Source organism: Leptosomus discolor, chromosome 17 (assembly GCF_034619465.1).
Source record: "Leptosomus discolor isolate bLepDis1 chromosome 17, bLepDis1.hap2, whole genome shotgun sequence".
Taxonomy (NCBI): domain Eukaryota; kingdom Metazoa; phylum Chordata; class Aves; order Leptosomiformes; family Leptosomidae; genus Leptosomus; species Leptosomus discolor.
Window position 1 is genome coordinate 7,691,452 of NC_141407.1, and position 68,513 is coordinate 7,759,964.

Below are 68,513 nucleotides of genomic sequence, written 5' to 3' on the forward strand. Positions count from 1 at the left end.
TGGGGGAAGGTGCCAAGCTCCAGCAGTGCCTCTGGCTGCAAGGGTCCTCCTAGGACAGCCACTACCAGTTCATGTTGGTGCACGGCTAAGCTGCTCCACCAGTGCCAGCCCCTTCTGGGTCAGATCCTGCTCCCCTGTCTGAGCATCCCATGCTGTTTCCAGGGATACCACGTTCACCTGTCACAAAAGGCCACCTTTCACTCCCTCCTCATTTTTACCAGCCATCTGTTGCTAGTCCCTTCCATGGTTCATTCACAGAGGTCACTCCAGATCTTTTGTACAAAATATTCCCTCCAGTATAGCTCTGTTTGTGTTTTGTTGTGAGGGTTTTTTTTTTTAAATAAGCTTTTATTTAATATTATTTAAATCCTTTTCAATACACTTAAGTTTCACAAATGCTTCCATAAATAATGAGGTGAAGCAGCTTGGTAATACCCTTCCAGGGTACTGGATAAAGGTGAACGTTTCTCTCTGTCTGTTTTACAAATAACCTAAACTAACGCAGTTTCCAGACCAGAGCACATGATCTCAAGTGAACTGAAGTCAGTGAAAAGGTCTCTGGTGACATATAAGGACTTAAAGGAGATTGAACAAAGGTGTCCTATAAAATAAATTTCTGGCCAAACCAAACTGGAAAGGCACAAAGATTACAATTCCTCTATCATAACAGCAGTGACTCATCCAGTTGCATAGTCACTTGGGGTGAAAAAGAAAACAGTTACTCAATCTCTCAGGGATTTAGACACAGAAGAATATATTATGCAAGTTTTAGCAGCGTTACTAATGGCCTTGAAGCGCACAACTTACTATGACTCTCACTCGGCTCAGCAGATCACAAATAAGATGACTCACATATCCATGACATGATAGGAAAATAGAGAGTCTAAGAAGTGCAGAGGCAGGTGCTAATGCAGCCACAGAGCACACAGTCAAGGGAAGATGAGAAAATCGTGAGCAAAGGACTGCGGAGAAAAGCAGCTTGTATATTTGAAGACTCGAGCGAGTGGACTAGGTTGATTCTTCTTGGTCTCAAATTGCAGGGGCTTGTTGGTGTAAGGCCAGGCTGCGCGCAGAGAGGAGCCTCGCTGCTGGCACCGGTCACCTGCGCCTCCCTGGGGGAGGGCGGCAGACAGCACATGTTGGCCTGGCCTTTGCATGTTGGTGGTGAGCGAGTCCCTGTAGCTACGGCAGGCGATGGGATTAGACCCCAGTGAAAGTCATCTGGGAGCTCCACAAACTTAATATTTATACTCGGGAGGACTTTTCACCCTGCTGGAACACCATGATATTGTAGAAGCTATTAACTCTGACCACTTGAAGACTAATTAAACCCACTGGTGGTTTCAGCAGTAGCAGTATTTTGCCCATTATCTAACGACTAACTTCCTCGCGGACGGAGGACTTTGACAGCTATTCTCAAAGCACGGTTTAAAACCTGGATGGCCCAAAGCCTGAAGTAAACAGCTGGAAAAGCAGTTGTCCCTAAAGAGAAATGTGTATTTCTTTATGCTCTGGAGATCCAACCAAAGCGCAGTTATAAATACTTTTTAAAGCCAAACACTTTGCAGGAGTCTAATAATTAGGAGGGTTATATTAGGAAGCTGATGTTGATACCTCAAAATTTGGCAATTTATGCAGGCCAGAGCACAAAGATGTTTAGACCTGTATATGGGTCAAGGCGACACTACCCTAGAAACCCTGACTACATATGGGGGTTTTATTTTCACAGTTGGTTTGACCCAACCATTCCAATTTGCAGTTCCCTTCACCTGACTGAAAGATTCTGGATGGTCAAACAATTATTCAATTACAACCTGTCTATGGGATCTGTTACCTGCAAAAATACAGCCCGTGCAGAGCAGGGACCTCAAATACTCTGGGGAACATCAGGAAAATTTCTGCGTTTTTGTTATCACAAAAGGGAGACCCTTGAGATTAACAAGAATAGCACTAACGCACAAGCTTGAGTGACTTGTCTTTTATGAGCTCAGTTGCACAAAGAACTGCAGAGAACTGCTTTCAAATGACTGTATCTGACACATTTCCTCCAAATATTACCTAATTTCAGGAGTTTTATTCTAGGTATTTCAACTAACATATAGATATGTATGGAGTGTAACTTACAGATGCATAAGGGACGCACCATTTCATTCTGCCGTCAGAACTGATTAACATACCAGAGCAGGGTATTTTTGTACAAACTAGGATAACCTCCTGCCATATCCTGTCTCGTTCCCCTAGCTGACAGTCACTAGGCTGACTTCATCCTTATCTCCTGTTAAACATGTGTGGTTTGAGGTGATGTTATGCAGAATCAAAGGGGGTTTATGTTGGGAAGTAAACCGAACACTTGGAAATCTCTTGTTATGTGGACAGTGGAAGGAAAAAGCTTTTTATCTGTATCCTTTGCCTTTCTCTGGCCTAATCCAGTGGAGGATCCCACAGTACTTAACAAAACTATTTGTCTCATAAATTTCCTGTGAAGAAAACATTCTCAGACTCAGGATTTAGCTGAGTTTCATCACTGTATTAGTAATACACCTATGAACTTATCTACCCAGGATTACTGGGAAAGGAACACAGAATTTTGGATTCCGCCTTTATTCTGCATGTATTCATGTGAACAAACAGTGAAGCAGCAGGGATGTGGCAAAAGCCTTCTTACAGATCCAGCTAGTGCACCCAAAAGAGTAATAAAAGTGTTAATAATAAAGCAAAGGCTCATATGTTATCTGAAGGAAGCACAGTTTCAGGGATTTATGGTGTGATCTTTTTCTGAAAGACGCTTGTATGTCTTCATGAATGAGGCTGATTACAGATTACTGTTAACATAATGTTCATATATTCTGAGTGGTAAAGCTGCTTTGGAAAATACGCGGCTGGTTTACTGGATGCCTTTTATAATTTCTTGGCAATTTTAGATGGCAATAAAGCTGTCATTCTGGTTATTTGTCTGTTTCTGTGATGGAAGCAGGTTTTTTGGAAAGGGACTGTATGGAGGAAAGAAGGGTCTGATGCAGTGGGAAGTGATGCGCAATAGCTGGAATTGCTATAGCTGGAATCCATCCTCTGTCTCAAACTTGTCGGTTCTCACCTTGCCCTCTGATATTTTGCAACAGTAATGTCAATCAAATCGCTCCAAACTGTTTTCCTAAACTTCTATTAAACTTTTGTCACTTGCTGTTGTTATATCCTCACAGACACCTCTCATCCATTCCATTCGCTCCCAGACTTTAGCGAGGAGGAGTGTCGTCACTCAGCTGTTTAACTCCTCCAAACTGCAGGTCGTGCAGTATGCTGGTAATCCAAAACCAGAGGGGCCCCTGCGCTCTGGGCAGCAGTAGAACAATGTCTCTTTTCACATGGTTCCTTTCCCTCTTCTTCCATTTTAAAGGAGTACAACACTAGCTTTTACAACCGTGCACCTTCAAAATACGAACTGAGCCTCGTGTGCACTGACGCAGAAGTGCCTCCTTGAGGAACTCCACCTCTGAGAGCCTCGTGAGCTTTCCCGCTTCCACCCAGCCCCAAACACACGGAGGCCGTTCAGCGCTCGGCAAAGCACGCAGGAAAAAAGGGGCGGCAACGTGACGCAAGCTCTGCGGCACGAGCGCTCGTGTCCATATCACGATGGGACACGAGTGGCCATGAGTTACAGATTCCGGCCCAGCCAAAGCAGCTCCCAGAGGCCGAGCAGGCCGCAGGGCCTCAGGCAGGGCAGGTGCCAGCCGCGTCCCCAGCCCGCCAGCAGCGCGGCCATCCCGCGCACCCTTGGGCTCCACCCGGCTGGACGGGAGGCGGCAGGAGGCCGCCCGCCCGCTTCCTCCGGCACCCTGCTCGTCGCTGTTCCTCCGGTGAGGTCAGTGCTCCAGCGGTGACGCAGGTGTAACTCACACCGCTTCAGCGCAACCTTTGCATGGCCATGACGCTTGTCACCGCGCCCGGTAACGCCCTGTCCCCTCTGGAACCCGAGGGGGTCAGTTCCACCCGCGCAGGCGGGGCGCGCCAGGGTGCCCGGCGCGCTGTCGGCGCTCGGGGGCAGGGAAAGGCCACCCGCTCGGCCCCAAACCCCGCGTGTGCCGGGGGCGGCCCGGGGGCGGCCGGTAGCACCCCCGGCGACAGGCCCGCCCCGCCGCCTGCCCGCCCGCGGCGCCCGCGCTGCTGCCATGGCAACGGCCCAGCGCCAAGGCACCGCCGAGCGCCCCCAGCGGCTTCAGGGAGCGGGAGGTAGCGAATGGCTGCCGGGGCCTGCCCATCAGCCTCATTCATTGGCTGTTCTGCCGGAGGGAGCGCCCACTCACCACCATTCCGACCAATCAGCGTCCCTTCTCCGTGCGTTGGAGAAGGCGGAAGAAGTGTGCACAAACAAGAAGTCCCCCCTCCCGCGCCCTTCGCCGTCCCTTGCTTCGCCTCCTGCTCGCGCGCGCCTCCATCCTGCCTTGTCATTGGCGGGCGGCCGCCCCCGGGCACGCCAGCGTGGCGGGGACAGCCAATGAGCGGCGGCGGCGCTGGACGGCGAACGCCTGACGCCGCGGGGTAGGGGCAGAAGCAGGAAGTGGCTGGAGGAGGCTCGGCGGCGGCGCCATGGGGGCGGCGCTGGGGGTCTGCTCGCTGGCCAGCTGGGTGAGTGGCGGCGCGGCGGCTGCCACGCCAGACCGCCCCGTTCCTTCCCGGGGAGCGGGCCCGGCCCGGAGCGGAGCCTCCGCCGGCGGCCAGGCTCGAGCCCCGGGCCGGTGACCCCGCTGCTCCCCTCCCGCGGCCCCCCTTCCCCTCCCTCCGGGAGCCGGGGCCGGCTTCAGCCCCTCGGAGCGGAGCGGGCGCCAGGCTGTGGCTGTCCTGCCGCTTCCCGAGGGGCGCGGGGCTCGCCTGGCCGGCAGGCGGGCCGGTAGCAGGAGGGGCCCGCCCTTGCGAGGCGATGTCGGGGGCTGCGGAGCCGCGGCGCGCTGCTGGCCTCCGCCAGGCGGCAGACCCCGGGAGCGGCGCCCAGGCTGATAAGGCAGATTCTCTACAGGTGTTTTCGAACACCGTGTGAGTCAGAAATGCCGATTAGACGGTTTATCCGTGTGGTCCGGCAGGGAGCCGAGTGTCTCTAAATGGCGTTTGGGTTTTCCTCTCGGTGGCGTCGAGCACCCCGGTGTCAGCTGCGAGGGGAATGCCCTTACTATTTCTGTTTCTGTCCTTCAGATTCCCTGTCTGTGCAGCGGTGCCTCGTGTTTACTGTGCCGATGTTGTCCCAACAGCAAGAATTCAACAGTGACGCGTCTTATCTATGCCTTCCTCCTCCTCCTCAGTACTGTTCTTGCCTGCATTATGCTGGCACCAGGGATGGAAGAGCAGCTGAAAAAGGTATGGAAGGAAAACCTCCTTCTAACTGTTAGCAAAACCATTACTTGTGCCAGTGACTATTGACTCTCTTCATTTGGAATGGTTTACATGAGGCACAAACACCTAAATGTGCCATGCCCCCTGAGTTAAGAGACTGTGTACTGCACAGCTTCTAGCTGAAATAGCAAATTTCAGTGAATGTACACTTTTAACTACATGCCTGGTCTCTGAAACTTGACCAGACCTGGAGATTGCCAGTCATTACCAGAGGCCTGCTGCTTTGGTATCTTAATCTTCCTGCATGCTTTTAGTGATGACATGGGGAAAGAAAGATGATAATAAGGTCTGTGCAGGCACGTGGTCTTTTGTTATCAGATTTCCCAGAAGACAACTGACTGAAAGCCTTAGCTGTTAGAGAGCTTAGAGTGTCATTGCAAATGCAGATGTACATTCACAACTAAATGTGTCTTTACTCAGATACCTGGATTTTGTGAGGAGGGGCTTCATACCCGGATACCTCATATGGATGGCTTTGTCAGCTGTGATGTGTTTGTTGGATACAGAGCTGTCTATCGAATCAGCTTTGCCATGGCAATGTTCTTCTTTCTCTTCTCTCTGCTCATGATAGCAGTAAAAACAAGTAATGATCCAAGAGCCTCGATACACAACGGGTACGTGTGTGAGCCAGCTGTCTGGTCTTCCAACTTGTTTTCTCTCTCAAGTTTCTCTGCTGAACACAGTGGGAAATTGTGTGTGCGTTGACAGCCTTGAGATTCTTTTGAACTGAATACAGAGTAACAGTTCAGTCTCCTAAGAAGCTTCCTACCTATGGCACATGTTCAGTGTACTGATAATGCTTCAAGATTGGATGACGAGAAGGGCAGTGCTCTGGGCACCCCTCTGTGTTTCCACAGAGATGCTAGATTCCAGCTAGGTTTTATCACCATCCTTGCGCTGACTCTACCGCTCGCTGGGTCATTCACTGACTCGGTAAGCCAGCGGAAACTGATTTCTGATTGGTTTAACTGGGTTGGTTCTGGGCTAGGTGACTGAATTATCATAGAGTCATTTAATTTGAAAGGGACCTTTGGAGATCGTATGATCCAGCCCACTGGTTAGAGCAGGACCAACGTGAAGCAGGTTATTTGGGGTCTTGTCTAGTTGAGTTTTGAATGTCTCAAAAGGATGGGGATGCTTTGACCTCTCTGGGCAACCTGTGCAATCTTTTGCAGTATCTAACTGTAGTTCCTCAGTTTGCAGCTTGCATATGTTGTCTCTTGTCCTGCCACTGTATGCCTGCAAGAGTCTGGGTTTGTCTTCTTTACACCTTTCTTCTAGGTAGCTGAAAACAGCAATTAAATCTCCCTTTTCTCTTCTGCAAGCTGAAGAGCGCAGAGTTAGCCTTCCTCCCCACCAGGATGAGCGGCGGACTCACATTCCGTTCGCTGGAGCAGGCGCTGCTCTCTCAGCAAAGCTTTCTAGCCAGTTGGCCCCCGTCTGTCCTGTTGCACATGGGTTTTTTTCTGTCCCAGCTGCAACACTCTACCTTGGTTGAACTTTGAGGTTTCTGTCAGTCCATGTCTCCAACGTATTGATCCTCTCCCCCAATTTGGTGAACATCTTTATCTGTAATCCCACTGAACACAACTTTTTTTCTTTAAATTTCTGTTAGACACTCATCTCTGAACAGCAAGTTGCTTGCAGATCATGTAAAATTTGACCATTGTGTGCAGAGTAAGACCAATATTTTCAACTTTTATCTTCTTTTCAAGGTTCTGGTTCTTCAAAATAGCTGCCATTGTGGCTATCATGGTTGGAGCATTTTACATTCCTGAAGGGCCTTTCACAAGAGGTACGGTTAATACTTCATCGTGGAATTCTGTTTAAGAAACTGAAACCTTTTCACAGACTTAGCCAGGCTACAGTTGTGATAGTGGAAGTTACCTTTTAGAAGACACTGATTCTCTCCTATTTCTTTAGAGTAACTTGGTTCATCTGGTGTTTTGGAGCCCAAGTGAGCGCTAAGCAACCTCAAGTGCAGAGGTGTTGGGTATTAATAATTGAGTACTCCATGACATGGTCACTACTAGGCTGAGTCTTCTGACACTGTTTAGACTAGAGACAGCTCAGAACACTGACAAGCGCTAAATACTTTACCCTGGACTCTGAAAAATCTGTGCAAGAAACTTTTACTGTTTGGCTACATCACAGGAATTTGAAAGGGCTTTTGATCCTCAGAGTGATGGTGCACAAAGATGTCTTGTGTTAGATCTTGCATTCATTCTGAAAACATGTTGGGCTAAACCCTCCCATGCTCAGCTTGACTGGCATAGGCTGCACCCTTGAATAGCTGGGACTCCTTGCATGCTTCTGCAGGATGGAGGCCGAAGTGATTAACAGTATCTGCATTTCTAAATATAGTTGTATAGTTTCAGATTTTTTTCACTATTTGTCTGCAGTATAATTAGCTTTTTTTAAAAAAACCTGGGGCAGCATGCAAATGATGAAAGGTAATGCTGTTTTTCTTGCTCCCTTTTCTAGCTTGGTTCGTTATTGGCATTTGTGGAGCCTTCTGCTTCATTCTTATCCAGTTGGTGCTTCTAGTGGACTTTGCTCACTCCTGGAATGAGAGCTGGGTTGACAGAATGGAGGAGGGAAATTCTAAATGTTGGTATGCAGGTAGGAATCTTAACCTGTAAAGGCTTTGTTTCTCCTGGCCAGTACTCCGCAGAGTATCACTTACTCGTTCGCAAACTTACCTAGTATTTCACTCCACAGTCTCCTTGAGTCGCTACCGTAAACATTTGTCATTAAAAGCTGCAGTGTTGCCTTTTTCTCATTAAATAAAATGCAAAATATTTTAGGCTTGTGATCAGCAGGCTGACAGTCATAGTGAACAACACTTGGCTAGTTTTCAGTGCGAGTGCAGAGCCGGTAGCCTGGATCTCTTCAATTCTAAATTTGCTTTGTCACCTCCCCTACCGAGATCCTCGGGAAGTCGGGTCTGTCAGGACAGTGGCTGCAGTACCACACACAGCATGCCTCAGCACATGCTCCCGAGCTGACCGCTAAATTACAAAGTGCTAATTGTGTGGTTCTTTGCTCGCAGCTATGAATGCTGCAACAGCGTGTTGTAGCTCCTTATAAAGAAGAGCAGAACAAAATGAAAATGGGTGGCCTCTAGCATAGAAGGGGGAATTCAGGGCTTGTAAATAGCCCATGAGAAGTGTGCAAAAAGCATTCTCGTTTTGCCGCTGTGGCTGGACATCAGTTGAACCAATTAAACTGCTGCTGAAAGGCAGGTCTTATTCCCCTGATGGCAGCATTGGCTTTCCTCTGAGCTATACTGCTTAGTGAGCCAGCCATACCAAATAAAAATGCATTCTGTGAGTCTAGTTTTCTGAACCAGACTTCCAAGTGAGGAAGTGGGGCTGTCTCATTGTAGCTGGTCATTGAATCACCTTAGATGTACTGTTAAACTACATGCGTATGGTAACTGTTAATTTTTTTTCCCCCTCCAGCTCTGCTGTCCTGTACAAGCCTGTTCTATGCCTTGTCGCTGGTTTTTGTTGTGCTCTTCTCTGTTTTCTACACGAAGCCTGATGAATGCACCGAGAACAAGTTCTTCATAGGCATTAATACGATCCTGTGCATTGCTGTCTCCGTTGTTTCTGTCCTTCCAAAAGTTCAGGTATTATTTTTCTCTGCTGTTTTCTTCTGACATACAAAGCAGGGAAGTAAGAAAGATGTGGTACCGATTCAGTCAGACGTAAGAACTCTAAAATTTGGCTGTGCTAGCTATGCTAGCTGGGAACATTTAAAAAAAATCTTGCTCTGAAACCAATGCACTATGTAGTGACATATTTCCTGATAGGCTTTTTTTGGCTGACATTATTTTGGACTTTGTTTACATGTGGGGGACTGCTGGCACGGTTTTAGTGGTGAAGGTTCTGGCAGAACAGAGAAAGCTGTTATGGAAAAGCAAAATAAGCTGGGAATGCATGGGTGTGTTTAATATGAGAGGGAGCTTTCATGTTACTTGATTCTGAACTGGTATTGCTCATGCTAGATTCATATCTACAAAACTGTTAAGCGAGTTGGAATTAACTCAGTAAGAACCCGTAACTGAATCTTGGGTGTAGAAAAACTGGATTTGGTTTGCTTATTCCTTCCCTGTTTGAGTTGCTTACCGCATAAATTGTATTCCACAGGAGTTTCTTCTGGTCTTTGAAAGACAGAACAAAGCCCAATGCATTTCTAAAAAAATAACAGTTTTTCGTGCTAATAATTGTTGAATCAGTAGGGTAAAACTGTCCAACTGTAGGTGAAACTTGCTGTTTTGACCTTGGCTTGCTGTTTTGTCTTTGAACAGGAACATCAGCCTCACTCTGGCCTCCTCCAGTCCTCTGTTATCACGCTCTACACCATGTATCTCACTTGGTCAGCCATGTCCAATGAGCCTGGTAAGCAACAGGCTGTCTTGACTAACGTATTTGGGTGTGAAAGCAGCAGCTATTGATGGGGCTTGTAGTTATTACAGATCGCTGTGTGGGGACTGCTGATCTGTCTAGATAAAATCTGGTGAGGCAGTAAAGCTGACTTTACTGAAACCAGCGCCTTGCCTCTTTCCAGAACTAAACTGGGGTATTTGTGAGGGGAAGGAGAACAGTGTCAGGGCATTCTGATTTTATGTATTTATTTCACCCTTGCCTAGCTTACAGGAAGGAAAAATATTCCATGCCATTGCTGCCTCTGGGGAATCGAAGAGATTGGCAGATAAAGGGAATGGAAAACTGCAAGCTTACCTGTCATCTTTTCTTAGCTAAATGTTGGCAAAGCTCATCTCTTTAATCTGCCTTGAAATCCCTTTCAGAACGAAGCTGTAACCCAAGTTTGCTGAACATCATTACCCAGATAGCGACGCCCACAGTTGTTCCGGCAAACACCACTGTTGTACCTGCTACTCCAGCTCCGCCCAAGTCCCTGCAGTGGTGGGACGCCCAGAGCGTTGTTGGATTAGTTATCTTTGTCCTTTGCCTCTTATATTCCAGGTAGGATGTGCACTGCTATCAAATGATAACCAATTGGGATTTGTATGCCTTTTTTTCTTTGGATCTGGGTCTACTGAAAAATTTACCTGCATTTATTCATACCCAGCTGCCATTTCTGGATTCTGTTTTGTGAATGAGGATAGGCTTTATTAGCCCAGTTCAGAAAACAACAAAATGTGTTACAAGACCTGGACTAGGAACAGTGTTTAATGAGGCTAACAAAAGCTCAGAGGAAAACAGATCTCTTTCAGGAGATTCATTGTGTTTCCAGATGGATTTAAAAAATGTTATTTGCTAGTCCCAGATGTTCATTGTGGTCTGTTGCTTTATTGGCCACCATAGCTAACTGACAAAGGAGTTTTTAACCATGTCTATCTTTATGTTACACTGCAGCATTCGCTCTTCAAGTAACAGCCAGGTGAACAAGCTGACCCTGTCTGGCAGTGACACTGCCATGCTGGAGGAGACTCTGGGAGCAGGCAGCGGGGCTGCAGAGGAAGGAGAAGTGCGCCGTGTCGTGGATAATGAGAAGGACGGCGTTCAGTACAGCTACACCTTCTTTCACTTCATGCTCTTTCTTGCCTCTCTTTACATCATGATGACACTCACCAACTGGTACAGGTAAGAGCAAGACAGAAAGTGATGGGTTGTATGTGCCAGCCAGTGTTTCTAGGTGGATAGGAGACTCCTGCCCTATAGGCTAGGTCTGCCAAGCTGGTTAAGGTGCTGTCCCGGTGCCAGCTGCACTGGAGTTGTGCCTTCTCAATTTTGTGTTGCTGAACAAGATGTAAAAGACCTGTACAAAAAGACAAGGTCAGCAGCCGTAGCCCTAGCAGACTGCTTCACAGCTGCAAGGGCAGAAGGCGTGGTTACCATCCTTCACAGGCAAGCAGCAGGAGGGATACACAGGGAACTGGCTTGAGGTGGTCTCCTGGGAAGTTTGTCAGAGGCCAGCCTAATGGTACTGGCTCTTCACCCTGGGAGAGATGTGCAGGGACACCATGCATGCCACTGAAACAGAGAGATGACTTCCTAGATCTGTTGGGAGCACTCAGACATGTCCTCTACTGCTGTATAACCCCTCGCCCCAGGACTGCCATAGTGTATAAATTAGCAAACACGCTAGCAGAGCAGCAGCCAGCAGGAGTCTATTGCATAGCTCACTCAAATACTTCCTTTAAGAGTAGTGCATCAATGTATGCAGGCAGGCTGATTTTGAAAACTGGGTACCAAGAACGACAGGCCTGTGAAGGAGCCACAGGAAACTGCTGGTTTGTTTCTCACCGTGCTCCCACAAAGGCTTTTGCATTGGAGTCTCCCAAATGATTGTCAGAACCTCAGATTCATGAGAGGTAGCAAGGAATAGCGGAAGGTGCCTTCAGTATCTGTTAATTGACTTCTTTACCTTTTAGCCCTGATGCGGATTTTAAGACAATGACAAGCAAGTGGCCAGCCGTGTGGGTGAAGATAACCTCCAGCTGGGTTTGTCTCCTCCTCTATCTCTGGACCCTCGTGGCTCCTCTTGTCCTTACTAATCGGGCCTTCAGTTAACTTGCTGCCCCTGAGCTTACAGAAGTGGGGAACTTTTTGCTGAAAGCCAAAACGCTCATGTATTGCTTTAGTTACACTATGTTACTGGTTTTTATATCGATATTAATTTCCTGTGCACCTGCATGTTCTGTATTGCATAAAGCTTAATGCAGGACCAAAGTTGTTACCAGTTATCTTTCTATTTTAACCTTCAGTCATGGTTATCTTATTATTGTATTTTTAAAATTCACTACAGCTCTGCTGTCAAAGCACAAAAGAAAATACCTGTTCTGTCCAATAGCCACAACCTTTCTATTGAATAGAAGTAACATTTAGCTAAATATGAACTAATATATTTTAAAGAACAATTATATTCAGCATAATGCACTAGTATGTTAACGCTTCAGCTCCTGGAAGTGTAAGCTGTGCTGCTTGATTTTACATTCCACTGCAAAGTTTACTTAAAGCAAAAGTTTATTTAAATTCTACTTGCCTTCCTGCGTTGTGGCAAAACTCCCCTTATCCCTCACCAAAAGAACAGAACTCTGAGGTTGTAAAACTGGTTAACTCCAATTCTGTTCAAGAACAGACTTGCTCTTTCTAAGAAGCAACTTCTATGGTAACTTTTTTAGTATGTTTGCCAAATATTGAGTGGTAAGTGTATGACTAGCTTAAACAACTTTATGGTGAAAAAAGAGCTTCTAATTGATTTCACTTGTCTACTATGCTTACAAAAATAATGTACGTGAAATGATTATTATTGGCACTAAGGCATTTGCACTGTAAACTCATTTGAATAAAGCAGACTAACTACTGAAACTGCCCCAGCTCTGTTGAAGTGTTAAGAAGCAGCAGTTACTCTCCCCTGCAAAATACTGCATACAGTGATTAAAATGCTAATTAGCTGCTGCAGCATCCTGCTGGATGTGACTGGATGTTTCCTCCATGCAGCAAACAGTAAGTCATAACATATTTCTTTTGAAACAGCCAGCATCTTCCCTGTAATTCTCTGAATGTTAAATCCTGTTCCTTGAAGTTGCTCAGGTACAGTTCAAGTAAAATTTAGTTCTGCAGGAGGAAGCAACACCTTTTTCTAACGTAATGCAGTGGCGATTATGCTTAGTTGTAACTGTGTGTTTAGCACGGAACTAGTGACTTTTACGACAAAATACCCCAACATGACACAAGGCAAGCATTTAAAATATCAAATTAGCAGCTGTTACAATGTGTTTAATCACCTAGTCATGCATCATAAAATTACACATTTTGACCACTCCCTTTTATAAAATGCAATATAAAAATAAATTTTGTCAAAAGAAGATGTACACTTAACCACCCAACACCTCTAGGCCCACATACAACAGAAGGCAAAATTATTAGTTTGAATAACACTATGATTAACTCATGCCAAAATGAGACTTAACAGAACGATACTTCACCCAGTTCCTGAAAATACCTCAGGGTTTGTAACACCCATTTGCAAGAGTATAAATTCAAGTACTTCTATGTACAGGATGCAGCTACCTTTTGTCCCACTGAATGCCAAAAGCCATGGCTGCCCAATGCAGTTCAAGTATCTTTATTAAGTGTTGGATTTGGCAGGGATGGCTTATGTACTGGGCAAGGCATATAACCTCTGGAAACAACGTTATTTAAAGTGGGAAAAAAAAGAACAGATCAGTTTTAGTGCTGTGAAAAAAAAAAAAAAAAACCCCACAAACCTGTAAGCTTTTCCTATCTTAACTTGCAGATAAGGAGACTCTTATGCTTAAAACAAGTGTTTATTTTCCAGATGCTGACATGAGAAAATTTGGGAACAAATGAAGTTCTTTGCTAGTAAGTGCTAAATTTCAAAGAGCCTTCTCAGCTCAGTAGTCAGGCACATATCAGACAGAGCTGTGCTTTCTATAAGCCAAGCATGGGTTACAAACCTAAAAAGGGTTAGACATACAGCTCAGTAACTTTGCAACGCTGTCTGTCTGAGTTCTAAAGCCAAGAAAGAGTAAATTAGAAGTAACAGATGCTCGACAAAGGTAAGCCTGGCTTAGTTCAAGCATCCTGACATCAACTGCCCAGCAGCCAGCTTTAAGAAAAGAGTTCTGGAGGTGTAAGACAGGCCATTTTTCAGCAGCCTTATCTATTATGTTTAAATCATATGCTTATTCTTAGTCTCTGTGAGCTGAGGAGAAAAGGGGATAGAAATGGATCTAGTTTGCCTACTATTTAAGGCATGCAAGAGAATGTAAAAGCCTGAAAAAGGGTTTGGTTTCTGTAGAGGTTCCTCTGCCTTCTGCTGGCCACCACTAGGTTGTTTTTTTTCTTTTTGAAGGATGCTAAAGTGAATTTTGAATATTCAGCCTCCCTCTCTAGTAGTTACATAAGGGGCTCAAAGTAGCTGTTCTTATAGGTTAACTGTCAAAATACCACTTCAACCCCTGCAGCACAATTAAGGAAAGAGTATCAAATACCAGTCATGCCTTCACCTCTAGGAAAAATGGTCCATCTTTTTTTTTTTTTTTAATTGTACATTGTGGCTGGAAGTAAGAGGTACTAAAACAACATAAACGCCACTCTCCCTGTTCTGGCAGTTACAGTGTGAGCAGCCACTTACTTTTCTAAGTCCTGGTGCTGTGTGCTACTGTCTTGCTAGCTGGCACAAAGAACTGAATTAAATCTCTGCAAAATATGCAGCACGTTCTGGTCAGAAATGAGGAGTGGCTAGCAGTACTCTTCTACCTTATTTTAAGTAGATGAAAATGGTTGGGGTTTTTTTCCCCCTTCAAACTTAAGGTCAAAGCTGTAAGTCAATTCTTACTGCTCTTTGACGAAGGTAGGAAAGGTAGGAAAAATCAGGTGCTTTCAGTGAGGAAAGTTACTCTTTTCCCACCTTTAATCTAAAACAGTTCAAGTCATGAGTTCCCTGCTCCCACAAATTCTGAACTGCCACCCAGAAAAAAGCTTCATGGTTTACCCCTTTTCAAAACACAGTCTTCTTTTATAATGCTTGGATGACACGTATGGCATTTGCTACCCCCTAGTTCCAGGATGAGGTCTGCTGCCAGATCAGGAAGTCATTACAGTGGTAGAGGAGTCTCTTTTTGGCAGTGCAGTCAGGCTGTAGGGGGACTGAGAGGAAGACAGACATTCAAAACAGAGTTTGGCACTTTGAAAAATGAACGTCTGAAATCCTCAAGATGCTGTAGTTTTATATGTACAGAAACGTAACTGGTACCTATAATCACACTTGGCACTAAGTAAGGATTTTAGGCAGAGAAAGTGCTCTAGAGATGAGTCTTCAATTAGAAGAGATGTTCTTTTTCACCAAATAAATAGTGAAATATTTCACCTTGAAGTTAACTGGGTGTGCTTTCCTGGACCTAGTGAGGTTTCCCACCTCCACACTATTATAGTGCAGAAAAACATGTGCAAAGAGTGTGGTGAGAGTTAAGTTCTAATTCAAGACCATTAAACAGATTGAACCTGGGGAGTGGGAACAGCTTATTTAGACATAGGTATCTTACCCTGATTTGACATCGGAGTCTTAGTTCTGTCTCTAGACAAAGACCTAGAAGCACAGGCATACAAGCTACAGGTAAATATTACAGAGATGATTAAACTAACTTCATACAGGAACATGACAACCAAAGACAAAGTTGAAAACAAAGTTGTAACATTTCACAAAAGAGCTGACAAGCACAGCGAACAAAATGCTACAATACCAGGAAATTTAAGAATGTGCTTTCAAATAGCTTGTCTGCATTTGGTTTCACAGACTTAAACTCAAATTCTGCCCAAAGTAACAAGCTAAAGAAGCACCTTGCTGTCTTACATGAAGTATTGCCTTCTATTCATCATATGCCAGCTGCTACAAAACCGCCTCACAAATTCTGTGTATGAATTACTTACCCAATACCTCATCACAACCAGCTGAAGAAAAGAACAACTGACAATGTGGGAAGGTGGATGACACAGCTTTTTCTTATTTGGTCCTGAACCTCGTTATTTGAAGCTGTTACCTAATCAAAAGCCTCAGTACTTGATCTGAAAAACTTCTGTTTTCTGAAAATGAAGATTGCATCTGTTTATAAGCCTTGGCATAGATGTTGTAGTAGTTAATCCACCAGTTATAGTTCTTCCTACCATGAGGAAGTTTCAGAGATGATCTCCATACTGATACTCATGGATAAGAATGTTTGCTCTGTATTAATTTGAGACAAATATTCATTGAGATATTTCAGAAATGCCCACTCACAATCTGACCCAAGTGATGGAGGACAGGCCCAGTTAGACTTAAGTTTTTAAGCAATCTTCACAGACAGAACTACATTTTTCAGGGTTCAAAAGCAATTTTCTTGTCTTGGATTACTAGTGTTTGCAGAAAGGGAAGGGAACGAATGGTCACAAAGCGAGTAAATCAGTTGTCACTTTTCATCTGTGTGGGGAGGGGATAAGAAACTATCAAGCTTACCATCCTGCAAGATTTTTTTTTTTCTTTATCATTAGAAAGAATAGGCCCGTTTGCATCATTCACATAGAGGTTGATGAGCCTCAAGTATTCTACATAACTTGTGCTCTTTGCCTTTATCCTCCCCGAACTCTGCCCTGCCCCCATTGTGCCCTCTTCAGCTTCCTTTGGTTCTACAGTGTAAAGTGCCTCAGCGGTCTGTTCCTAAACTGCAGGTTTAGGAGTAAGGCAGAGTTCACGACTTCACCTATCAGAACAGATCTTAACTGTGCTGGAAAACTTTCCTTCACTGGTTTGTTAGTAACAGTAATAGAGCTGGGGTTTCATGCCTCGCAAAGAATCATCACACTGCTTTTCATCAGCATCCCCACTCACTAGCATGTCATGGGGAGAGCTGTCACATGGGAGAACCAGCTGTGAGAAATCGTGCAGAAAGTCCTCTTCAGAGGCTAGCAGCAGCTCATTCCATGCGGAGATGTCCAGCTTCCCTGAAGTACCACCGTACTCTTCAGGAAGGATCACTGGAGGAATGTTTTGATGAAGGGAATTCAGATCACAGCCATGAAGAAAAAACTGAAGAAGAAAGCAGGAGAGAGCTTTAATAGTGCACATCAAACACTTTACAGCAAATTACAAGCTTATTTTGAGCTAAAGGGCAAATTTTAGAAGTGATGTCTTTATGGGCAAGTGGCAACATACACCATTGGGCAGGTGCAGTTAGACACAGTGAGATGATCCAAGTCTAGCGCAGCTCAAAGCCCGGCAAAAGAGACTTGACATTTGCTAGTCTGTGCCGAGGTTCGAAGCTCAGCTCGTACCCAAGTTCGTTCATGGGATTATAAGTACTTATCCTTGTGGAAAAAGGCATCATCCTTTGCAACCACATCCAGTCCTAAGTAGAGAACACTCATGCCACACAGGACACTTGCGTAAGGGAGAAGAGCAAGGAAGGGGCAACACAGATTTCCTGTGACACCACCTCATAAACAAAGCGTTACTTGCCAAAATAATCCAACTCCAGGGATGGAATTAATGTCCCAAATACACAGCATATGTACTAAAGTTCCATATTAATGTTATGCCACTATTAAATTCCTCAAAGCCTCTCTCTCATGAAGAATTTTCCCAACAGACATATTTTTAAAAATTAAATTAGAAAGGACCAGTTAGATCAAGTAAATGGCACCAACATTTTTCTAGCTGTGAAGTTTTTCAATGGGTACTTGCAGTGGCCAAGCAAGGAACTTACAAACATTAACGTTAAAATGACACACATCCTTACCCGATTTGCTATCTTTTCCTTCAGAAAAGGCTTGATGATTGCAAAAATGCCTTTGAATATACGAGGCTCATTTATTATGTTAACAGCTTTTATTCGAATTGGGAATCCATCCTGAAGGGTAAAGAAGATTTTTATAATGTGGTTTAAAAAACATTCGCCATCTTCCTCTTTCTAAAATCTCCTGAGACTGGCTGCCAGCACAACCCACTGACTCCCAAACTTTCATCTGAGGTACCAATGTGAACCAATACGGCAACAGAAACGCACCATGTAATAGGGAATAGTCTTAGGATGAGATCTGTGGGCATAAAAACAAAGTCAAGAGACAAGAAAACCTTGCATCGAGAAATATATTGCTGTCAGTGAATCGTCATGTTCTTCATCTCCCCTGACAAAGGTAATCACTGTCCTTCCAGTATTCCCAACCCCGATACCCTGATAAGGATGCAGTTACAAAGTGATGACCCCAGCTTCTGAGGAGTGCACCACGCTCAGAGCCAGAGCAGTCTGGTTGTAACAGTGTGTCCAACTACAGGATTTGGTGCCCAAGATACTATAAAAATGTGGTTTTATACAAGGAAGAAATCTAGTATCAGTGTTTTTCTGCCATTCCAACTATTCTGTCACGCTAACTGCCAAAGGTAAACAGGCCCTGCTGCCAGCACAACACAATATAGTGTCTACTATACCACACAGTTTAAAACACCTGTTATGGGATTTCTGCTGAAGAAATTTATCTGCAAAAACATTTTTCCAAAGCAAAAGCTCATGATCAACACTTAAGGTCTCACGTGCCACAGTGAAGTTTCCCTCACAACCAGCTCTACATATACAAAGCAAGCAGTCACTGCTTGGAGTGAAAAGCGGACAACGTGCACTGCAGGAATACTTGTCTCCTTATGAAGGTCACTGAATGAGCTCATCTTCACAAGAGAGGCAGCTCAGCAAGGTTGATGCAACACCTTAATGTTAAATTACATTTAAATGACAGTTAAATGACACATTTAGGTCATAATTTAAAGGAGCGAGTTCTAATATGGGCATTCATAAACTCACTAGTCTCATCTCCACAAACTCCCCTGGTTCCCCCTATCCTTCCTTTTACCCCCTGGATCCAACAAAGAACATAACCAGCTCAGGCCAGAATAAAAGTAATGAGGGAGCGAACCCATTCGAGAAGTTTTCTTCATCTCACTCCTCCAGATAGTATGGTAGAACATCAACTAAAATCATCAGACCTCTGGCCAGGTTACTCCTCACTCCTTTCACCTTCCTGTTTTGTACAACTCCACTTGTGTTTACACACTCGCTCTAACTTGCTCTCCATCACTTTCCTCCCAAACACCTAGTCAGAGATCCTTTTTATTGCTGTCTCTTTTCCAGCCCCCTATGCTGAAGAAGCCTCTTTTCCTTCGGGGAGTGGATGGAAATCCTCCTCAAATCACACCCATTCAAAAGTCCTCTCTGCAGAATTTTTGCAGCAGTACTTGAACTTGCACTTGCCCTGTGGTCAGCTCCATCTCGGCTGACAGGAACCATTAAAAGCAACCCATTCCTCAGCATTCAGGCGAAACGGTGTCCTCTCTAACTGTAATTCACTGCTCTTTCTCTTCCTTACCACCACCTAGCAGAACTACTTTTCTCTGCACCATCTCAAAGTTTGCATTTCTAATGCAAATTCAGTTTTAGGGATGCAAAAGTCAAAAAAAGGGCAAGCGACGTAAACTGGCAAGGACGTGAGAAACTGGTTGGGCAGAGACATGATTTAACTCTGCTAGTAAAAGCCAAGATGCTTAAGTTTCTGGTGACATAGTCAAGAAGTCTAGACACAGCAGCAGTCATTTACAATGCACAAGCTTATTTTCCCACCAGTTCAGGTCTTACCTGAAGAATTCCAATCACTTTTTTGGCTACAAAAGGACCAAAATGAGACGCCTTAGATAAGCTGACTCCTTTGTAGTCTGCCAGGATTACAATTCCATTCACCTGGGTCTCTTCGGACTGAATGAGTTTTTCTAACGTTAAGTATATGGCACGAATGTTCTCAGTAATCGGATAATTACTGGGTGTCCATCTGTCTGAGGTTACAAGACATGGATGGTAAGTCGGAGAGTAAATATAAGCTAACAATACACATTCCAAAAACTGATTTTCTATTTTCCTGGACTCTTAAAAGTTAGTCTTTAATAGCCACAGTCCTAGTTCAGAGCAGCTTTTCTTAAGCAAGAGATAAATGGCAACTCATGTTTACTTCAGGGAGCAAAGGCAATGGTTTTAAAAACCCCGTTCTCCACCCAGCACAGCTTATAAGCAGCAGTTTCAGCTCAGAAAGAAAGCAGGTAAATGGAAAAGAGAAGAATGAATGAAGACAAATTTACAGCAAGCCTGGCAGCACCAAAAGCACATGGAAGGCTCCAATTGTTTACATGGAAGTCAAAGCCATAGGCTCCTCTCTCCACTTATTGTCAAACCAAATTACAAGCTTCTAACTGTAGGCTGGCAGCCGTTTCAATTTGAGTTACTACACATCAATTTTTCTTGAATCACCTAATATTTCATCAGCCCACCTCACCACATTTTCATTGTGACATAACTGCAGTTATTGCTGACACAGGAAAAGGAACAGGCATAACGCCAGCTAATGACAGATGTGTCCCTTCACAGAGTTCGCTTTTCAAATTTCAAAGAGAACCCACGTTCTCTGTGTAAGCAACCACTGGTCACAGGAGAGCAGGAAACAACGTTCTGGCCCAGACACGCCTCGAAGATGGAGAACAAAGACATTCATGCATGTCAGTACCTGGACGGATGCAGACAACGTGGCGTCCCTCCGGGTCCAGACGAGGCAGCACAGTGACAAAACCAGACTCCAGGACAGGCTTTATGGCCGACGGCTTCAAGTTATTGAAGACCTCGGGCCAGCTCCTCCTACAGGTGTGGTAGTTCACCAGAAGCTGAAGCGCTCGATCATAATCAAATTTCCTGGCTCTGAGGAATCTTAGCAAGAAAGCATCGTCCAGGCAGGTCCCCAGGGAGGGGTAGTCTTTGCACACCATGTCTCGGAGTGCCTGCACATCACGGAGCCTCCATTCAGGTTTCTCTTGGAGCTCTTCCCGGGCTTTGGTAACGAGATCAGGAGACAGCGAGCAAACATACTTTGGCCGATCTGGCAAGAACTCATTGTCCGATGGAGACCCCGCTGATGGACTTGTCCTGGTGCAGTCGCTGTCTCCTGACATAATGTAGCAGAAATCTGTCAAAAACCAAGCACCACACATCACAAACAATCCCACAGACTAACAAGCATATTTACTATTTACGTATTTATTATTATGTCCTGTATCCCTCTGTTTCCTGGCTGAGGAACCAGCACTACAGCCAGAAGCACAGTTCAGACAGTTTAACTCTCTTCCTAGGATCAGAAAGTGCAGGTTTCTTTAATCTCTTTATCCTGCATAGCAGGTAGAAAACTACCTTGGATGAAACCTAACCAAATTAAAAAATTAATGAAATTAAAATACAAAATTACAGCTTCACTGCAAAATACAGAACTTAATTTGACTTAACATTTATTTCCTGTGTCCAATTGGAGCCTAAAGGAAAGTAAACACATCCCAGTTCAGCAGGATTCTCACATTTGGTCAAATTACACCGTCTTCTGGGAAACCCTCCTAGCTGAGCCCAGACAGCCAGGAGTTTTCATTAACTTCTCTGGCAAATATGCGCATCAATCAGCATGTCTGCCCACGTGAACATTTTGAGCAACTCAGGAGGAGCAGCATTCAGGAATATAATAAATGGCTGCAGTTCACAGACTGGATGAGCAGGTAAGAAAGTTACAGTTATGTAATTTATGCCAGCACTGCATGGGTATTAAGGTAGGATTAATATAGTTTTCAGTGTGCTGCCAACATTTCTGAACCGCAAGCTGAATTTCCAAATCTAGTAGCAAGTGGATAGATTGAAAAACTATACAGTTATAAGCCTGGCATATTTCCTGTAGCTTTACCTGGGACTGGAAAGGAAAAATATGTCTTTTTTTCCCTGATCTACTCCTATTCAGAGTCACTCACAGCACACTCCGTACTACTCTTGGGTGTCACACAGGAATTGCCTGTCAGAATAATACCTGCCCACATAACCAGCCTTCTCCTGCAGTAACAGGGATCTGAATCGCTTACTTCCACCACACCTTCCCCAGGTGCCCCAGGGAAGGTCCTGAGGTGCCGGGACCACTCCCAGAGATGGTGTTTCACCTCGTTACAGCCCGGGCTGTGCAGGACCTAAACCCTTGGCCCCTGCCCCGACGGTCTGAGTGTTTGTCTGCAGGCAGCGCAGGAGCCTCTGCACCCTGCCAGCGCTCCGGGTACAGAGGTGGGTGCAGGGGGCAGAGCCCCCCAGCCTCTCAGCTCCAGCATCACCCCCACACCCACACCCCCCCCCCAGCCCCTCAGCTCCAGCATCACCCCCACCCCCACCCCCCCAGCCCCTCAGCTCCAGCATCACCCCCACACCCACCCCCCCCAGCCCCTCAGCTCCAGCATCACCCCCACACCCACCCCCCCCAGCCCCTCAGCTCCAGCATCACCCACACACCCACCCCCCCAGCCCCTCAGCTCCAGCATCACCCCCCCCCCCAGCCCCCCCCCCAGCCCCTCAGCTCCAGCATCACCCGCACCCACCCCCCCAGCCCCTCAGCTCCAGCATCACCCCCACACCCACCCAGCCCCCCCCCCAGCCCCTCAGCTCCAGCATCACCCCCACACCCACCCAGCCCCCCCCCCCAGCCCCTCAGCTCCAGCATCACCCCCACACCTACTCCCCCCACACAGCCTCTCAGCTCCAGCACCCTCGACCCCACGCCCCACAGCACCCCCACGCAGCCCCCCGCCAGCACCCTCGGCCCCACCACCGTACCGCAGCGCTCCCGCGCACCACCGCCGTCTCCAGGCAGCGGCGCCCCGGAACTACAGCGGCCACCCGGAAATGACGCACCCGCCGCGCATGCGGGGGGGCGGGGCGGGGCGGGCCCCGCGGCGCTGCTCCCCGGTTCTCTCCAGGCGGCAGCGGCTCCCGCCGGGTCCCCGCGCCCGTAAGTTGTCCCCGGGCCGGGCAGCGCCCCGCGGCGCGGCTGTGGTTCGGCCTGGGGCCGGCAATGCCGGTTTCCCCCCGTCTCTGGTATCTGCGCCGTACGGCGTGAGGGAGCCCCGAGACCGCTTCGTGGGGGGCGCTTCTGCCCTTTGGTTCCGCCTCATCCTCTGCCATAAGGTTACCTCACTGCCTCCGCCGGGAGCCACCAAGGCACCGTTCTCTATGTAAAGCCCCCTGGAGCTGGCCGAGAGCAGGAGCCCTCGGGTGGTGACCTGGCATGGCCTCAGGGCCTCTCCCTGCCCGAGCTGGGCCGTCCTCCCCCGTCTGTGGCCAAGCCGGTACCTCTGAGACAGGAGCGTCCTCTGAGACCGCCAACAGAGGAGAAAGGCGGCCGGGAACAGGGCCGCAGCACCATCTGCGGGCCCAGAGCCTCTCCCTGCCAGCCAGAGGTCCCCGGCGAGCCGAAAGCCAGAGCAGCTGCAGAATGACCTGGTCGGAGCTAGGGGAGCCCCCAGCAGGGTCCAGGCAAGTGCAGCCAGCTCCTGCAGTGGGACAGGAGCAGGTCCCGAGAGATGTGCTGGCTGCGGCCTGAATTTAAACGCCAACAGAGGGACTAAATGGGACATTTTGGAGGGTTTGGTTTGGGTTGGGTTTTGAGAGGACAGAAAGCCATATCCCACAGGAGTTCAGGTGGTGATGCGTGACTTCTCTGCATAGGATTTGTAATAAAAATAAAAAAGATGGTCACTCCCAGGCTTGCTGCATTAAAAAGGGTTCAACAAGGAGTGCTGGGGAGGAGGAAAAAATGATACGTTTAACCCCACTGATCAATGGACGCAGAGTTAGATTGCAAAACAGGCTCAGCATCGTGCTGGGGGCTATCCCCAGGCTGGAGGGCCCCTGTGAGCTCGGTGGGCTCTGCTCCTCTCTCTTGGCTGTAACCCGTGTTTTTAGCCAGGAGAGGGAGTCAAAGATAGTTGGACAAAGAGCAGGAATCGCAGGAGCCCGCAGTGGGAAACAAGGCCCTTCTGCAGCATCTGAGATTCAGCTCTGATTTATTTCTCTTCCAAGGTTTCATCCTTCAGAAGTGGAAAATGTTTCAGTGACATCGTGCCCGGCAGGAGATATGTCGGCATGGAGACAAATTGAGTGTGCCACAGGTGTGTACCTGCAGAGAGACGTTTCAGAGAAGGGGAGTACATTGGTTCAACCCCATGCTGACATTCCAGTCCAGCCCTGCTTTGGGCCCAGACAGCTCAGAGCTGAGTGCAAGCTGGTACCCTAAGCTGGGACCAGTTTGGATCTGTGTGAATTGGACCTGTTTGTGATGTTGCGCTTTGCCCTTTCCAGTAGATGGTGGGATAAATGAGGTTGGAAGGGACCTCAGGAGGACGAGAGCCTTAACATTGCTCCTGTTTCCATTCATACTGCTCCTGGGCACAGAGAGCTGCAACACAAGCATGAGAGAAGTAGCCAGGCAGAGTCCCAGGGCAGAGGTAAGCAGGTCTGAAGCTAGCAGCTGCAGACAGTTTGGAGGGAGGGAAAAGGTGTATGTTGGGGAGATGAGTCTGTGACCTCACAGCTGAAAGGATGAAGGAGGTTCCTGGATGCATCTAATCCAGCTAATAGCTGAAATTTGCAGGGAGGCAGGGCTGATCTGAGAAAAAGCTTCAAAACACCAAACAGCTGGGAAATACCGGAGCTGCAAAGAGGAATTTGTGCTACAGGTTGCAAAATGTGGTTGGAATTTGCACCCCTCCAACAAGGGAGGAAAATTTAGCAGGGAAGTGGCTGTTCCAGACCTGACTGGTTAATAGCTGCTGCAACAGGGTGTTAGGAGTAAGCAGGGACATTTGAAAGGAGTGACGTGTGAAGGAAGCTCTGCTTTGGGGGACAAGAAGGGCAGGAAAACAAGTGAGAATCAGTAGCAATCCCATTGAGAGAGATGTGAAAAAGCATATTAAAAGAGGAGCAAGGGCTTTAGGCAGGTAAGAGAGAATAAAGAAGGAAAGTAGAAGTGAGAATACTGCGTTGTGAAGAAGGACTGGAGGTGAAATACCATTTGGAGATGGTCCCTGAATGAAGTAACCTCAGTTTTCCTTAAGTGGGGAATGTTGAAATCAAGGAGAGCGGTGGGTGGTGAATGGAAGTGAGAGGTTCAAGGACCAAGCCAAGTTGTAGAGGGAGTTTGCTAAAGTACTGGCACATGAAATCACAGGAACGGTAGCAAGACTTTGTTTCATTTACTCTGCCTGGTGTCAGCATCCTGTGACTGGAAACCAGTAAAGGCAGAACCTGTCTATAAGGAAGTAAACGCTAAAAACTGAAAACAAACATCCAGGCACTGACAGTCCTCCACTGGCTGGAGAGTTTTGTCCTTACCCACAGCTGCAGAAGGGAGAAGGACATACTGCACCCCATGCATCCAAGAGGAGATGAGCCGTACCAACTCTGCCACTTCACCAGCTCCAAATCTACAGTATTTGCAGGAGATTCAGTCAGGAGTTGTGTTGCCTGACCTTGGGAGCCACACCTGGAGCCCCATGGGGAATCCAGCCCTTCTTGTGTTCATCTCCTAGCACATGCGATTCATACCTTTCTCAGCTCTGCTCCTGGGTGCTCCTGCACCCTGCCGTTGTGTTATAAATGAATGGCTGTTGGCGTTGGTTGATATTTAATGAAGTCCATGTAATAGTCTTCACTCATTTACTTATCTGAACAGTCTTAATACCCAGCCTGGGAAAGTTATCTTGGCTTCTTTAAGCTTTTCCACCATTAGCAATAAACATTTTACAGTCTTGGCAAGCTGAGGCTGAAAAGAGAGCATGACTTCAAACAGCACTGCTGACAGAGAAGGCTTTAAACTGATATTAAATCTCTAAACTATGCAAACATAACAGTCCTGTAATAAAGATAATCTATGTGCAGTTCAGGCCAAGAGGGGCTCTGGTCCTTGGGGTGCAGGCGGAACCTCTGGGCCCCACAAATTACACAACCGTTTTGGGCAGCTCAGCATCACAGCGGAGAGCCACTAGTCCCGTAGTGCTGGGCGAGGTCTGCCCGTGCGAGGGGAAGGGAGAGGAGAGGAGCTGCACACAGGATTTCAATGCAATTGTAGGGTTTCAATGCAAATGTAAGAGCCAATGCTGGACCTGTCTCCACTGCCTCCTCCATGGGCATGGAGGCAGCACAGCAGGTCTCCAGTGTGCTCTCCCAGCTCAGAAGATGTCACTTCAGTCCCACACTTTACAGTATTTTCAAGAGAGAGCTAAAAACCATCCAGAAGTGAGGATCCCAATGGTTGTCCTTTATCTGTGCCGTAAGTGCTGTAGTCCAGGGTCAGGGCTTCTGGGTCTGACACTAAGGTCTGACACTAAGGTTTCTCTTTGCTCCTTCTACCTCAAGCTTTTTTTCTCAGTTGCTTGAGATCTTAGCTGGTGCGTGAATTGGGGACCTCCAATCTCTTTAGGTGGACCTTTCAGTCTTTGTATCCTCTTCAAATCAGGTCTGAGTGGATCCTAGGATATGCATGGACCAGTGTGCTCCATGTCATTGGTTAATGGTAATACTAACCCCTTGTCAGGATTAATTAATGCATGTTTTTAAGGCACAGTGAGGTTTGGAGAGTCCTGGAGAGGAACAGAGAAGTGTAGTAGAGAGTTACTTTATTGTGATGATTTTCCCCATCAGTGAGGGGGAACATGTCATGTTCCAGCCAATGCTAACACCTGGGTTGGCAGCCACAGTGAGCAATTCCTGTCCAACTCACGAGGATTTCTGCTGTGGGTGTCTCTCAAGACATGTCCCTCAGGCAGCTCTTGCACTGTCTATCACACCCATAGCAGTTTCTAGGAGGAGGAGGTAGGGAATCGCAACAGCTCCCCAGACCAGAGTCATCTGGTGTTGGGTGCCCCAGGCTCAGAAAGGCTCCCTGGTCTTCATGTGTCCCTGAGGTCACAAAGGACTGCAGGTCCCAGCCAGGCAGAGCTGCCAGACGTGAGGGACTGAAATGGAGCATGGCCTGCGGAGCCCACTGTTTGTGTAACCCCTATCTTCTGCGACTCATCTCCCAAGTTAGGAGTGGCCTCGGGCCTCTGAAAGCTGATGAAGCAGCCGTGATCAGGCAAGCCTGGCATCACTCCAGGTCCAAACCCAGACTAAGCCTTGGAAATACAGTTCCCAAACCACCCTCCTTCCGAAAGACCCAGGTTAGACTCAGAGCTCTTCTCCTCCTGGGCTTGAACTGGGAGCACACTGTTGACCCCAGCAGCCTCTTCTCTCTTAGACAGGACACTGAACTGAAGGACGTGACTGCAGTCTTGTTTGTACCGAGCTCTCCTGCTCGCTCCACACCTAACGAAGCTGACAGTACATTGCCATTTTTATTGGCTTGGCTGGCAATTTTTCAGGTGCTAGGTGTGTTTATGATTATCAGGGTCACACCTCAATTAGGAATGGGGAGAGGGGTTTTAAACATACCCACACTTTATCCTTCCTCCTCCAGCCTCTATGAGTGGAAGGAGGCTGTGCGGCCTGTGGCCTGAATTCCCAAACTGGTTGGTGATACTTGCACTCGGCCTTGAGGGAACTGGCCAGCCTGGCACGCAGAATTGCCTGGCTCAGCAGTGCCACGTTGCTGAGCTGTCCCTGCTGCCTCCTGTTGTTCATGGCTATCTGTGCCTGTGTGTGCACTTGCAAGCTTAATAGCAGCAATAGTTGCTTTTGTCAGAGATGATATGCAGGCCATAAAACTTATTTGCCTTTTTTTTTTTGTACCATGGAGATATGAAAGCTGTCGAAAATACTCCAAAGCCTATTGGCTATTTCAGATGAAGGTTATATAAGGAATATAAAAAGAATGCATTTCATAGTGGCCAGAGGACCTAAAAATACCACTTCCACAGATCTTTGCTTGGACATTGTGAAAAGATTTCACAGCTGGAGATACTGCTCTCCAGGAAATCGTCCTTAGTCTAGCTTGCAAGCACAGAAGAGGACAGTTAAAAAGCTCTCATGTTCAAAAAAAATGTGAGGAAGTTGTGTCTTAAAGGCCTGTACTAGCTGTATGGCAGCCATCTCCTGTGACATGGGATATTGCCTGTGGGCTCCAGGGAGCCCAGCAGGATAAAACACCACCCACTAGTGGCAAGACCCGTGTCTCAGGGTGATTCCAGGCTGGAGCAACAGAAGAACTGAGGGTCGGGATTGAGGATGCCACTTAAGGACAGGGTTGTTTGTGGGGCAGTTTGTGGGATTTTTTTCCAACTGAGCTGAATCCAGCAATAAGAAACCTCCTGTAGGGACTGCACTGATTTAAGATTAACTAGGTAAAGGGCAACCTTGATAGAGCAGTTCACAGGAAGGAATCCAGGAGAATTTATTGCTTCAAAGATTTGATATTACATATATGGAGTTTTTAGGGCATATACCCAGGTAAAACCAACCGTAGGTCACAGGATGACAGGCAGAGGCGTCCTGGTTTTTATTCCACATAAAAGAGGAGGAACTAATTCCTTTTCCTTCTCTTGACTGCACTAACCGCTCAGTCGTTGCGCGTGTGCTGAGATAACGCATGTCCTGCGGCTGCCTTTGCTGGCCTTGTTGAGGCATTCAGCGATGGCATCGGCACTCTGCATCCTCACGGGTGCACAGGTATTGAGGGCATCTTACTCGAGCTCTGTCCTGTTCTCCTGGGTCCTTGGCCCCAGCTTGGAGGCAGGCTCTAAGTGCTGTCTTCACATGGTCCTCAAACGCAGTCTGAATCTCATCCCTGTATGTCGTACCTGCTGACAGTTTTCACCAAAATCGGGCTGCTTCTCATCCCTCGTACCTGGGATGAGGCTGCCCACCTCATTTCAGGGATGGGAGATGGGGGAACACGAGGGGCATCTCCTGCAGATCAGAGCTGAAAATGCTGGATGTTGTTCCCCCCCAGATACCAAATCTTTACAGCCATCTAGAGGTCTCTCCCCTCTTCCCGTTATCTTCTTGGGCTTGCTACAGCTGAAAGCAGGCTTCTGTGATCAGAAGAGCAGGTCATTAAGAGCCTTCTTTAATTGTCAGGGTATTTCTTCACCTTTACAACCAGTGACAAATTGACTTTCACTTTATCATCTTATTGTGCCCCACGGGCTCAGTCTGCCTTTGACTGCACCTGCTGCCAGCAGTAGGTTGGCTGTGTGTGAACCAAAGCAGAATCATCACCCTGAAGTGCTCAGAAATTACCTTTGAAATACAAGAGGGACTTAAAAATGAACATGTTCAAAATGCTAATAACATATTTTGGCTTCCTTTGCCTGGCTTTCAGAGCGTGGTTACTTCAAGTCTTCAAGCTTCCTGGAATCATGAAAGCAAATATTTTTTTCTTCATGTTTGTTTTTTTTCTTTTAATGAAAATTTGGATTGTCATTCAATCTTCTGATTCCAGCACACGCGGCTTCAGGACAGACACCAGCTAACAGTAAGCCTGCCAGGAAATAATGACAGCTGGCGGGAGCATCAAACAATTGTTTGGGCTTTTTCCTCAATACACATATGCTTTGTGCTTGGACCAACAGGGAGGTGAGCCCCTTGATTTAAAAATAAATCCTCCCAGAAGAAAGAAATCCATCTGTCTGGGAAAAGTTAGAAAATATTTTTGTATTTATTTCTTTTTTTTTTTTTATGAATACAAACTCTAGTGAAGAAATATTTCTCTGTTTCCATTGGAAGGCAGTAACCAGCAAAAATTAATGTACAATATCGAGGAATGCTTGGTGCAAACGGACCAAAAAGGATTCCCCACAGAGTAGTCTACGTATGGGAAAAAAAGTTGCTGCAGTTGGAAAAGACAGCCAGGTCATTGTGGGTTTTTTGCATTTAATCTCCCAATTATAAATAATCAATGTGATTTACAAAATAATTTACAGAAAATGATTGGATTCATCATTGCAATAAATTACTCGGTACGATGCCACCAGTGTTGAGAGACAATACAACAGTACTTCTGACACCATCAGCGCGAGGCGAGGTGTTTCATTTTTGCATGGGAAGTCAAGGGACAGACCTGCAGCTCCTCTGGCTGGGCTGGCTCAGGTTTGTCCCCACCGGGGACCTCTCAGCAGCCATGGTTCCACCCGCCTCATCTTCCCGAGAGGCCAGCACCCCACATAGTCTATGGTTAGTTAGAGCTGCTGTTGCCTTGTGCCAAAAATGACTTGGGCCTGAAGTCGTGCAGCGCTCTGTGAGCTCCAGCCCTGCTGGCACCTGGAGAGGCAAACGCTGGGTGCGGGAGGGCTCCTTTCCTGGTTTCAGCTGTAAACCAAAGGTCAGACCTCTGGGGTTTTGGCACAGGCAGGCACAGAGAAAGGGGGGGCTGTGGCAGGGAGGGAGCAGGGCAGGTGGGTACAAACCCAAGGCAGGGTCAGACCCAAGGGGCTTGGGCAACACAGGGCCTTTCCTTGACCTCTGTTGTTCTCTGCAGGACTCGAAGCACTGTGTTTTTGAGGTTGCTGCCTGAAAGAGGTCTGAAGGAGCCATAATGAATTCTTATCATGTTATGAAGACTTGTAAATCTGTTATCAGCCACTCGCTCTAAGCTGAAGGAGTGGCTGTGGACTGGACAAGTAGATTATGTGGCATATCTTAGCATTAAAGCTAGGTCTGAACTGAGATCCTGGGTCGCAATGCTCCCAGCACTTGGGCAGCCCAAGATCTTAGTCCAGTCTGTGAGGCTTGGGGTCTTCTCACCTGCACAGGTCTCTCCCCTTCATCCCCTTTCTTCCCCCCGCTTCCTTCCAAATAGTCGTCCAGTGGTCTTCTTATGACTGATGAAAAGCAGTAGTGGGGCCAGTGATACTTTGGTCAGTGCTGCCCACTACCAGCCTGTGCGGGGATGACCCCATCCCATTAGCTGAATTCTCCTGACTCTCATGGTTCCCCAGCTTCCCAATCCAGGTAGTGAGGAGGCAGTAAGTTGTTTAAGGGAGGGATTTGGCAGTGGTTGCCTCTCTGAGCCTTGTGGTGGGAGGGCGGTCATGGCACAGAAATAACAAAACTACTCAAAAGGTAGAAGGATCCAAATAGTGGTGAATCCTAGTGGGCCAGACTTTGCCCCAGTATCAGCTGAAAAGATTTGTTAGACCTGGTCTGGGGGGGGTTAGTGTGCTGGAGGGTGACACCATGCAAAGACCTGGGACTAGCCAAGGCTGAGAAGTGGTTCTGCCAGTGCTGCCTGGGCAAAACCTGTGTTCTTCACCTGCTGCAATGCTCTTGGGGGAGCTTCCATCTCCATCATGTTTAGCTGGACTGGGGACTGTCTGGGAAGCTGGCTTGGCTATGGGAGGGAAGCCCTCCATTCACACAGCACAGAAAATAGCTTGTTCACAGGGTCTGATGTATGCTGAACCAACGCTGAGTGGTGGCAATAGGGCAACAGCCAGCTGCACTGTCCCCAGCCAGCCACTGCAGCCTCCCCACAGAGGGAGGCAGAAATCTGGTCCTTCTTACAAGGATTGAGGGTTTCAGTAAGGCTTCAACCTTAGTTCTGGGACTCAGGGCTGCCCATGGCACATGCTGTCCATAGCTGCAGGAAGACAGCTTTTGGTTGTGGTGGACTAGTCCAATAAGCAAGTCCGTGTGTTTGTGCCCAAGGACCTCTGGATGGCTTCTCTTTTCACAGTGACAGAGTCAGTTTGGGCTTTTCTCCCACACGGTCTTCTAAACAAGGCCAGCTGGTCTGCAGATTGCTAGATGACCTCCTGTTTCGTGATGGCGGGTTGCGGGATGGAGGTGGGCTGTTTTGCCATGGTTGCAATGGCTCCGGGCAGCAGCTTGTATTGGTCTGGTCCTGAGCCCGCAGGCGGAGATGGCTGTGGAGTTTCTGGAGTAGCTACAGAGAGAGAAACAAAATTAGAAGTGGGTCTCATGGACCTGACAGCACTGGGATCTGTCCTGAGTCGTGTGAGGTTCAGATGTAAGCAAGGCAGAGGCTCTGTAGCAAAACCATTGCTCCTATTGGCTTGTTTGTTTGCTGCAAGGCAGCCTGGATGCACAGGCATGGTTAGATGCCCTGGAAGAACCACAATCACAAACATCGAATGAGGGAAGCTGCTGGCATTTTGACATGTACTGGCCACTTTTTTGGTCAGCTGAGGTCATCTCAGCCCAAATTCCCAAGTGTTGGCCTTGTGTGGTGGACCAGATTCTCCTGTGGTTTTGCAGAGGGCAAAATGAGGCGTGTCTGAACCATTCAGAGGAAGGGGAGCATTTCCACTGATTTTGGTAGGTGCTGGATGGATTCATTCATCCCTTAAGGGCTATGTAAAAGTTACAGTCTTCCAGGGAACATCTTGTTGTATCAGTTAGTCTAGCCTAATCTAATCTAACCCACCTCTCTGTTTGTTTTTCCCTCCTTTCTGCATAGGAATTTCTCACACACTTTTTATCAGAGACTCAGTCTTGCACGGAAATTTCCTTGCAAGGTAGAAACTACCTCCCCAGGCACACTGGAACACTCTTGGTTTCTCCTGGGAGCTCTCTGTCTCTCTGGCGATACTCACACATCTGCCCGTTGTGCATCTGAGCAGGCATCGTGTTGGCCACAATGACGTTTGTTCCCAGGTTCTCCTGGATCAGATGAGGGTGCAGGGGGTGGTGAGCATGTGGCGTTTCACTTGATGACCCTAAAAAACATGCATATGACGTTGTGGCACAATGGCAGAAGGAGACAGTTCAGATGGGCAGACCCGCTGCAACAGAGTGTCCAAGGCTTTGTGCATGATCAGCTTGTGCGTATGTGATCGGAGCACACCCTTCCCATTCTCTCCATGGATGCCTTGGGCTCACTGACCCCTGCCTGCTGCCTGCATTGCCTCTTATACAAGATTATATTCCTCTCCTTCCGAGTGACACCTCCATGTAAAGAATAGCACTTTTCATTTCGTTTTGTCCCATTGGATGATTCCACTAGAAAATCAGGAACACTATTTCAACCTGACCTTTCAGTCCCTTTTGTTTTGGTGACTCCCTTCTGACACAGAGGAGGATTAGTGAAATGGCTAGCTCGTAGGAGTTTGGGGGTTGCACCACAAAGCTTGTCTACATGCAGACGGCTGGGGGCGCCTCTCTGTAAATAGATGCACAGCTAATGCATCGCTTTTGGTGAGTAGAAATGGAGGTAATCTTTGTTACCTCTGCCAGTGATAGGGGGACATGATTTTGTGTGTGTCAAGGGCTGACGTGCATGCAGGCTGTCTCCACCTTTTTCAGATAGGAAACAATGGCTGTGGAGGTTCTCAAGGGGATGGTGATCAGGGAACCCTGAGAGGCCTCACCCTCAAGTACTCACCTCCCAGCAGCATCTCCTGCAGGAGGTTGTCAATCTTAGCCATGCCGAAGAGCTTGACAAACTGGATCTGCTCAATCATCTGCCAGGTGATGCTCTGCAGCACAGGCAGCAGCAGCAGCAGCTCCCCGAAGCGGCCCCGTGAGTCGTATTGCCGGTCATTGATGTAGTCCTCCAGGCTGACCTGCACCTGGTACCGCATCCGCTTGATCTTGGAAGGGTCGCTCAGTCCTTTGGCATCTGAAACAACCCACAGAGCAAACTATCCAGGCTGCTTCCCTAGGAGCTGCCCTTCAGTAATAGCATGAAGTCTGGGCACAGGCTGAGGTGAGCTGTCTCTGATTCTTTATCGTCTGCTGTAATGCTCTTCTTAGGCTGACTTCTCCCCTCCCTCTGAGAACAGTTTGGCCCAGAGAGGAGACCAGGCAGCATTTCCACAACTCAGGACCAGTATTAGTCAGCGTAACCCAGACTAGTCCCCTCTGATGGTAACCCTCACCAAGCTAGAGTATACCTGGGTCGAAGAAGATGATGGCTTTCAAGCAGGCGTATTCATTATCGTCTATCTGCAGCTCCTGGAAGGGGAGGACCAACTCGTCCAGGATGCGGATGGCCACGCGGTTCACCTCCACCAGTTCAGGGCAGTTCCGTGGGATGATGTGGTCATTTCCTTCGCACAAGACAAGGGGGAGCAAAGCCCTCCAGACCATCGCCTTGTCATTGCCCAAGACTTAGCAAGGGTGACAAGGATTTTAAAGCCCAGGGAACCAATGCTGAGGTAATTTTGAGGGTGGAGGACTTAAGAAGTTCCCCGTTCTGCCCTTCCCTCACTCAGCCCACCAGAAATGCTGATCTGTGTTGCCAGAGCAGCTTCTCCTTACACAGGAGTCGCTCCAGCAAGAAAAAGCTGACCAAGAAGCAGGAGTCTTTTTCTCAATCACACCACAGCCTGCTTACACAAACCTGGGGGACAATGTGAATGTTCATAGTCCTCCAACTTTGCCACATGTTATGGCCTTGATGTGAATGTCAGCCAGGCCTATCTGCACCCAAAGGTTGTACTAGGCTCACTAAAATACAGAAGAGTTCAAGCCACCACCCTGCAAAAAGGATGCCTGCAAACACTGAACCACCCTCTCCTTCACCCTGGCAGGGACGCTTTGCAGAAGCAGATGGGCCAGCAGCAGAAGCACACTCTTTACCTAGCAGCAAGACATCCTTGAACACCATAGACCTCTTGGCAGCTCCCAGTAACAGATGTTCCCCTGCATGTGCTCGCAGCAGTGCTACCTGCAAGGGCAGGGAAAAGTTATTTGGGTGATGCAGAGACACAGACAAGGCTGTGATTTCATGTAGGCAAGAGAGAAAGCCCAGCATTCCTGTACTGCGCTCAAGGGTGGGGAGTGAGAGCCCCTCTCCAGTCACAGTCAGAGGAAGAGGTCAAAAAATGGTTTACTCCTGTGCATAAACAGCTATAAATCCAGAAGAACTAGTAGATAATAGACAGCACCTGAAACATCCCATATTCATGGCACATGTCATGAGCAAGACCATGCTAGACTGTCCTGGGACCTCACGCCAGCAGTGGGACATGTTCACAGCGGGCCATTTGCAGACAAGGCCACTCCTACCGAGTGCAGGGACCGTGTTCCAGCCTGGGAAGTGGGGAGAAGTACAATCCACTGCTGTGGACAGTTGCTGCCCCTCTGGGCCGTGCTACCTCCCACTGAAATCGCACTCATGGGGACCCACGTCCGCCCGGCTGGTGGGGTCACCCTCTGGCCCTCCGTTCCCTCTGCAGCGATGGGCATTTGGGCCAGGGAAGCCAAAGGGATGTTTTTCTGCCCTGACGTTAATGATTGAAGTGTTTCATTTTACACCCTCCAGTGGCTCCTGAGAATGTTCTGAGTCTTTTGCCCTCGTTCAGTTAAAAATTTCAGAGATTTAGGCAGAAACAGAAGTTAACGATTGGACAGCCTGACACAGAGGCTTCTTAATTTCCAGCCAGGAGCCTCTGCTGGAGAAAACAGTCATTAAACATTAATGGAGAGATTCTGAAAAGTGTGTCCTGATGGGAATGGTCCCCTTTTCCAGTGGGTTATCCCTCAGCATCTGACAAAGCCAAGAGGAGTCTTACCCTACCAGAAATGCCAGCAGAATGTGTCACCCATAGACGAGGGCTCTGGTTAGAACAGCTGCTGATGTTTGAGAGAGGAATTTTTCTTGCAGAGAGTGAAAAAGAGTTATGCAAAATAAACAGAGTGGAGGCCTTGCAAAAAGGCTATGCACACATGATGCCAGGGAACCTTTATCTATATGCCAAAATCTAGCTTGTCCCTATCACTGTCCAAACATGGGTGGATGCGTTAGCTGAGCTGCTTGTAATTACCAGAGCTGCTCAAACCTGAGCTTTCCTATCTGCTGAAACTGTGAGAAGGATGGAAAAACTGCAAGTCCCAAGGGGAGCAAAGCCCTCACGTAGAAATTCCCTGCCTAATGCAAATTCAAGAAAGCTCAGTTTGGAAGTACCATTTTTGTTTCCATAAAAATTTGCTTGTTTGAGCAGGGTTAAAGTAAATTATTTCAATAAGGCAAAACCATCTCATTTGATATTTGTCCTTGCGGTGATGAACCTGAGATACATGATTCCATTGTGAACTAGGATAAATACAAAAGTTGTGACACAACAAAGTAGAACTTTTAAATTTAAAATTAATTGGCTTTGCCCCACCAAACCCAGTACTTTGACATTTTGGTGCAGAGAAAGAATGAGGGGTTGGGTATGACCTTTCCTCTAAAAATGTTGGCAAAGATGATTCATTCTCAGGCAATGTAACAGGGTTTCCCAACATTAAATGTTCCCATTGGACATGTCTTGACTGGCTCTCCTGCCCCTTGGCCAGCTGCCTTGCATGTAGTTTTGTTCATTCCTGCTCCCTGGCATTTCTCTCCTTCCTCCTGCCCTCCCCTGAGTATCTGCTGCCTCTGTTCTCATACTGTCCTTCGAAAGCAGGGATGGCATTAATTGATTAGTTTTAATGCAGCACAGTCTTTCCTCTCAAGCCCTTTGGGATGGATTTGGAACAGCTCGTGATGGGGGATGGCTGGTTGTAGCAGAAGACTTGTTTTAGTCAAGACAAGCCTGTGGAGCATGCTGAGAGCAGCCTCTCCCCTGTGGGAAGGCAGGGTTCAGACAATGTCATCTTTAGGCTTTCTTTTCTTCTTTGAGCAATTTTTCAGCCCCACAATTGTAAAATGAGCTCATGTGGAAATTGCTGTAGTTTGCAGAGTTATTAACCAGGTTTACTGCCTCTGTTCCAAATGGCACAAGGATACAATGGGTTATGCAGAGCTGCCCAAGCCTCCGCTGGCTTGCAGCCTGTTTGATGTGTAAATGTCATTTGCCACTGGCGTCCATTTTGTTTTTCATAATTTTTGAGTTGTATTTGCCTCAGGAGTTTAACAGATTTCTTACCATTTTAAACAATTTAGCACTTGCACATAATAGTAAAGAGGGAAATATGCTCTGTGTTAACAGCACTGAATTCCACAGGGCTTTGTGCTGCTGGGTTATTAACGAAGGTCTTCGTTTCAGGATATAGGGGTTTTTGATCAGTTGGATGCTCTCACTTTCTGGATATCCTTTTTCTTCATGATGTAAAAATTACCTCTAGATCAACAGCACTGGAAACTGATCCTAGCTGAAGAGGACCCATGCTGGTTTTGTGACTGAACACTGGGAAGATTGGAAATACCTTCCTACCTGTGACAGGACCTGTGCTGGCCACTGCCAGAAGTGCTATCCCTTCCCTCTGGAGCCTCCCCACCATCCAAGGCTGGGTGCACATCATGTCCTGCAACATCTGCTGCAGATTTCTGAAATTTAGACTTACACAGGAGATATCTCCTTCTATCTCTTTGAGGCTGCCAGAGATCTTGCAGTATAGTTTTGCAGAGGATTTCAAACCCACTGTGCTTATCTTAGTTATGGAATCAGCAAATGTCATTTTAGTTATTTGTGTTATATGCAAATGTATTTCTGTTTTTTAACTCTGAAGAAAGATTTTCGTATTGCCTTGGGAGCAAATGACTGTTTAGTTTCAATAATTCCACACCAGGAGAATGGATACAGACATAACCCTGGGCAAGAAGCAGAAAGACAGACAGACAGGCAGATTTGTTTTATGTCTTGAGCAGACCTTAGGCTAGAAATCTGTCCTACTAAGTCTGATTACCCTAAGTATTTGTATAGCACTTAAGGTTTTCAAAGTGCTGCACAACCTGTAAGTAATAAATAATTGACTGATAGACCCATGCAAAATGTGCACTGGATTAGGTACCTAATTTGAGCTCAGTGTTATCATGACTGTGCTCATCGACTGATTAGCTGCACATGCAAATGGCCTGTGCTGGCATTGTATGGATGCCGTTCCCAATCAGCTGCAGCAGTCAGGATAACAGAGCGAACAATGCACATTTTCTTTGAAGGTCTCAGCTGCCTGGCTCTCCTTCGGCTCCAGGCTGCACTTGACAGGGCAGAACGAGGTGGGGTGGCTGGGGGGACTTGCCTGGTCATCCAGGGGCAGCTCACAGAAGGCAGGGATGTACTTGGCCCACTCCACCAGCACCAGCAGCTGCTGCTTCATGGATTCACAAACGTCAGAGATGTTGGCAATCTTCTTCCCTCGGATGTCTCCATTGATCACAGGAACTGGGGATGATATCTGGAAGGAGAGAAGGGATCCTTCACCATTCAGTGCCACAGAGGAAATGGAGACAGGAAAATCCCTAGCCCATGGGTTGTGTGCTGATGCAGAGTCCAGCATCTACAGTTACTTTTTTCTGTTGCACATCCAGCTCCCGGAATATATGGCCCAGCACAGCTCATTGCAAATTGAGATCAGCCTGGGGATCTGTGAACATGAAATGCTTCAGAGCTGAGGGTATGGATGATGGTAAATTGTCATGCCTTGAATAGACTGTAAAGCACAGGAGAAACGTTTCTAAAGCCAAGATCCTATTTCCACTAAAGGAATGTGCTCAGTTGCGGGGCTCATGTAGCTGTCAGCCTCACCAGTAGCAAGGACACATCTGCCCAGTGCTGTTGCTGCCCACCAAAGGGCAGAGAACTGCTTCCCCTTCCCGCTGCTCCAGAGCCAGTGCTCAGCCAGATGTGCCTTGTCTGCTTTTGGCAGGAGACATGCAGGCTCTCCTTCTCTCTGAGTCAGCATGAGCACAAGTCTCTGCTGAAGATAGCTTTCCAGGTCTGAAATTGCTTTCTGTGAGCACCAGGTCATTAATATTTGACATTACTCAATTTGAAATGCTAAAGACGGACTTTAAAGACAACAACCTCCCACCTCCCCCCCAGCTTTGGGGCCCTTTTGGCAAAACTGCGCATGTGCAAACATGCCCACAGCACAGGTTGCATTTTTTGCAATGGCGAATTATTTGTGATTGCAGAGGCAAATGGGGCCATTTCATTTGCAAAGGACAACCCTGACAACTCTGCAAGTACCGCCACACGGAGTTGGCAAGAACATCTCCCCCAAACCAGGCACCCAACCTCCTGCCTGGTTCTCATGCATAGCTGCTCACCCAGCTCATCTAAAAGTTTGCCCTTAGTCACTACTTTATCCTCATGCTTCTGTAAGCAATTAACTCAACCCCATCGCTGCCCTCCGCCTGCCCTCTGTGCTCTTGTACAACATCAGCTCTTCCTGTCTTGTTCCTGCCAGTGTTTTCAGCTTGGACCCTACCAGCCTCCCGAAGGAAATGGAGTTCAAATGCCACATGCATTTTTTTTTTTCAGGTTGCGTTATCTGGAAGCTTTCCAGCTCTCGAGCTATTATTGAATAAATAAGATTGTAAAAATCTCACCATGTATTACCCTAATCAGAGAGCCCGGAAGGCTTAGCAAATAAATAAAGACCTCTGAGTGAGTGACCCAAGATCTTGGAGAAAGCAGCTCCTCAGCAGTATCTTGTTCTAATTAGGTAGGCACATAAAAGTTACCAATTACCGTGCTGGAGCCTTCCTTGTTTAATGAGTCTCTCTGCGCTCTGTGGGAGAGCAGGAGCTCCCCTGGATTTGTTGATGGTTGTAGTTTTTATCAGCAGACCCTGCTCCGGACTTACATATGATGCCACTGCAGGACTCGGAGTCCTGGAAATGTCCTTCCCTTGTAGGTCAGTTGACTTGAGACCCCATTATCTCACACCTCTGGGAGCAGCACCAGTATTATTTTTATAGGGTATATAAATATATTAGGGCCTGCATAGGAGAAGGTGAGACATGGGATGAGATTGAATATGCTGCTTGTGTACGGGATTGTGGACCTTACAGCCTGAGCCCTCGTGTGGAGCCCAGAGCATGGCACGACCTGTCCCGGAGCATCTCTCATGGGAGCCTTCAGGATAATATGATCCTTGAAGCAAGGAAAAACTTGGACTGCCAACTCGAACCCCTCTTCATTTTCACCAGGACAAGGAGTGCTGCTCTCCCCAGCTCTATGAAGGATGGCAGCTCCTGCCTCCATCACAGCCCCATTCTCATCACATGTTCTTGCAAACAAAGCCTCCCTGCAGCTCCTGTCCTGTCCTGTGTCCTCCCAGACAGTGCTGATTTGACATACAGTGTTTGCAGTATCCAGATTCTTAAATCAGAGTTGTCTTTTCAGGTGAACAGTCTAGGAAATAAGTCTTGGCAGTATGCTTGTGGAAATGGGGAATTTCAAGCATAATATCTGCATAAAACAAGCATAAAACTGATTCCTTGTGAAACTCTGTAGGAAGCCAGAATCCAGAGTTCCTAGCATCTGATGGGCAAGGGAGGCCGCTCATATGAGGCCAGCCCTTTGGCTGGCTTAGGCAGCCACAGCTCCTTGGATTTTAATGATTCTACCCTGTTTTCTTCCAAGAGGCTCTCCTTCCTTCATGTGTCCCATCAAATCAGAACATATTGTCTATTATTACAGCTGAGTTCTGGACCGAGGAGCATTAAAGGGATGGTTTCAGGTAACAAATGCCTTTTTGAAAAAACAGTATTGAGTTGGCAAATAAGTTATTTAGAAAAGAGGTGGTAATGTGAAGACTCAGCTGTTAAATACTCAACTGGCTCTACTAGCCAGGTAGTGCCTGATGCTTTTGTATTTGCCAAAGAAGAAAGAAGAGGTACCTGTTGTGCCAGGACTTCTGCCTGCAGTAAGACATTGATGGAGGGCAAGCTGCTGTCTTCATAACTCGATCTCCGGGTGCTGATTCGGTCCCGTTCATTTTGAACAGCTGTAAGAGCGTATTTTGGCTGAGCTGCAGGTCATTCATGGCAATGCACACCGAAAACTAGCACAGACCTTTGGCATTCCCCTTCTTTAGTTGCAGTTTCCCAGCTTCCCTGCCTGGCAAGGCAGAGGTGCAGCTGTGTGAGGATGGGATGCCTATGGAGCTGACTACCTCTGGTGGTTTTGTTTTCACATTCACTTTATTAGGCTTTCCTGGGACAGGGTCATTTTAGAACCCAGGCACGTGCTTCAAAGCCTGTAGAGTTCAGTGGGAAAGTTTCCTTTCAAAGGATCTGGCTCCTAAGTTTTTTGATTTCAAGATACGGGTGGTGGCCATGCTCACTCATGCAGCCCAAAGCTTATGTGTGAAATGGAGGAGTTGAGTATCTGCATGGCTTCTTTGTCTGTCCACATGACTTCTGTGAGCTCTGTTTGGGAAGCTCTTGCACCGGGTAGGTGCAGTTGGAAAAATTCCATCTAAGGTACAATCGGGAAGGAAGTGCAGAACAGCCTCTACTTATCTATCCAGAGCAACAGAGCGCTCTCATACTTTATTGTAAAGAGTCCCAGGGCAGGTTTGACCCCAACGTGCCTTTCTGCTTGGTCTAGTCTTAAGGACCTGGGCTTTGAGTCTAGAGGTGACAGCAGCCAGAGCAGAAGCAGTAGTGCTGAGTGGGGGGATTTTCCTCTCTGTCTGCCACAAGGCCATGGGCTGGCCGTACCTCACCACAGCCATGCTAGTCAGAGCCATCTGCTCAAATAAGGTATTGATGATGGCAGGGGACACAGAACAGTCCCTGCCTTAGGCTGGTGTCTCTCTGAATTGATACGTTCTCAATGTATAAATCCACCTGATAAAAAGCAATAATGAGGCTGGGCCAGAAGAAAAGCCCTGCAGTCAGCGGCTGTAAATAGGAGCTCTCAAGGTTATGCTGCTTGTTATCAGTAGCAGGCCCCCGAGTTCAGTCACGCCATGATGTTTTCCAAATGTTTGCTCAGTATTAGCTGGTCATGCACCTAATGTAACTTCTATTGAATATTAACAGACAGCAGCAAAACTCTGGGCACGGGATGAGCGGGTGCAGCAAGGAGAGGGGGATTCCTATGTTCTTCAGGAAAACTCAAGCCAAGTTCCTTGCAATACCTCATCCCCTTTAGCAGGGAAGAAATGTTCCTGCTCAGAAGTGTTCCTGCAGGCCAGTGTTCCTGGGGAAGCAGACCATGTACTGCTGGTACTTCCCTGTTGTCTTCAAGGACGCCTTTTCTCCTAAATTCCTCCTTAAGGGAGTGTGAACTGGGGGGAGCACAGAATTTAATTTCTCTACATGGAGCAACGGGGCCAAATGCCTCCTGGTTGTTCCTTTGCAGACATCAATGGGGTGAGCTCTGCAGGGTGCCAGGTAGCTCCTCTGGAAGTTTGTCCACCGACAGGGCCACCAGTGGGGCCACCAGCAGGGTCACCAGTGGGACCATCAGTGGGGCCACCAGCAGGACCACAGCAGCCCCGGGTTTCCTTGCCACTGTGAATACTCCTGAGAACCAAGTAGGGCCAAAATAGGGGTGAATCCTGTTCCAACATGTTTGAGTCATGGGGACCTGTAAGGGCTGCAGAGACAGAGGGGCAGGGAGGTTGTGAGGTGAGCCTGGGCCATCCAGGGGGGGTGGGTATCTTTACTTGTTTCATATGGAGTTAAATAACCAAAATGCTCCACCTTGCTCTGGGTTCTTTCTGCTGTGGCTGATGTATCAGATAAAACTAAGCTCTCTGCAGAGAGTCAGCAAGAACCTATATGCACATTAGGAAAAAAAGGGGCAAAATGACAGTTGGACCTTTGCTGGACTCAGCTGTCCAGCTGTGGATTTCATGGTAACTCTGGGGCAGCACTTAGAGCAGTTTTCCCAAAGTGTTTCCAAATTTCCAGGCCTTCTTTGAAGCTTCTGCTTCTCACTGATGTTGAGAAGTGTTCCCAAACAACTTGGATGCCACAGCTATGTGGGAGCACAGGTGATGTGTGTGTCAGCATGAGCAAGAGTGAGCTGAAGAGGCCTGGGTGTGATTTGTGCGTACAAGCACAGGCAGTTCTGAGACACAAGCATGGCCCTGCGGCACTCCTGTGGGCTTGTCTCTGCTGGCATTTTGAGAGGTGCCCTGAGAAGGGTGCTGAAATTGAATTTGAGACCATGCAGGGCCCCCATGCCTTGCCCTCAACTGTTGGGACAATGGCTGCTTGCAAGGACTTGGCAGGGATGGGAGTGGGCAGGTTGGGCACATGCAGGGCTCATGACTGGAGGCCAAAACTCTCCATAAACCCCCCATGATAGGGGTCTGGATCTACACACAGGAGAGCACTGTGCAGGGAAGACGTGGCTAAGATGGCTGGGTGAGCATGTACGTGGCAGGAACTGGCCTTGGGCTGTGAGGGCTTCCTCAAACACATGCAGCCAGTGTGACTGCTGCTGTGGGGAGCACAGGGAAACTACGCTGTCACCCACCTTCCTTCTTCATTCCTGCTCGGAAGCACTTCTTAAGCCTGCAGTATCGGCACTGGTTTCTTTTGTCTTTGTCTACCACGCACTGCCTGTTAAACCTGGGAAGAGAGAGATGTGTGAGGAGCAGCAAGACTGGGCCTGAAGGCAGGACAAGACAGAGCCCCAAGCTCCAAGACATGCTGAGGGCAGGTTCCCAGAGGCTTACCCTGCGAAAGGAGCCCCGGTCTGTGCCATTTCCCTGCTTGCTTTAACCTGGGGTTCCTTCTTTGCACTGAACATCTCAGCCCTCTGCTCCAGATCTGGTTGTTCAGTAGGACAGGCTAGAGTTGACAGTCGCATGCAGGAGCTCGGGCTGCTGGTCTTACTCACTAACCACTAGGCACAGGACGTCATGATGGACTAACCAGCCCCAGTGAACTTAAAAGTGTGAGCCAGGAGGGTCAGAGCCATCTTAGTAGCCCCTGTTGTAAGTTAGATCCCAGTTAGAAGGGAGGAAGAATGTATTTATTCTGGATAAAAAAGGGTAGGAGGTTGTTCTTGAGCTAGTAAGGTTAGAAGTGGGTTTGAGTCCCTGCGTCTCTCCAGGGCTGTTCTAGGATCCACGCAGGCTGGTTCTGACCTCTGGACAGCATCGCTGGTGTGCAAACAGCTCTGTGGCCACCTGCGCTTCAGAGAGGATTTAGGAAGCAACCAGCTCCTTCCCTCCACACTTGGATCACCAGATCCATCGCACATGGCGGGGCAAACACTGATCTCCCATGTGTGTGGCTCCTGCATGCAGCATAAGCCTGGGGGCCAGTTGCAGCATGAATTTCACTTGCAAATTTGCTCTAATTTGCTGCGGATTGATCAAGCTTGCAAAGTAAAGACAAAGGTGTACAGAGATGGGAAAGGGCTCCCAGCCACGCCAAGTTCTGTAGCTTTTGAAAAGGCTAGTTTCTACCACGCTTTTTAAAGCCCCAAGCTAAGATTTGCCCAAATGGATGCCTGAAAGAAGCTTTTTAAGCATTTCTGTAGCACTTACATAAAAACTCCGGTATCCAAAGAACTGGACACCTCGGGTTTCCCACTGGAGCTGTGGGGAGGGGGTTCCCTGGGCAGGCAGCTTAAATAACCCTGGAGTGCAAGTGATAATGTGCTTCACATGCACTTATAAACCTGAGGCTTCTTTCTGTCACTCAGATTTTAGAGTCATGTTGCTCTTTGTGCTCTCCAAGTGGCTGTCAGACCATCAGGAGTAACTCGCTCAAAAAGCCTGAGTGATTTAGACGCTCTGAGCTGAGGATTACTCAGTTTCCTCTGCCACTCTCTATGTCTGTGTTGCTCAGAGCAGGGACCAAGCAGGTCACAGCCACTGATGGCACGGGAGAGCCATGGGCTACCACCAATGACACAAGGTTCAGTTGCAGAAGCCTCATCCTCAGACATGCACACTACACTGCCCAGCTTGTGGCTCCTTATATGTTCTTTTATCATGTAACAGGTAGTGAGAGCTTTTTAGGTAGATGGCAGACACACTTCCATCTTGTGATGAAGAAGGGATGGGGGGCCATTGAATTACCCCCAGGGAGTGAGTGAGGTTTGTGCCACACTCAGAGCACTGAGTGAGAAGGTGCTCAGCTCCTGTAATAGGGCTTTCCCCCAGGCATCACCCTCCTTGCTGGCTGCCTCCACCGTTGGCCATACCCATTCACAAGAACACGTGCTTGGCCCCTAAAGAATGGGGCAAGACCTGCCAGGGTCTTTCCCCGGTGATCACTGGAGTGATCCCAGAGTGAGAGTGGTCTCTGACCCTTCCCAGCTGGGTGGTGAGGTCAGGGAAGGCAGTGGTGCATGCAGGGAGGATGAAGAAGATGAAGGACCATGCTGCTGTGCTCTGAGGGCTTTGCCGTTCAGCTCCTAGGGACAGTTTTGCTTCAGCCACATGACTCTGTGCCCTCTGTCCTTACCTGCAGGAGTACATGTGGTTCTTCCGGACGCTCCTCCTGAAGAAGCCTTTGCAGCCATCGCAGCTGGAAGCCCCGTAATGCTTCCCGGTGGCGCGGTCCCCGCAGATGGCACACAGCGCACTCACCCCGATGCTGTTGGAAGTGTTGAGGTTGGCTGCTTCTGATGGAGACGTGTCTGCTTGGGGGAGGACACAGAAAAGAAAGAAGATGACAGTGAGAGAGACAACCGACATTTCCTAGCTTGATTTCCAGTGAGAGACTTGATTTTTGGAGGAACCAGGTGGCTGCAGCCACACTGCAGCGGGGGCCGGTCAGAGAGGTGTGTAAGGGGTGGTGGGTGCTCCAACTGTCTTAAGTCATTGCATTTTGAGTGTGCAAAAGCTCACTGTGTGCCAGGGTGAGACAGCTCTTCCCAAAGGCCTGACTCTAACAATGCCTTCAGACAAAGTGGAAACCCGTTTGCAGGAGTCACAGAGCAGAGCAAAAATTCCTTGGGGATTTGCAGATACTTTGGGCTGTAGTAGAGTGGACAGAGTTAAAGCTGAGGTATTACAGCTCAGGGCGAGCAGGTGATTTATTAGAGAGGTGTTTGTGTTATAATACCAAAAGGGCCCAAGACAGCCCTGAGCAGACACTGTTAGAGAAATGAGGTGACCAGCTCCCTTTTGCTGGAGAACCTCTCTGCCAGCCATCGATCTCCAGCCCACACGAGAGTCCTTCAGGAGAACAAGACTTTAAGTGCATAACAAACTCAAATGACTTCAGCTGGAAAACTCATGTGGGCAAACACTGCCCATGCAAGAAAGGACTGATCAAGCTAACCCAGAAAGAAAGAGTGACACTATAGCATGGAGGAGGCTGTACGCTGGGTATTTTCCAGAGTCTGTTAGCACCGCGGCTGAGATTGATGTGTCTTACAGTCCTTACAGACCGAGGGGGGCTGGCACTTGCAGGGCTCTTTTAGGAGGATGGGGACTTGCAGCAGCCTCTGTCAGAAAGGACATCTGAAAGGCTCGAAACTGTATAAGCCCCACACAAAAACCCCTCCAGCAAACCAAACAAACCTCAAGGCTGAAGGGATCAGCCCTTAATTCAGTTGATCTAATTGTCCCCTCCCATGTACATTTTCCTGTATCAGCACAGGCACATTCCCCTGCCTCAGTGGAAATCCTGGTTGCAAATAATACTCAGGATCTACAAAGCCGTAGAAACCAGCTGGGATTTTAATATTTGAGTCTATTATTGGTCCCTGGTCTCTGGGTTTGGCAGGGACACAGTTAACTCTCACCCCAGGCAGGCCACAGCTGCTCCCACTTGGCACCCAGCAGAAAGGGGGCTGGGTGCTATAAAAAGGCTGGGCCCAGGAGGGCTGCCTTCGGTAGCTGGAGTATGGGTGCTGGGGGAGGCTGAGGTAACGCTGCCTGGGGCAGGACTACAATTGTAGCTTTTATTTTGCAGGGAAAGGGGCATTGCAGCAGGCGTTGCACAGCCTGTTTGTGCTGTCCCTCAGCAGGAGGAACTGGTGTGGATCCAGCAATCCAGCAGCGAGCTAGCATGGGATGCCCCTTCCCTGGCTCTGGCAGCACCTTTCATTTTCCTGCCTGCTTTCTGTCTTAGTAATTCCTTGTGTCTGTCCTATGTTCCTTCCTGAGTCAGTTTGGTGCCTCTCTGTGTCCCTGCCTGGCACACCCCATCACACAGCTGCATTTTGGTGTGTGCAGCACTGCCCATGCAAAGCTCCTCTCTCCACTCCCAAAGCCCTGAGCTCTTCCCAAGCCCATTCTGGCTGTCTCTTGTCTCTGAGTAGCTTGCCTCTAAAAACATCCTTTCTCCCAACGCATCCTGAGGGCTCAGCTGGATGAAGGCCTTTCCAGAAGGAAAGTTAGATTTCCAGTTTCAGCTAAACATAGGACTTAAATGAGAGAGGAAGAGCTGATCTGTGTATAATCACATTACTTGTGTATCTGTGACAGCCCTGATAAATCCCTTTTTAGCAGTATATCATGCTGTAATCAGATGAGCATAGAACAGGAAAAACTGGCACCATTATCAAAGAAATCACAGCATCTTAGTCTAATAGATAACTGACAATGAAATTATTGCCTAATGGATAATTTTCCAATTGAGTTTATTTCTTACATAAGCCAGAAATGTGTGCTTCTGGCTGCTACAGTGAAGTGGATTTACTGGGATTGATTTGGAGTTAAGGTAAATGGAGGAAAGAAAAAATCTGACTTTAAGACCTCGCAAATGATACTTGTGTCAGGACAGGAGCTCCTTGAGAGTTCCCCAAGCTTGTCTGAACACATTTGGTTGTGATGGTGGCAAACTTGGTCATTGCTGAGCAGCCACCTCTGAGCTGGAGCTGCAGAGCTGTGCAGGACAGGGGCTGAGATGTCCTGCAGTCCTTGGCCAGAAAAGGAGGCAGATGTGTTGCAGGCAGTTGCTGGAGTGCCAAAACAGCCCTGAAGAGGGAACTTGCCCCTGGTCTGGAGCTGGGCAGAGGAGGAGGAGAGTTGGTGCCGCCTGACCCAGCTGACTCATCTACCCCAGGGCAATATCGCACCTGATCTCATCACGTAAGATTATCCTGTCCCTCTGCCCCGCAGAGCCCTCGGCCCAGGGGGGCTGAGTCACAGCCCCCCATGCAGGAGCTTCTGTGTGCTGGGTGAGAGAGGGGCGTGAAGAGGGAGCAAGACCTGCGCTTGTCCCGGAGGGTCCAGATGGGCATCAGCAGAGCTAAAGGGGGCTGCTGTTGGCCTGGAGACCCCTGGGTGGGTAGGACCAGCCCCTGGGAGCAGAGAAGGGGCTGAGACCCAGGGCAGTGGGGGGTTATTGCACAGCAGAGCCTCTCTGGCACCGCGGTGTCATGTCTGTGATGGAGCAGAGCCGTAACCTGGGGAAGAACCGCACAGGCTGTGAGGGGAGAGCCCTTGCCACCGGCACAGCCCTGCTGGGACAGGGGTGCCCGGGCAGCCTCGGTGACACAGCAGGCAGGAGGAAAGGGCTTGGGGGTCGCTTTCTGCGGTGTGCTCCGTTTAGTCATTAACCTTGTATTTAAAGAGACTTCAGGGGGGACTTGGAGAGGAATCTCCTGTTATCTCTGAGCATTTAATCACCAGCACTCCTTGGTCCCCAAATGGGTGGGCCAGCGTTGTGAATCCTGGTGGGTTAAGTGTGATCCTACCCTCCTGAGGGGATGGGAACGCTCCTCTATCTTCACCAGGTCCCCTCACCCCACTTCCCAGGGGCTGAGCCTCCTGGCCCCGCAGTGCTCCCAGGGAAGGGGATGCCACCCTGCACCCCAGCACTGCACAGGGAAGGGCTGTGGATTCGGGGCAGCTGTGGGGGCAGGGCCTGGATGGCTTTTCATAGTGATTTCCACCCTTGCCAGGTGCCAAATGGCTTTCTGCTCCGGGAAAACCTATCTCCATCTGCGCTGGCGTGGGACTGGCTCTCTGCTGTGGAGTGACAGGCTGTTGTCTTCCCGGTGAGCCATCAGCAGCGTTTCACTCGGAAACTTTTGGCTAATCTTTTCGCTTGGTTGGGGTCTGGGGGAGGTGAGACACACCCTGTGCTCAGCCCCAGTCCCAGTCCCTGGGCTGAATGTCTGATGGGGACCTCTCATTGCGCCTAGACCCTGGTGTGTGCCCGTCCTCAAGGTGTCTGGGCTTCAGGGTACTGTCCTGCCTGCACCCAGCACAGCACTGCACCGCCACCACCTCTATTTCTTCCCAGGGGAAGCAGAAACCCCCAAATGAGCTCCTGAGAGCCCCACAGCTGACACCCCCGCCATGCCCCAGCCCTCCCCAGGAGCATTTTGGCGGCTGCCCCAGGGACTGCTCCTCCTGCAGCCCCCAGCTCATCCCACCACAATGGAGGGGAGAAGACAGAGGGGACTTACCGTTGCCCATAGCCAGCACCTGCATGTTCTCAAACTCCAGGGTGGTATACGCCGGGTCTAGCGCTGCGCTATAATCTGCCATCTCCATGTCTATTAGGGCTTTGGAAAGGCGCATTATCATCAGCAAACACGGGCCAGATTGTAACGATTCCCTTGTCCGAGGCTATTGGCCCTTCTGCCTCCCTCTGCCTTCGCTGCGTCCCCTATCTGTTGTCTTTTATTTCAAATATTTCTCTGAAAGGATTTGCTGAGCCTCAAGGCCTATAGTCCCCAGAGGGGTGGAGGCAGGAGGCAGGGGGTTAATCTTTAATCATCTCACCCACTGCCAAACGCTGCTAAGCTGTTGTTTTTTGGTGGAGCAGCAGTGATTCTTGTTGACTGTTTATTATTGAATCTCGAGGCGCTTTGCTGATCCCGGCTCCTGGGTGCAGGCAGGACCATGGGAGCAGGCACTCGCCGACGAGGGAACACCTTCCCTGGCTATTGACCTTGATGCTGAGCTGCTGGTGTTGGTTTTAATTGTACCTGGGGTGGAAAGCTTCCAAAAAAACCCACTGGGAGAACAAGGTTGCTCTTTACTTCTGTCATTGCCTTCCCCTCTCCACCGTTGGTTGCCTTCTCCCCCCGACTTTCCCTTCTCTAGCTCCCTCCATCCCTCCCACACCTTTTCCTTTTTCTCTCTCTCCATGAGAGAAGGTCAGCACCTGCCTGGCAATTTACACGTTGCTATGCAAAGTAACGACGTACGACTCCTTTTACTTCCCTATAAACTGAGTTTTACAAGGGCTGGATGCCCTATAAACAGATCCCACTCTGCAGCCATGCCCAAATGGTGAGTGTGGCTGTGGGCTGGCATTGCTGGGGCTGCTGCTGTCCCACCACCAGAGCCACCCTGTGCTGGACCCCCCCGGCCCAGGGTTTTGACTGATGCATCTGAAAAATTTCGTTAGGTGTTTTACAACATAGCAGAGCTTTACTCTGCAGTGGGATTTTTCTTTCTGTGGGTGCAGCTGCTGCCAACTCCCTGCTGCTGGCACCAACAATGGTTCTGCTGCCTCGCTCAGACCTGGGGTCTGACCCACTGGTACTGGGCAGCGGGGACCGGAGCGAGAGGCAGAGCTGCCTGTGCTCTCCTCCTTGCTAACCTGGGTGCCCTCCTCCCTCAGCTGACTGTGGACACATCACTCCTCTGCTCTAGACAGGACCAAGACATTTCAGTGTAATTGCAAGATCAACGAGTGGGAATTTAATCGATTGCTGAACAGCATCGGCTGCATGACGCAGGAGAACCAGCAATTAATGGCTCAGTGTCAGCTCGCTCTGCGTTGAAAAATTCCCCCTGATTTTGCAACCAGCAGCGGGTGACTGAGTCCACATGCTGCTGATTTGGGCACCCGGCTGGCTTGTTTTTGTGCTTCCCAGGCACCCCAGTGCAGCTCTGGCCCCACTGGCACCCCAAGCTGCCCTGGCCACAGTGGCATCGCTGTCGCAATGTGACACCAAGGTCTCTGGCTCCACAACAGCAAGTGCCTTTGGACAGTGATGCTAGCCATGATTTGTTATTCACATTTTAGGAGCACAAAGGATTGTTCAAGCAGCCCTTGCACCCCAAAACTATAGCACTTCCAAAGAGCCCTTCTATCCTAAGGCTACAGGTCTGAAGGAGTGAAGCTGAGCACAGGGGAGAGCCTCTGCTTTCTCACTTGGGAGTCATGATGAACAATCCTGAAAACAATCATCCACTTTGTGCTCCCAAGGGAGAGGCCAGAGCTCTCTGCACTCACGTGCCAGGGGCTCTTCCCTTCAGCAGGAGCAGTCCTGAGGCAGAAATTGTTTTTACGATGTGCACACTGGAATGGGGATGCTAAGGTAGGGCATAGCCCCCTCTGTGGCCTCATCCCAGGGATCTCCGTCCCAATCCTGGCCAGGCTACGGTGATCCCTTTGATTAGATAAATGCTACAGACACTAGGTCAAATATGTGCAGGATTTGCCACAGCGTCTAGTAAAATATCGTAAAAGCATGGCCTGTTTTGCTCTGCTCAGCAAAACAAACCTTTTGCTTGCTGAGCAAGGAAGGCTGTGAAGGCCGTTTGCTCCCTGGGCAGGAAGGATTAGAAGGGCCACGAATAGAAATCGGAGAGGCAGCATGTGCGGGAAAGCAGCAGATAAGGAGTGGGGAAGTTTGGAGAGCATTAGGTGGCTCACGAGGCCAGGACTGTCAATGGGACATGGGGCTTTCCGCCCGGGGTCGTGTTGACTATCATTTTCTCACTACTGGTGTCCTCCATCGGTTGCCAGAGCCCCTTCCCAAATCCCTTGTCTCAGCCTGGAGGTCGAGGAGCAGACCAGCCAAGGACACCCTGCACTTGCATTGCCCCAGAGGTGGGCTTGTGATGGAAATGCGTCAGCTGCTCCCCGGGCACAGTCTGCTGCGGGAGACGATGTCTCCCTGGGGATATTCTGCCTGGGGAGTCCTTGTCTGCCCCTGACATCCCTGCGTGGTGGGTTTTGGGACAGCCTGCCAATGCAGAATCATAGAATCACAAAATGGTTTGGGTTGGAAAGGACCTTAAAGATCATGCAGTTCCAACCCCCCTGCCATGGCAGGGACACCTCCCACCAGACCAGGTTGCTCCCAGCCCCATCCAGCCTGGCCTTGAGCACTGCCAGGGAGGGGGCAGCCACAGCTTCTCTGGGCAACCTGAGCCAGGGCCTCACCACCCTCACAGTGAAGAATTTTTTCCTTACATCCAACCTAAATCTCTTCTCTTTCAGTTTGAAACCGTTACCCCTTGTCCTCTCACTACAGCCCCTGGTGGAGTCCCTCTCCATCTTTCCTGTAGGCCCCTGTAGTCGTGGCTTGTACTAGCCCACGAGACCCCACAGCCCTGCAGCTGTTTTATGTTGGAGATGTTCAAGTCAGCAGCTGGTTGTGGGGCTTATTCTAACACTTCTGTCCTACAGAAGATGTTTTGTCATTTTTATTCCAGAGAGAGACAACTCATAGCTGGCAAAATTTGGTGGGCAAAGGCAGTTCCCAGACCAGGTGCTCCGGGAAGTTCAGCCTTCAGACCCTCTCCTCTCTCCTCCTGTCCCTATTTTCTGTGCCCTCCATGCACCGTTTCTACGCCAGCAGATGGCTGCAAAGGAGACCATGACAGCTCCAGGGCATGAAGTGTTCTGCACCAAGCGATTATTTAATTTTTATCTGTTGAGCAGTAAATCCTTTCCCGCACTGGCACGTCATGACACTAATTCTGCCTTATCTATATATCCCTGACTGGCAAATTCATCTAAAGCAAAGGGGATTCCCTGAAAATAAGATCTATGCTTCTCAGTAAATGAGGATCAGGAATAGAGTATTTAATAGAGCATTTAGGGTAAGGGTGCCATCAGCTACTGTGCTTGCTAGCTCTTCATGTCAAGTGAGTGAGCAGAATCCTCTCACAGGAGTCCTGCTGCCCTTCTTGAGGAGGGTGTTGTTGGATCAAAGGATAACTGAGGTTGGAAGAGACCTCAAGGTCTCTACTCCAACCTCCTGCTGGAGGGCAGGGCCAACTGTGAGAGCAGCACGGGTTGCTCGGGGCTTTATCCAGTTGGGTCTTGAACACCTCCAAGGATGGAGACCGCACAGCCTCTGTAGGCAACTGATGCTTGACTGTCCTCATGGTGACTAAGTTTCTCCTTAAACACTCTCTGAACCTCTCTCCAATTTTTATGCGCGTTGACCTTCTCCCGCCATGCACCCTGTGAGGAACCTGGCCCCGTCTTCTCGGTGCCCTTGTGTGGGTTATGCTCCTGCGGTTCCTGCTGGCCCATTTCTCCAGCCTGCCATGGGACGGCAGCCCTGCCCTGCAGTGTACTGACCAGTCCCCCCAGTCTGGGGTCGCCTGTGGACTATCTGAGCATGGACAGTGATCAAACTGCAGCTGGGAGCCTGGAGCCTGGACCCCTCCTGCCCTTTGCTTTTCTCTCTCACAGCTCTGCACTCTCAAGAAATCCTTAGCAGAAATGCCAGTGCCCAGAGCCAGCAGGACCAACCCTGTCTTACACCAGCGATGTCACCACTGCCCCTTGCAGCCCTGACTCAGGATCACTCCTGCCATGTCTCTTGCAGCTCCAAGGCCAATGCGGGGGTGAAGCGGCTTTTCCTTTGCGTGCAAGTGAAGTAGAGATGGGCTCAGCTCTGAAACCTCTCCAGAGCAGGAAAGCTTTGAACAAGGTCAGGGCCACTGCTCAGCCGACCACCGTTTGGCAAAGCGAGCTGTTGGGGAATCACGAAGCCCCGTTACAAGACAAAGAACAAAAGTCCCGGGGGAGCGTCGCCAGTGCCGTCATCTCCACACATGCAAAGGTCCCTTCTGCCTTTTTTTTTTTTCCCCTTTGAAATTTCAAATTCCAGTTTGTGGACAAAGTCCTGCCTATCTGAGAATATAGATCTCCGACCACTGACCAAACTCCACTCCAAGCAGTCCCGAGGGCTGCTCTTCCCCTTGCCCACGGATGCCTCCGCTCAGTCCCCGGATCTGCCAGGATCATGCCGAAACTTTTGCACCAGAGCAGAGTGCTCCTATGTGCACAAAGTGGATTTTGTGCATTTCAACCTTAATGTTAGCAGCTCCCTTTCTCCACATGGAATGGGAAGGACCATCAGGAATAACCAGGTAGGAGACTTATCGCCTGCAATTCATTTGGGCAGCCGTTGCAGATAGAAAACAAGAAGGAGAAACAAGGGCTTCCATTGTGCTTATACCAGCAATTTTAGCTCATCATTTAAATTAGGGAAGGTGGCAGAGGGGCAGAGGGGCGAAGGCAGCTTCAGAGGGGATGGAAAACGAGAGGAAACATGAGCTTGTGAAGGCAGAGCCACTCCATATGGTTAACTGATAACTCCAATTTGTCTCTTCCCTCTCATCTTTTCTGATTCTCCTGATTAAGCTCAACTTATTCTCATGCTAATCATTTCTTGACCTGTTTATTCTGCATTAAAAAATTAACAGAGAGCAGTTTACTGCATGACTTGCTCACACAGAACTGCTACAGATTAGCAGGCAGGCTTTAAGCCTCTGCGCAAGATTTTTCGGTGTAGCAGCCAGTCTGTGCAGCTCGAGGATGAGCTTTTTTTCCTGTTTTTAAAGAACAGCTTTTTCTAAAGTCAATATAAATCCTCCTCCCTTCATGCCTTGAGTATATTTGCTCTGTGGCTATTTCCAAATGGGAAAGATAAAGCCAAGGGCTTGTGTTTTGTCAGACTTTTTGTAAACAGGGATATTTAGGCCACACTGTCAACCCCTTCTGCCTTCTGCCTTGGTGAGCCGTGACTTTGGAGCAGAGTTGTCAGTGCGTTAATAAGCAGCTCCAAGGAATTTGGCAGGGGCTGGGGGCTGCAGGTCGGTGCAGCTAAAATAAGCCCCCAGTTCAAGCAGCAGATCTTTGCCTCTGCTCCGGGCAGTCATATGACGGACACATAGATACGGGTCTGCTCCTGCGTCTGTCCCCAGAATGGGGAGTCTCCTGGAAATTTCTGAATCAGCAGAAATTGTGTAGGGTCTGTTTGCCCCTTGCCAGCCACACAGAGCACGTCCCTGCCCTGGCAAAACACTTTGTGGAGGTGAACCAGAAAGATCCACCACCACCATCCAAGGAGGTGGAGCAGAAAGATCCAGCCCCAACAGGCAGGAGGTGACCACAGCCATGTGCCAGACCTGTGCCTGGGGGAAGAAGCAGGTATTTCGTTATCCCGTTCCACAACAAATTGCTCTTGGTGATTTATTTTCCCCATCGCTGAAGCGCCTGTCGCTGTGATTGGGACAGATGCCTTTTGAAGCTGGGGATGATGCCTGAGCAGACCCCAGACACACTGTCACTGGTGAGCTTGTGACATGTGGTGGCATCCTGGGCTCCCCAGCACAGCTAAGGGTGACAGAGGCAGCTTCACCACAACTTCAGGCTATTTCTGAGATGACAAATGACATCTCAGACAAATGACAAAATAATGACGAAGTTATCAAAAAATAGCCAAACCAAACAAAACTGTCCAGGCCCCCAGGCCATAAAATCACTGTATAGAGAATCAAGGCAGGTTTTGGACATGGGAAAGAGACACTTCAAAGGAGGTAGCAGACTCTGCTTGAACTCCTCTCCAAAAGCAACATGTGCATTTCAGCCAAAGCTGGGATGGATGCTGGAGCTGGAGGCAATTATTGGAGCTAAAATAAAGAGCTGCTATGCAAAAGCAGTAGGGAAACAATTGCAAAGATGGAGACAGACAGACAGACCATTTCAGCATATACTGCTCTAGCGATAACACTGTGCATGCCTTTCATCCCGGGACCAGAAAGGGGTTTATTATGCTGCTTAACAAAGGCTCTGTACACTTGAGGAAGTAATTATTAGTACTCTTGGGAGCTGTTGTTTGCAAGGACAGTAAGTTTGAGCTGTTCTCAGAAGGGCAGCTGTGCTTGAAAATGCCAGAGTATTTGCTGGTGTGTATGTGCAATCACTCTGCCTGCATTGCAGCGCTCAAAAACTTGTGGGTCCTCTGTGACCCTCAAGTCAGCACTTGTGACTGGAAATCTGGCTGCTGTCTTTTTATGCAAAATCACACAATGAACCCTAGACCGAGCAAGGAAGAGGAACTGTTAGATTCATCACCTTCCATGACACCACAGGGTGCAACTTGGCCCAAACTACAGCCCCCGCTGCTCATCCCACTTGCCCCACCTAAACCCCTACACTGCGAGCATCGCACTCCATCCAAACCCCAACCCAACGGAGACCCAGACACTTTCCAGCAAAACACTCTCCTGCCTATTTAGGAGGAATTCCAGGAAAGCTCTGACTTTGCCACGAGCTGTTCCAGATTCACTGTCTATGCTGGGAGATGTTCAGCTCAAATCCAGCAGTTCAAGCCCCGTTTAAATGGGGGAGCAGCAGCACTGGAGAGAAGGTTTGCTGCCAGCAGCGAGCAACTATTGCTTTCCATGCCTCACCAGCTCACGCGTTTGGTATGGCAGGGATCTCAGCAGCCCGTGTCTGGACCTGGAGAGAACTTGTTTAGCAGGAGGATATGATCCCTTTGGAACTGGAGTAATCTTGTGGCTTCCCAGGAAAAAGATCCCTGCTGAGTTCGCAGTCTGGTGGGCATGCAGTTCTCTCCCTTTACCCCTGCCAGCTGTTTGCAGGGCTTTTAGGTTTCATTGACTTCATACGTTCATTATACAACAGAAACAGCCCCTGAATTGTTCCAGCTTATGGAGCAATAGGTGGAGGAGTAGAACAGCCAAAATCAACAAAGGTTGCGAAGCAAGTTTTGCTTTTTTCTAAAGTTTCTTTTTATCTTTTTTATGAAGGTGGATGCATCAGCAAGCCATGCCTGGAAGTGACCTCCAGTCACTGCTGGGGCTCTTGGGACTGGCCCTTGCTTGAAATTAAGGCAAAAGACTGCAAAGCTGCTGGGGATGTGGAGGGAGAGCTGCCGTGGGGCGAGGGCAGCGGGGGGACAGTTTGAGCCCATGTGCCCAGAGGAGGGCAAGTCAAGGGCTCCTCAAGGGCAAAAAGCATATTCCTGAGCCCGACAGCTGTGGGCTGCTCCAGCTGCCCTCCTCCTGCCCCAGGCTGGCTGGCAAAGGCAGCCCCGGCTGGGGAGCTGAACTTTGGGGGAGCATCTCAAGAAAGGGCCACATGTGTGTCTGACAGGAGGCAGCATGACGTAGGTGAGAGCACTGGTCAGGCTGGAACTGGGAAAGGTAGGCTGGGCATGGAAAAAAAAAAAAAGAAAAAAAAAGGGGGTGGTAAGTTAAAATTTGAGAGATTCCAGTTTCTGGACCCAGAAGCAAACAAGTTAGTGCAAAATGCTGCTTCTCTGCGGGAGCGTGCAGAATGCCTGAATACTGTGTCTTGTCCCCAATGTCCTCAACTGCCAGAGCACAGCAAGTGCCAGACGGGTAAGTGGGAGCAAAACAGTACTCAGGAACTCCGTGTCCACAGCAGCTTCGCACCCCTACAGCCCACGGCCACCGCAGCACTTCCCGTGCAACACAACCATCCCGTCTGCTGCCACAGGGACAACACAAAAACAACCACCGCAGCAGAAACAAGGTATGGGAACATCAGAGCTTTCTGCATGCAAGGTTTGTGGCATGGGGGACAGCAAGGGCAGGGGATCACACATTGCCACCGTCCCATAAACCCATGTCTGGGACACCGCAGTGCCAACAGCCTGGCTCCCAGCTAACAAACAACATGGCAAACTGCTAATTAGCCTTTGAGTATTTGACCTATGTCTCCAAGACAGGATAACACCATTATTTGTCCCTTTACACTCCTGCAAGGCCCAGTGCCATTGGCCTCTTGTATCATAAGGAAATGAAAATATATTATGACCATAAACTACATCATTTGAGGAAATGAACCACTGCTAGTAAACGTATCATGGGATGCTGAAACCATGAACTTTTCTAAATCAATCGCCAGCTGATAAAGAGCGCAGGTATTTGCTGGGAGCAGCTCCCGTCACGTGGCTCCCTGTGCAGTGCTGATGTGGGGAACTTGTCTCATGGGATGGTGGCTCAGGGTGCAGGCTGCCCCAGGAGGCATGAACCCCACTGCCAGCGCAAGCCCTGCTTGGAGGGAGTTGCTCAAGCAAGAAGAGCCCCAGGATTTTTGCTGTGCCCTGGGGTTGAGCAGAGGCTGGCGGGGTGTTTCATGGATGAGACTCTGCGAGGTGCAGCAGTCCAGGCCTCAGAATGCTCAAAACACGTCTGAGTGCCTGCAAACCCCCCTGCAGCACCCTGAGTCCACCCAGCCTCCTCGCTGCTTCACCTCCACACCCGGGTCCCTGTAGGTGCTGGGGCCAAGGGGCTGAGCACAGAGGTGGGGGAACTGCGCTGGAGGGGGCTGGTAAGGGGGACCCAAAAAAACCTTTCTAGGAAGAGCTCTGTGAAACTGATAAGGTTTGCATTAAAAGTGTTTTTCATTACGAGGGCTGGGTAAGTCTTGCTGCAGACCTCTGGCTAAGGAGCAGGCAGCAAACCGGGCAGGACCTGAGGCTGCCCTGCAACCTGGTGGATCCGTCCACGGGCCTGCCAAGGCTGCAGCACGGGGCAGGACTGCCAGGTGCTGGGAATGGGGCTGAGAACGACCAGTTCATTTCCCAAATGGCACAGGCAGTCACTGGGGCGTCCATGGGATGCCAGCCCGGCTCCACTGCCTCTGCCCCCAGGAGCCACAGTTCCCGCTCCACCATGCCGCCCGTGTTGGGGTACCTGTCTTGAGGGCCCCAGAACCAAGCCTGGGGACACCAGCCATCACCATCCATAAACCTGGCACGTTTGCTCTGGATGAAGCAAAACAGAAACCAGAGGCATGGGGGTTCCCTGGGGGCAAAACAGAAACCAGAGACATGGGGGTTCCCTGGGGTGGGGACCAGCAATATGTATGTGGGGGATAAGCATATTTCGGCTGCTCCGAATCCCCACTGGAGACCCTGGGGGTTGCCAATGCCCTTCATTCACGTCACCTCTGCAGCGCTGGCTACGCAGCTACTTCTCTCCCTGCTGCAAGTGCCAGGGGAAGCGTGGGGAGTACCTGGTGTTTCCTGGAGCAGGTCGTATCTGCTGCCATTCATCTTCCAGGGCGCTCAGCTCTGCAGGCAGAGCTAGGGGAGGCTCGCCCTCGGACAGGGCTGTGCAGCCGGTGAGCCCACCGTGGGCTGCGGGGCACGAGCCATGCCCGGGAGCTGGCTGCGGTGCGGCGGCAGGGACCGGCTAATCCCTTAATGCTGGTCACAATGAGATTTGATGGGGAGCAGGAGTTTGTGCTGCAGAGCCGTAGGTTTTAAAGGGTTCTGGCCACTACCCGGAGGGGAATTATAAGGTGGATCTGGGTTTGTGCCCCACTGCCAGTGCCCACAGCAATGCCCGCTGCTCTCTGGGCCACCTTTCTGAGGTGCCTTCACCCTGGCCTCTGGCCTGCCGCTGCATTTCTGCAGGGCAGGGGGTGCCTGACTGCACATGCAGCTCTAAAGGCGGCTCCAGAAAATGTGCCTGGGTGTGTTTAACAGCAGGAGCGGGTCTGACTCCCTCTCTGGGGAGAGGTTGGCTGCTTTCACTTTAGAATGTTTCTATATAAATACTCAGAACACCCTACCCTTGAGAAACAACCTTTGTCTCCCCTCCCAGCCGCCATCACAACATGCGGAGCTGGGACAATCGAGGGCGAAGCAGGGTATCAGGCAGGGAGCTGTGCACATGGTGCTCCCCATCTTTGGGCAGCCCTGAGCTTTGCGTCCCACAGACCTTGCAGAGCAGCTCCAATGGTTCAAACTGCCCCGGGGGCATCGCTGCCAGGGCTCTCCCACAGCTCCCCGCGTGTCTGCCTCCTCTGCTCTAGTGCCCTCCTTTCCCCATCTTCTCCTGAGGAAACTGTAAAACTCTCACGGCTGAGATTTCTTAATCGGTTGTGCACATTGGTGCTGTCGGTGGGGAATCCGGGAGCCTCCATGTCTCAGGCAGCCCAAGGTTTTGGCCTTGCACTGCAGCCAGGCCAAGGCAAGACCAGCAGGAAGAAAAGGGGGTTGCCAGACTACAAGAAACCTCTCTCTGCCACTGCAGCATTGCACTCCCTGATTATTTTTTCTGGAGATGAAGCTGCTACAACTCTCTTGTGTTGACTCATTTGGCCCCGGTCCAGAGGGGAGCGTGGAAGCTGCTGAGCACCGAGATTTTTTCTCCTCTGCAGGGAGTGTGTGCTGGCATGTGTGGCCCTGCTTAGCCCGGAGGAGGAAAATTAGGTGAGGGATTAGAGTGTCACTTCACTGGGTTTTCACAGGCATCGAGCGATGAATTGAATGCTGAAAGGAAGAACTGGGCACCTTTGCAATGCAGCCCTGTGCTGCGTGGCTGTGTCCCAACCAGGGCCAGGAGCAAGTGTGCCCTCGCTGGCCTCCGCACCTGGAGGAACTGACTCAGGGCCAAGCCCATCTGAAACACTTATTTTCCTGCACTTTCCTTCCTCCTTGGATGGCTTTCCTCCTGTTGAGCCCTGTCTCGAAGGCATGAGTCTAATGGAGGAAAACTGTTCCTAAACCATTCCTGGCCTATCTTCACGAGCCTCCACTCCCACCTGGGGCTCCCTGGGGTGAATTCAAATTCATTTGGAGAGCACACAGCTGCCAGCAGCTTCCAGAAGGCTCCTGATGGGTCAGGGGTGGGGAATGACCAGCAGGTCCATACCTCGGCTCTGTGCCCAGGGAAGGGGGCGCAGTGGTGACAGGGACAGATGCCCAGCATGCCTGTGTGGAGCAGGGACCAGCACTGAGGGCAAGTCTGGGTCTGAACTGTGTGTAACGCCATGAGACATCCCTTCAACCCTCTGTTTCCACACCAATTTTAACATCTGTAACAAGGAAACACACCCAGGTCAACAGAGATTTCTTCCAGACGGTGACAGTCCCGGGGCAGAAACCCATGGATGGAGCTGTGGGTAGCACCCAGCTTCGCTTCCACCAGGGTGTCCACGAGGTGGCAAAGCCACCACGTCCATCCCAGCACCATTTAGTCCTTGAAGGCTGCAGACTCCAGGCAGAGGAGCAGCCAGCACTGTGGATCTGAAGCCCGGCTGTTTGTCCCCTTGCCCTTCTTGCCTCCTCATTCCACTCTCCATTTCCCAGTGCTGACCTTGCCCTGCTGACGCCAGGCTCTCTGCATGGGTTGGTTCCCTTGGGCACCTACCGGTGCCTTCTCTGCTCCTCCCTGCCAGGGCACCTCGACCTGGCTGAGCCTGCCCTTCGCTGGGGCAGGACCTGCTCCTGCTCATGAGCCACGGTGGCTGCAAGTGAGAAGCCACACAGCTTGCTGGATGGGGACCTGCAGCATGGGCAGGGCTTTTTTTCCACGCAACGGCTGCTATTTTATGCATTCTGCTGAGCCCCGCAGTGCTGCCCTGTCCATTAACCTGACACCCTGCCCAGCCTCACAGCCCATGGCCAAATTTCCTTGGGTGATGTCAGCACTGGTGCATCCTCTTCCCAGGCTGAGCTGCTGCTTTTCACTGGAGCGGTGGGGTGGACCCGGCCATCCCAGTGATGACTTGCCCAGCTGGCTGGAAACCGGGGCAGGCTGGCACGCTGGAGAGGAGCAGCAGCTTCTTGTCATGGGACGTCAAGGCTTTGGGGACCGTGTGGCAAAATGATGAGCTCCCCTGGGAGCAGAGGGGGAGAGAAGTGGCTGAGCAGGGCAGGGGGAGCTGGGCCCTGCAGCTTTCGTGAACGGCGCTGGGCCATAAACACAGCGCAGTGGCTGTCGTTTATGTGTCAGCAAACACGTTGAGTGGGCTCGACTATTGATTCTGACCATATAAAAGAGTGTTGTGGCACTTGTTCAGGTTTGTGCAGGTTTTACAGCTCTTGTTCTGAGAAGTGCCCATGTATTTGGTTTTGATCCTTCCTTCAGGTCTGTCTGTTGACATTGGCTCTCCTAACCAGAGCGTTGGGCCATGCCAGGTAGCTGAATGTACATCTCTCCTTGAATTTCCCACTTTCCCAGGGGCTATCACCTATAAAATCTCACACACACCCATGGCCGAGGCAGGTTTCTGGTGCAGAGGCAGGTGAAAGGTGCCCTCTGGTCCCACGCTGGTGCATTCAGGTGCCCCACGCTCGATGACAGGAGCTGAGCCACCCGCCCTGACAGATGAGTTTTAGGGTGGATGAGCAAAGCCACAGGGAAGGTGTTGCCCTGGGCAGCCTGGGGTGGGATGAGCAAGGTCAGAGGTCTGTAGGTCTGCAATGAAAATCGGGGTGTCAAACCAACTTGGCTGTGCAGAGAGGGAGAAGGTGTCAGGGCTCACAGAGTGTCATCGCAGAGGAGATGGCCCACGCGTGGTGACCTGCAGCAGGAGGCATACAGTATTGCCATTCCCCACCTCCAGTCCTCTTCCCAACAGCAGATACCAGCACTGGCTGAACCCACAGGGACACCTTGGTGCTGGGGGCTCAGAGGGCTTGAGCTGGTCCCCATCCACCCCTCGGCACCAGGGCTCTGGGCACCCTGGGGATGCATCCCAAGTCCCTCCAGTGGCTGCAGCATTTGGGGACAGAAAGTCTGGTCTGGCCTTGCAGACGCTTCAGCCTTTTGGAGCCAGGGTCTGTCCACTCCTCGACTGCTGGTGCCTTTCCACAGCCGCTTGCTCCGCATGTAGCTGCTTCTCTCGCACCTTTGGTGCATCATCCAGAGCCCACCATTATTTTTTGAGTCATGTATTTCCTGAAGGGATTTGCTGGCTAATTTCTGTTGATGCTCAGGCTGAAGCTTGGTCAGGAGCTGTTCCTGGGAGTAATTGCTTCTGGGACCTGGCTTTGCTCAGAGGCCCCTGGTGGGAATGTGCTGCCTCTGCCCATCGCAGGCAAGCAGAGCCATCAGCCCTGGGTTCACGATACTACCTTGAAATTTGCCTTCCATGAAAATTCTGCAACATTTGCTGTTTCCACAAACATTTTTGCCAGGAGCCTTGTTTGCTTGAATATTTGAGGAAAGCAAACAGAGAAGGAGCCTGAACACAAACAGTCATGGACCTTTTTTTGCAGTCCTTGCCCCGTGCTAACCCCAGCCCACCGGCAGAGGCACTCACAGGTGTCCCCCCTGCCCAGCGTACCCCTTGGCTCTCCCCTATGCACTGCCCCGTGCTCTGCTACTGGCTCCGGTCCCACTGCAAATATTACTGTATTTAAAAGAAATTCACCCAGACCTTGCTGTCTGCGGGACCACCATCACTCACCACCTCTTTGCACTCTAAATAAACATCATTTTTAATGCCAGCTAAGAAATGTCAGCAGAAAACTAACCACGTATGTCTGACTCACAGACCTACACCTGCCCTGCAGAGCTCAAAATAGTTCTCAGACACTCCTCAAACCTTCCCCGGCCTCATGCTGCTCACCTTCCAGAGCTGGAGCTCATTGCCTGCTGATAGCAGCCCTCGGTGCTCACTCCCCCTTATAAAAATACCGTTGTGTTTTCAAGTGAAGCCAAAGACAAGGGTGTGCTGCTGGCCTGATAAGCGGCCGGGGTGAGGCGGCTGCCCTGGCACGGTGGCAGTCAGAGCCCTGAGGGCAAGCGCAGCCATCCTGCCACACTGAGCAGCATCCCTGCAGCCCCCCGCGGTGGGGGGAGCATCCTCAGCTCTTCCCCAAGGAAACCTCCACCAAGCACCAGCAAACAGCACCCAGGATTGGGCCAAGGTGACTAAAGCAGTGATTGTCCTTTTTGCATCCCATCTAAATCCCAGTGCTTATTCCTGGGTGCAGGAAGACCCTGCTCAGCCATTTCTTGCCCTGGTAAGTGCTGACCCTGCCAGTACCAGTTTTAGAGCCACCCCCAACAGCCGGCAGGGCGGCAGGAGCGGGGACAGGGAAGGGGGCTGTGCTGAGTGTCCCAACACCCACCGATTCCCAACAGCCTCCGGGCCGTGAACACAGAGCACGAGGAGTAAACAGAGGTATGAAATAGCAGCTGACATGAGAAATCAAGGGGAAAAAGCTCAGTTTGGGTCATATCTAGGGGAAACCTACAAAAAATTAGATCTGTTTGGCAATGAAAAATAATTGCTTCATGGTGAAAAGTAAAAATACTCAGAAATTCTGCTTCCTCTTATGTTCTTCAGTTGAAACTATTCACCACATCTGACCAAAACGCCTGAGCAGCTCTGACGTCTTGCATTTTTCAGCTAATTTCCAAAGCTGCTTTACTGAGCTGGCCCGATCATGAGCTGGTCCCTGCAGTAACCACTGGCCCCAGGGATCCTCAGCTCCAAGAGCCGCTCCCAAAACACGAACGAGCAGTGCTGCCTGCCTGTGCTGGGATCAAGGCCACATGCCCAGATTGTGCCCAAGTCTCTTTGGGAGGATGGAGGTGGAGCTGGGGGCTCATCGTCTCCTCGCTGCCCAGGAGAGGACCATGCCCTCGCCCCCTCTCCATCCCCTACCCTCTTGCACACCCCTTTGCAGCCTCCCCCGGGGTTTTAGCACCAACGTGCCCGGAGGAGCCCTTCCCAGTGCACAGCCCATGAGCGGGTGCTGGTGAGGATGCTGAACATGCTCCCAGACCTGCAGAGCTGTGGCATCACTCCCTTCTTGCCCAAGGACCCATGCAGGGTGCTGGGGACAGGACACCTTTGTCACCACTTGACAGGGCGTCCTCTGAGTCCTTTACACAAACTGCAGGGAAATACTTGCCCCCAAAGTACTAGGGGGAATGCCAGCGGCAGTTTGGGGCAGGGATGGATGGGGAGGGTTGCAGCAGCTGCAGCGGGGGGACACCCCACTCTCTGCTCTTGCTGCCACCATCGCTGCAAAGAGCAGGCTAGACCTGCTCACCATCCCAAGGCTGAGTGCCAGTGCCCAGCTTCCCCCTTAGAATATATCCTTGGCTTCAAATGGATGCCGAAATGCTGAAGCCTCTGAGATGGATAGGGAGATGGAAAAATGAGAAAATCTTTCCATCTGTCGAAGGAAACTGAAAATAACTGTATGATCTCTCCAAGGCTGAAGACTTATCTGGGGGAACCTGATGTGCATCCACCTGCTGAGCCCCGGCAATGCCAGTGCGATGCCGGCTGGGGTGGCCTGTCCTGCCAAGGGCCGGGAGCTGGCTGGTGCCGAGGGCAGCGCTGGCGGTCACGGCCGGGGGCTCAGCGCTGGCACCCTCCGTGGAGCACCCCCATGACTTTGCAAGGGAATAAACTTCCTGGTGAGCCCAGGAAGGGTTTGGTCACCGCTTTGATGTCTGCCCCACGGCACATCCTGGCTGCTGTGCCCAACCTGCCACCCAGCCCAGCCCAGCCCCAGCCTGTCCCCAGCCCTGCGGTGCTGCAGGCTGCTGGGGAAGCCAGGAGCTGCCTGGTCCCCCATCCCTGCCAGCCCTTCCTCGCCTCTATTTGGATAACTTTTTCACCCCTTTTATTTATGAGGACTCCCCTCCTTCTGCCAACACTCTGGGTTTCCTCTTGCCTCTTGGTCTGGGAGGCCCATCTCGCTTTTTTATTATTATTATTTTTCTCTCTCCCCCTTGCAAGGCCCCAGGCTCGGCAGCCCGGCCTCACCACGGGCTCACAGACAGCGGGTGCTGGCTGGAGCACGCCTTTGTTTGGCCACGGGAGCAGATGGGGAGAGCGGCCACAAGTGGGATGTGCAGCAATTCTTCCCCAGCCACCCTGCGGCGCCCAGCGCTGCCTGCGTCTGCCCTGGCTCTGCCTGTGCCTGCCCGGGCTCAGCCCGTGGCTCGGCCACTGACCCTCAGGCTGAAAAATTAAAAGAAAAGATCAGGAGAAAATTAACAGCGGAAAGATTTGCCTGCCTGTGTTTAAGGTCACTGATGTTTCAGGGTTGGATCGCGCTGAAGCCAGCTGCAAATGGGCAGAATAACTTAATCATAAGTGATTAAAGAGCTTGTTCGGCTCCTTGGATTGCATCTGTCAGGCAAAGCCTGTTGCTGGCTGCAGAAATGAGGCTGGCTTTGCACCCTGGGGCACAGCAGGACACAGGCACCCTGGATTTGGGGACACCCAGACCTGGCCACCCTGCACTGCTCTGTCTCCCAGGCTGCTGGGAACATCACTTGAGCCTCCCCTTCTCCTGCAAATGCAGCACAAGTCAGTCCCTGCAAACTTGGTGGGTCAGGAGCCATCTCCCCACCAGCAGCAGAGACTCATGCCGAGCTTCAGCCTGGAGGATGCCCAGCACCCACTTCTGCTGGGCCAGCCCACAGAGGTGCCCTCACTCCGGGCTCTGACCCTCTGTACATCTTAGAGGCATCAAGCCTTTGTGTCACGTGCCTACAAGCAGCATTCATGGCGCAGCTCCTTGCGCATTGTCCAAGCAGCGCCCACTGGATGTAAAATCACAACTTGTGCTGATCAGACCAAAAACTCGGCATTTTTCTGAGTCCGGATTTGTGCAAGGCCCTGTCCCGCTGCTGGCTCCTGCAGCTCGGAGGCATGGGTGAAGGGAGCTCCTCCAGAGCCCCAGCTCCTGTGCACCTGGGATGTATGAATGAGCAACCTGATAAAAATGGGCTCAAACTCTGCATTTCATAACTCTTTGACTACAGCTCCCTGCTCCGGCTCATCCCAGCAGCACCATTGCAGATCCTATGTGATTCCTACATGTTTCTGTTGCAATAGGCAATGGACCCACCGAAATGCTGACGAGCTCCATAGCTGGCCATGGCTCACCATGGGGTGATGTGAGCCAAAATTAAAGTGATCTGGAGAGTACTGAAGTGCTGGGGGCTGGGGCAAGGAGGGTGCGGCCTTGCTGCAGTGTTGATGCCCAGCATGAGGGCGGGTTAGAGCTCGAGGTGGCACCTATAGGAGGCTGCAGACCTGGAGCAAGAGAAGCCACCACCCAAAATGGGGCTATGAGCAAGTGCGAGGAGGTGCCCTGGGAGCCCCACAAGCCCTCTTGGGGCCTGGCTGCAGCACACGCAGCAGCTGGAGCACGGGCTGGTGGGGCTGTGCATGTTTGTGAGTGGGGTGGTAAAGGAGAAGAGGAGCAGGACACGGAAAATACAGCGAGGAGAGGCAAGGCAGCATGATGGAGAGCGACAGGGTGTGATGGAGAGCCATGGAGAGTGACGGAGAGCCTCGTAACTGTGAGACTTCGTCTGCTGGAGCCTCACTTCACACCCTGGCCATGCCCAGGGAACTGGGGTTTCCAGATCACATGGGACTGAACCAGCCCCAGCCCCTCGCTGTGCGGAAGCTGCAGCACAGGCAGTTTGTCCCATCCCGAGGATGACAGCCCGGGCAGGGGCACCCGTCCCCCGGTGCCCATGTGCATTTTTGGCAGTTGGCACCTGGCACAGCCGAGGAGAGCTGCAGTGCAAGGCTGCCCGGGGCCGGTACCCACTGTGCCACCCGGGCAGCAGGGGCACAGGCCTGGCGGGCATCTCCCTGCGGCCAGGGCGCCCCGGCCAGCGACGTGCCGCCCGATGCTCTGCACCGCAGAGCCTGGAGGCTGCTGTTCATCCAGGCACTACGCTCGGCGCGGGGAAACCTGCCCAGCCATAACACCATCCCGGCCCCGGCCCTCGGTGAGAGTCGCAGCGCTGGCGGGTGCCCGCTGTGCCCGCTCCCGCGGCCCGGGCGTGCCACGGGCCGCCCGCAGCCTCTGCCTTGGGGCTGGCTGCATGTCCTATGGCAGCATGTCACCTCCTTTCTAAACTGCTTCCACTTCTGCTGCGAACCCTGCAGCAGCCCCTCTGGCAGCAGGTCGGACCGCTCTGCTCCCTCGGGCACGTGCCTTCTTCTTTGAGCCAAGCAGAGTGAAAGAGAGAAAATACATATATATGTATTTACAGTGTATAAAAATCAATCCGGGACCCTTTTTCTGCCTCCATCTCCAGCCCTTCGCAGGTTCCTGAGCCGGTGGGGGCCGGGCAGCGCGGCGGGGCCGGGACGTGGGGCCGGGGGCTGCTGCCCGCTCCCAGCCCTGCTTCCCACGAGCGACAGCGGGGCGGCAGCGCGGGCGATGGAAACGCTGTACTCACCATATGGAGCCTCCATCTTAGCGCTTAGCTGGGTGCTTACATTGACCATGTCTCGCCGGCTACTGCTATGGGGACTTGGGGCGAAAACCAGAGGAAGTAGAGGAATAAAAAGAAATCTAAATAAATAAATAAAAATGTCTTTCACTAAGGAACTAGGTGAAGGCAGGCGGGAGCACGGAGAGGCAGGGCGAGGAAACCTGCCTCTCCTGTTATCTTATTGATTCGCTTAATCAGGGCTAATGTGGGTGGAGATGTTAAATAGTAACCAAGCTCTTATGGAAACCAATCTGCAAGGTGCCGTTGCTGTAGCTATAGTAACTGCTGCCAAGCTAGAAACTCAAACATGGCTTTTACTGGACTCTTTTGGGGCTCCCGTTTCCACTCGGTGTCAAGGCCAGGGCATCCGCTGGGCTGGGGTTCACCCCCGGCCATGGGGGGAACGGGGCGGCCGGATCCGGCTCTGCAGCGCCCCGGGTGCTGCCAGTTTTTGTGCCGGCCTGACCCATGATGGGAAAACCACGGCTGAGCCTGCTGACCCATGATGGGAAAACCACGGCTGAGCCTGCCTGTGGGCAAGGGGCGAACACCACATGGGGGGGCAAGGGGCTGTGGGATGGGCCGTGGGGGCTGGCACGTGCTGTCACGGGCAGAGCAGAGCCCAGCCAAGGCACAAGGGGCAAAATGCTCCAGCCATGGATTGGGGCTTGTCCACTCGATGCAAAACCAGAGGGGTCACTTGGGGATGGGGAACCACGGGGATGCTGTGGTGGGATGCAGGGTGGTACCCTGGGCATGAGGCCGGGGCACAGGCCATTTGCAGCTCCTCCCTGTCCCCCTCTGCTCCCAAAATCGCGAGTACTCGCAAAGTGCTGAAGCCACTCATGGACATCTGTGCTCCCTCTGGGACCACAGCACCTAGGAGGAGCCCCGAGGACCTCATGGTGGCAAGGCTGTGGCAGCCCCTGTGCCGCTGGTGGCTCTGTGGCAGGAGTAGCCCCTGCTCCTGGGGGGCTGTGCTGAGGCAAGCAGGGCCACGTGCAAGAGGTGTTGCTGAGATGATGCCAAATATATGGGGGATCCAGAGCTGGAGCTGAAAAAGTGATCGGCCAGCAGTGCACCATCTCCTGCATCTCCTGCACGTGTTGGGAAGGGGCCAGGCTGGAGGAGGCACCAAGGGGTCTCTGCCAGGCTTGGGACTCCCCAGCACCGCAGCTATTGAAACCCTGCAGCCCCAAGGGGACAAAATCAGGGACATCTGCTCCTCTGTATGGAAAAG

At 50.2% G+C, this 68,513-nt stretch overlaps 3 protein-coding genes across 7 annotated transcripts; 1 reads left to right on the plus strand and 2 right to left on the minus strand.

Annotated features, from left to right (window-relative positions):
- The first annotated feature begins 4,579 nt into the window (after nt 1-4,579).
- On the plus strand, nt 4,580-12,725 carry SERINC3 (serine incorporator 3). 2 transcript variants are annotated; one of them, XM_086474515.1, is made up of 11 exons: nt 4,580-4,623; nt 5,185-5,346; nt 5,803-5,996; nt 7,098-7,177; nt 7,867-8,004; nt 8,847-9,016; nt 9,698-9,788; nt 10,199-10,278; nt 10,315-10,376; nt 10,770-10,997; nt 11,789-12,725. In XM_086474515.1, exons 1-11 carry the CDS (start codon nt 4,585-4,587, stop codon nt 11,925-11,927), a joined length of 1,383 nt encoding a protein of 460 aa, XP_086330641.1. In that variant the 5' UTR covers nt 4,580-4,584; the 3' UTR covers nt 11,928-12,725. The 2 variants fall into 2 exon arrangements, with proteins under 2 accessions (XP_086330641.1, XP_086330640.1); XM_086474514.1 differs by having other exon boundaries at nt 10,199-10,376.
- A 943-nt stretch (nt 12,726-13,668) lies between these two features.
- On the minus strand, nt 13,669-20,892 carry TTPAL (alpha tocopherol transfer protein like). 3 transcript variants are annotated; one of them, XM_086474656.1, is made up of 5 exons: nt 20,454-20,892; nt 19,538-19,731; nt 17,654-17,764; nt 16,747-16,944; nt 13,669-15,471 (listed from the first exon to the last, which is right to left on the minus strand). In XM_086474656.1, the coding sequence occupies exons 1-5, from the start codon at nt 20,890-20,892 to the stop codon at nt 15,460-15,462; spliced, it is 954 nt and encodes a 317-aa protein (XP_086330782.1). In that variant the 3' UTR covers nt 13,669-15,459. The 3 variants fall into 3 exon arrangements, with proteins under 3 accessions (XP_086330782.1, XP_009944495.1, XP_009944494.1); XM_009946193.2 differs by having other exon boundaries at nt 13,669-16,944; nt 19,640-19,731; XM_009946192.2 differs by having other exon boundaries at nt 13,669-16,944.
- A 10,578-nt stretch (nt 20,893-31,470) lies between these two features.
- Nucleotides 31,471-48,811, minus strand: HNF4A (hepatocyte nuclear factor 4 alpha). 2 transcript variants are annotated; one of them, XM_086474722.1, is made up of 10 exons: nt 48,691-48,811; nt 44,787-44,961; nt 42,841-42,935; nt 40,245-40,351; nt 37,637-37,792; nt 34,271-34,358; nt 33,583-33,738; nt 33,072-33,308; nt 32,284-32,406; nt 31,471-31,613 (listed from the first exon to the last, which is right to left on the minus strand). In XM_086474722.1, exons 1-10 carry the CDS (start codon nt 48,809-48,811, stop codon nt 31,471-31,473), a joined length of 1,401 nt encoding a protein of 466 aa, XP_086330848.1. The 2 variants fall into 2 exon arrangements, with proteins under 2 accessions (XP_086330848.1, XP_086330847.1); XM_086474721.1 differs by having other exon boundaries at nt 31,471-31,654; nt 32,280-32,406; nt 48,691-48,805.
- Nucleotides 48,812-68,513: the final 19,702 nt, after the last annotated feature.

What these genes read in the sequence shown, in the direction of transcription:
- SERINC3 (XM_086474514.1), top strand. Translation starts at nt 4,585, where the DNA reads ATGGGGGCGGCGCTGGGGGTCTGCTCGCTGGCCAGCTGG. An exon ending in TGAAGGGCCTTTCACAAGAG is followed by an intron (nt 7,178 to 7,866) that starts GTACGGTTAATA and finishes TCCCTTTTCTAG; the next exon opens with CTTGGTTCGTTATTGGCATT. An exon ending in CTTTGCCTCTTATATTCCAG is followed by an intron (nt 10,377 to 10,769) that starts GTAGGATGTGCA and finishes GTTACACTGCAG; the next exon opens with CATTCGCTCTTCAAGTAACA.
- TTPAL (XM_009946192.2), bottom strand. Translation starts at nt 20,892, where the DNA reads ATGTCAGGAGACAGCGACTGCACCAGGACAAGTCCATCAGCGGGGTCT. An exon ending in CGTTGTCTGCATCCGTCCAG is followed by an intron (nt 19,732 to 20,453) that starts GTACTGACATGC and finishes TTGTAACCTCAG; the next exon opens with ACAGATGGACACCCAGTAAT. An exon ending in AGGAAAAGATAGCAAATCGG is followed by an intron (nt 16,945 to 17,653) that starts GTAAGGATGTGT and finishes TTTCTTCTTCAG; the next exon opens with TTTTTTCTTCATGGCTGTGA.
- HNF4A (XM_086474721.1), bottom strand. Translation starts at nt 48,805, where the DNA reads ATGCGCCTTTCCAAAGCCCTAATAGACATGGAGATGGCAGATTATAGC. An exon ending in AACCACATGTACTCCTGCAG is followed by an intron (nt 42,936 to 44,786) that starts GTAAGGACAGAG and finishes CTCTCTTCCCAG; the next exon opens with GTTTAACAGGCAGTGCGTGG. An exon ending in GCAGGAGATGCTGCTGGGAG is followed by an intron (nt 32,407 to 33,071) that starts GTGAGTACTTGA and finishes CATGTTTTTTAG; the next exon opens with GGTCATCAAGTGAAACGCCA.